This window comes from Zootoca vivipara, chromosome 6 (genome assembly GCF_963506605.1).
Source record: "Zootoca vivipara chromosome 6, rZooViv1.1, whole genome shotgun sequence".
NCBI classification, from domain to species: domain Eukaryota; kingdom Metazoa; phylum Chordata; class Lepidosauria; order Squamata; family Lacertidae; genus Zootoca; species Zootoca vivipara.
The window spans coordinates 27,850,789-27,911,241 of NC_083281.1; the positions used below are offsets into that span (position 1 = coordinate 27,850,789).

The 60,453-nt window shown below is 45.4% G+C and overlaps 1 protein-coding gene across 1 annotated transcript; it reads left to right on the top strand.

The window, feature by feature from the left end:
* The first annotated feature begins 6,410 nt into the window (after nucleotides 1-6,410).
* On the top strand, nucleotides 6,411-58,726 carry LOC118086741 (IgGFc-binding protein-like). The gene is made up of 25 exons (XM_060276444.1): nucleotides 6,411-6,701; nucleotides 8,651-8,748; nucleotides 10,410-10,900; nucleotides 13,772-13,825; nucleotides 15,699-16,937; nucleotides 19,117-19,730; nucleotides 20,426-20,987; nucleotides 22,193-22,788; nucleotides 23,479-24,049; nucleotides 24,830-25,029; nucleotides 25,275-25,655; nucleotides 26,627-26,905; nucleotides 35,429-35,513; nucleotides 37,813-37,863; nucleotides 38,409-39,635; nucleotides 40,547-40,712; nucleotides 41,103-41,149; nucleotides 42,459-42,659; nucleotides 44,788-45,401; nucleotides 48,151-48,712; nucleotides 49,995-50,602; nucleotides 51,299-51,869; nucleotides 52,477-52,679; nucleotides 54,444-54,830; nucleotides 56,758-58,726. Exons 4-25 carry the CDS (start codon nucleotides 13,774-13,776, stop codon nucleotides 57,037-57,039), a joined length of 9,498 nt encoding a protein of 3,165 aa, XP_060132427.1. The 5' UTR covers nucleotides 6,411-6,701; nucleotides 8,651-8,748; nucleotides 10,410-10,900; nucleotides 13,772-13,773; the 3' UTR covers nucleotides 57,040-58,726.
* The last annotated feature ends 1,727 nt before the right edge of the window (nucleotides 58,727-60,453 follow it).

Consider the following 60,453-nt stretch of genomic DNA (forward strand, 5'->3'; position numbering starts at 1 on the left):
AACCAGTGAAGGGGAAGGAATTTGTTTCAGTTTGCATTCAAAGGTGCATCTACCAAATTTGCATTTTCCATAAGAGTTTGTGAACCAAAACACAGATACCTTTTAAAAAAATCACACTTCTCTGAATTTTATGATGCAGTTCTTCAGCCAAGTATTGTGCACAAACATGCACAGAGCAAAGTATCCATTAAAATGCATATAACAGTGAATATAACATTAAAAATCACATTAAGGGAAATTGCTGTAAAATGTGTATAATAAGCTAAGTTGCACACCATAAATAATAATAATAATATTTTATTTCTTATACCCTGCCCATCCGGCTGGGTTTCCCCAGCCACTGTGGGCGGCTTCCAACCGAATATTAAAAACCGAATATTTCCTGATTTTTCGGACTCGCTGATCTAGACAGATTAGTTCTGTTTTTGCCTGCTAGCATCAGGGAAGTAAGTGTTGAATGGGAAGATTAGAAGACTGAATAAACAGAATGATGGAAGGAGGAAATTCAGGTCAGATGACTTGAGCACGTTGATGCTTTTTATATACCTGTGGCACTATTCCAGCAAGTCTATCCTCTCTCCTGGCTGCTCCAAGTTCATTTCCCCCCCATGTACTGAGGGACTTCGGGCCTACAGGATCGTCACCTGCAAACAACAAGCTTTCGCAGGCACTCTGTTCTGAAACAGACAAAATAAAAGGGAAAGTAACATAAACCAAAGGGAGGCACACTCTGCCCTCTGCAAGTGACCAGAGCAGCAGGGGCCACTTGAGACTCAGCAATACAGCTGCAAATAAAACGTCTTAAATGTGTTTGTAAAGTGCATTACACAAATGTGACACTAGATGGCGATGGTGAGCTATTCCAAATTCAATATATTTCTCAAAACTTTTTTTTATAAAAAAATCACAACTTTTTTATATGTGACTAGATTCCACCTGGGAGTCAGTCATAGGAGTCAACTCCAAGGGGCCCAGTCCTCTTTGCCCCAAATTGACCGTGCCAAACCTCCCCAGCCTCTTTCTCTGCCGTTGCTGCATGGGAGCGCAGGTTAGACTCCCGATCACCCGCCTGCCTCCCTCTCTCTTGGGGCGCCCTCCCTCCTCTCCTCTCCTCTCCTCCCCCTAAGTGGCCTTGGCCTGGATCTGAAACCCTGCAAGCCCCCCAAGGAGGGAACTTGGCTGCCGCCACCTGCTGGCATCTGGGCAGGAAGAGGAGGGGCGGTGTGTGGGCTGGGCCCGCCATCATCTGAGCCCCCTGGATCAGCCCCTCAGTGCTGAACCCAGCCCAGGAAGCAGCACTTCCTGTGCGCAGACCCCAACTGCTTGTGCCTCAGAAGCACCAGACGAGGGAGGAAAGTGATGCAGCCAGACGAGGGAGGAAAGTGATGCAGCTGTGCTCACTTGCTCTAGCCTCGCTCTCTCCATCTGTACTTCCAGTGACCTTCTGGCTGGGTTGGCGGGAGGGCAGCCCCCCCTCCCAATATCTTATTCAAGTTGATGCTACTGGAGTCAATATACCTTGGCTCCCAGGGAGAACATGCCAAAGAAGAGACTGACCTGTCCCGATCCACAGTTGTCTGGGAGTCATGAGAAACCACCTGGAGATCATATGGAAGAAAGGTGGGATATAAATTTAAGATGTCTTTATCTCATCATTTTGGATTCTGTCAAGACTTCTCCCTTCCCCAGACATGCTCTGTCCATCCTTGAGTTCTTTGGCCTTCCTGGAATGCTTGCCCTGGCAGAGGATGGCGAGAAGTTAAGTGTGTGAAAGGGGAGAGAAAGCTCTGGCTTGTTCCTGGCTGGAAGGTAGCCCACTCTTCGAAGGGGAAAAGTCCCATTCATTGCTTCACCCACTTTGTCTCTAGCCACACCCTGGGGACCACTGGCAAGTGTCCCCCCCCTCAGATTTTCATGTGGATCTTGGGATGAAAAAGTGCACCCCACCCACTCAATGCTCTAGTCTCTGCCCACAGCCAGAAGGCAAGCAAGACCTCCAGTATCAGAAGATGTGACTAGTGGCCATAAGGGGATATAAACGACTCCTTATAACCTCACCATAGCTTTAATGGTTTTCCCATGTACGGAAGTGAGAACTGGACCATAAAGAAGGCTGATCGCCGAAGAATTGATGCTTTTGAATTATGGTGCTGGAGGAGACTCTTGAGAGTCCCATGGACTGCAAGAAGATCAAACCTATCCATTCTGAAGGAAATCAGCCCTGAGTGCTCACTGGAAGGACAGATCCTGAAGCTGAGGCTCCAATACTTTGGCCACCTCATGAGAAGAGACCCTGATGTTGGGAAAGATGGAGGGCACTAGGGGAAGAGGATGACAGAGGATGAGATGGTTGAACAGTGTTCTCGAAGCTACAAACATGAGTTTGACCAAACTGCGGGAGGCAGTGGAAGACAGGAGTGCCTGGTGTGCTCTGGTCCATGGGGTCACAAAGAGTCGGGCACGACTAAATGACTAAACAACAACAACATAACCTCACCACTTTGTCAACATAGCTGCCAAGTTTTCCCTTTTCTCACGAGTAAGCCTATTCAGCATAAGGAAATTTCCCTTAAAAAAAGGGATAACTTGGCAGCTATGTTTGTCAAGCTTATCTTTCCGTCTTTCCCACCTGCTTCCTTTTCCTCCTGTGACTTCTGTGTTAATTTGCAAGCCTTTGTTCAATAGAGTTGCCATGCTTGCCTCTTGCAGCAAAACCAACAGGGAGTCCTACAGCATTTGTGGGATGTGGGGCAGGGGAAAGAGAGTTGGTTTGGTTCACATTTTTATGCAAACCTACCTAATCTGCCCGCCTGGAAACAATACGTGAACTTAAACACAGCTATCTTTCGAGATATGAACAGGGAAACTTTTTAATTTTATTTTTCGGATGCAGTTCTCCAAACAAAGAAAGCATATGCAAATGAGTATTTTGACGGGTGACCCCTATCCCTACCAAGCCGTGCATGGGATTCCAGGGGTCTTGTCCCTCAACCAGGGTCTGTTGTGGTGGAGGCTGTCGTACCTTTAAGAAATAGGATTTATTCACATAGTTACACCTGAGTTTAGATGGAGGGAGTCCAGATCTTACAGCATGGTTGTCTCAAGAGGGGTTTCTTCCCCACAGCAGTGCAGCACTGGAGTCCAAGGCATCTCGACCAGACAGTCTTCAGCCAGCCTGCCCAAAATGGATCTCAGTCCTTGCTCTCAACTCTTTTTCTTCCCAGCACACCTTCCGAATGACCTTCTTTTCCCTAACAAAATAAAAAAAATTCCTTCCAGCAGCACCTTAAAGACCAACTAAGTTTTTTATTTTGGTATGAGCTTTCGTGTGCACTGCCACCTCACACTCAGTTACCCTGACAACCTTCTAAATCCACAATCTCTGTTCACACCTCAGGGAAGGGGGGCGGATGAGGACAGTTCTTTTGTATTGCCAATGGCCCTCAATGGCCCTATATTGTTTCTTAATGGGTCTTGCTTGGCCAGGTCTTTTTTTTTTTGCATAGGCTAGCCCAGGAATTCCTGCTTTCATTTCTCCCTTCACATCCCAAATAATCAAAATCCTACCATTTATTAATTTCTAGGGTTTAGGGCACCCCTGCAAATTTATAACAGTATATTAGGGGAAAGTGCACATAAAAATGCCTATATCCCTATTATATTAGGGAAACTTGGGCCAGATTGCAAAAGAAAAAAAGGGGGGAAATGGATTTCCCCCCAAAAAACTAATTTGCCAACAAATACTGACAAATTTCAGTGAGGACTTAGACTGAGAAATAAGAAAAGCAAAAACCGACTGATTCCTCTATCCCTAGAGGCACCTTAAAGACTGACAAAGTTATCATGGTGTAAGCTTTCAATGACTGCAGCACATTTAATCAGATGCATAAAGCATGACCGAGTTGCAAAACAAGCACACATATACAGAGTGTGCATGGGGTGGTCAGAAGGACTGCTGAAAAGCATAGCTGCCAAGTTCCGGATTGAAAAATCCGGGACCAGCAGTTGTGCGGCACCGGAATTCACTTCTACGTGACTTCCAGACATGCATAGAAGCAAAAGGTGTATTTGACTTGACTCAGGGACCAGGGAACTGTAAATGATTTCCTTTGTACAGTGGTACCTTGGAAGTTGAACGGAATCCGTTCCGGAAGTCCGTTCGACTTCCAAAACGTTTGGAAAGCAAGGCGCGGCTTCTGATTAGCTGCAGGAAGCTCCCGCAGCCAATTGGAATCCGCGGAAGCTGTGTTGGACGTTTGGGTTCCAAATAACATCCGCAAACCAGAACAGTTCAGGAGCCAAAACATTTGACTCACAAGGCGTTCGAGATCCAAGGTACGACTGTACTGCGATGGAGTACGTGTGAAAGACTACAGTATATTTGAGTGACAGGGGCATGCCTGGATCTCAGGTTCTACCTGAGACCACAGCTGTTCTGTAACATATCTATGATGTCCTGATGATGCTTTGGGAATGTATTATGGAACTCCTTCCCAGGGGAAACCTGGCACTCCTCCTCTTTAACTGCACTCAGGAGAACTGCCAAGACATTTTTTAATTTGCCCAGGCTTCTGGAAGATACTTTAATGAAGGTTTTGCACTATGAACTGCTCTTTGCAGTACGGCACAGCAAGGACGGGGGAACAGGGCAGTGTTTTCTCATGGGCAACCGTCTGGGTGTGTGTGGGCAATGGATGCAACTTTTAATGCAAAAGACCAGCCACACAAGAGTTGGAGGCGTCAATATGCACAGCCATCCATGTAGATAAGAGGCACTTTTACAACGGACACGTTCCAGCCAAGCAAAAGAAATGGAGGCAGATAAAGCACAATCAGTGAGGGAAGTGACCTGGGGAGAGAGTCCAGAGAGCCAGATCGAGAGGCCCAGAAGGCTGCATAGGTACCCAAAGCCTGAGGTTTCTCACCCTTGCATTGGCCAGTGTGGTGTAGTGGTTAGAGTGCTGGGTTAGAACCTGGGAGACCAGGGTTCAAATTCCCACTCAGCCATGAAGCTCCCTGGGTGAACCTGGGTCAGTCGCTGCCTCTCAGCCTAACCTACCTCACAGGGGGGCTGTGGGGATTAAATGAAGAGGAAGAGAACTATGTACATGTTGAGCTCCTTGGAGAAAAAGTTGAGATGGAAATGCAAGAAATAAACTGGAATGTGCTGCCTAGGATGCAAGTTTAACACATACTTGCTTTTATGTAGTTTGATTATTGTTATGTGCCTGGGGGAGAGTCAGGCTGGGATACAAATTTAAATAACCATGCAAGAGTTAATCTTGATTTGAACTAACCATCCAAATCTTTGGCTTCAGGTTCCTGGTCTCTTCCTAAGAAATAGCAGTGTTTCCCGATAATGCAGTAGTCCTCTGAACTGGATATAGCACGTGCCCCAAACCGCACCACACTTCTGAAAGTGTTGCACAATGCCAAAAACTGAATCAGCCCTTTTGTATGAGAGACATGGTCCCCTAAGACTGACCCAGCCCCTTTACAGGGACTTGCACAAACTCTGATGTTGCAATAGGCCAACGGAATCTGAAACATTTACTTGAACACAATGCCCTACGGTTCACCATGCTGTTAAGTACCATATGAAAATGCACAAATTCAGCATTCTGTTTTGCTTTTGTCTGCAATCTCCGGTCCTGCACTGTCTTGCACTGCAGATGCTAATGAGAAGGTCAGCCTCCAATTTTCAAAAATTAAGGATGATTAATAGAAAATTTAGTTGCACAGCAGAGCTCTGAAGCAACAGTGGAAGAGGATTGATGGACATCTCAGTCTTTCAGTCTGTTTCCCTCCTCCTCACATCTCCAGCATATGAAACATTGCTAGGTCCATATGCACAGGCAAAGACAAAGTAGGGACCACAATCAAAGCAGGTACCAGTAAATAGTCTAGTAGCATAGGAAGCTGCCTTATACCTGGCTCAGTATTCCTCACACTGACAGGAAGCAGCTCGTGTCAGGCGGGGTGTCTCTTCTACCCTACGTGGTGATAACATGAATGGAACCTGGGACTTTCTGCATGCTAAGCAAGTGCTGTGCCATGGAGAAGCACAACCGCAATCCATTGCAACACACTCCTGAAATGGACACCACAGTTCCCCAAAATTGAACCACAGGTCGAAATGAACCACAACTGCCTAAAGTTGCATCATCTCCATAAAGTGCGGTTCCCTAAAACCATGCCAGGCCTTTTCAAGCAATGGATTGAGCAACCCCCGATGTTGCAAAGAACTGAAATCAGAGGTGTTTTCCAATGCACACTGTGTCCTAGAGACATGTGTCTATGCAAATCCTACCTCGCAATCTGCAGTAAAATGTCACAACTCTTTTTATTGACATGTGCACAAATCTGGGGGGTGGGGCATGAATTTATTGTCCTCCAGATCTTGTGCATGACAAGACCTGTTGGCCATACAATTGGCCATGCTGGCTGGGGCCAGGGAGTGTTGTAGTTCAACAGATACCAAGGGGATCTAGAAATTCCCCATTGGAGCTTCCAAGTGGAGCCCATTGCTGCACAGTGCAGCTGATGCCCTGCTTTCAGCAGGAATCTATGCTACCACAGCTTGACTTCAAGCCAGGACTGCAAAGGCAGAATTTGGAGTGCGGCTGGAGTCTGCATCTGATGCTTTCTTTGAAGTTGACTCACCTGATGTCAAGGCTTCAGGGGACCCTATCCCTCTCACGGTGGGATGCCAAGAAGCAGAAAAACAAGAAGAGTTCTTACCATGTTGTTTATTCAATATTCACACAGAAAGAGATGAAGGAATGCTGTCTCTCTTAGATAATGGCGTTGCTCCAAGTAAAGTCCTACCCCCTCCGTCCCTCCTATTCTACGTCACCCCTGCGCTGGCTGATCTGTGCTTTCTGCCTCTGAATTTTCTGTTTTTTTACTCTCAAGGCATGCCTTGTTCTGGGAGGGGGGCGTGTCAGGAATGCTTTCAAGAGACACTGAGCTTGTTAGCTGTCTTTCCCCTGGTGCTTCTTTTTCCTGCTGCTCTCCCAATATTTCCCAGCTCCTCCCCTCTGCAGCCTCTGAACTATGACCTTCTGCAAACCACTGTTCTAAATTTATACTGTCCTCCTCTTCTCGGGAAGGAAGGTGCAGGAAGGGGGGGGGCGGTTCCCAACATTCCTCCTCAGTCCAACCCTTGACACCTGACACTATATGTATGGCATTGACAACTGGGAGACCCCATGCGTAGCTAACAGAGGGTGGGCAGAAGCAGAGCTAGCTGCTCCGGCACCTGGAGCGGCACACATGCTGTGCACCCAGGGGTGGGGCTAGCCACCCTGGGGGCAGGGCTAGCATCCCAGGAACTAGCCACCCAGGGGAGCAGGGCTAGCGTCCCAGGGGGGCGCCACCCATGGCGGCCGTCCCGGGGGTGCGGCCATGTCGCTCCCCCTCAGGGATGACACCTGGGGTGGGCCACACCCACTGCACCCCCTTCCTCTGCCAGTGAGGTTGGGCCAGTCTCCCATCAACTTGAGAGCAGGGTGGGAGAGTTCATTCCTGCAGTGTTGAATACCCTGCCTAGCAGCTGTTCTGCAGAGGCATCAAGGCCGATAGGTGCTGCTTCAGGGGTGGGGCACTGTGGAGAAAGGAGTCTCATGTGGCATCAGGCAGGAAAAAGGAGAGGTCAGGCGGATGAGAGCACCCTGCATTCCATATCTAAAGCATCCACCGCCACGCACCTCAACCCACCTCCAGGGAAGACACATCTGACCTTCTTGTGGTTTCTCCTTTCTTCCTAACTTCTCCTTCCTGCCTTATGAGAGTCCCAGATCACTCTGGGTACCCAAACTGATCTACAGTGCTCCAGGGTTGTCTCGGTCTGAGTTGGCTAACACCCAGATCACCCAAAACCTTCCTGATTTGGTCCTTGGGCAATTCCGGCGCACAGCTCTAACGGTTTGTCAACCATATGGTCCCCCAACCCATCAAATGTACTGTGGAAAGCAGGAGGTTCAGTCCTGCTGGGTGCTGCTTTGCCACTGCATTCCCATCTGCCCATGATGGAAGTTGGCCCTCAGGATGAAAAAGAGTTCTGCATCCCCATATTCAGGTCATGCCCCCCCCCCAAAGGATGCACCACAACCCCCCATTTTTTCTGCACCTGACCCCACACACATTTGTACTCAACACCCGTGATGGGGAAAGGGAAACCCAGTAACACTGCAGATACATTTCCCGAGAAACTCCTGCTCCTTTTAAAATAAAAAAATTCCTTCAGTAGCACCTTAAAGACCAACTAAGTTTTTATTTTGGTATGAGCTTTCGTGTGCATTCTTCAGGTATCTGAAGAAGTGTGCATGCACACGAAAGCTCATACCAAAATAAAAACTTAGTTGGTCTTTAAGGTGCTACTGAAGGAATTTTTTTATTTTTTTATTTTGCTTCGACTCAGACCAACACAGCTACCTACCTGTAATCCTGCTCCTTTTGTTTGTCAAGGGGAAAACAAAAGGTTTCCTATGAAGCAGCTGGGGAAATCCCCCACCAAGGACCACTTAAACATTTGTACTCTAAACTCAACAACTGCTTTGTTGCATAAGAATCCCCCTTTGCTATTTTTCACCTCCAAGTTCCTGCTTGCCCTTCATAAGATCCCCTCTTCCATTTCCCACCCTCCCAGTCCAATCCCCACATTCCTATGTTCGAGAGATGTCCACTTCACACCTCTTGAGCAATAGTTCTTTTCTACGGACTCTGGATCAAACCTGAAGGAGGCTGGTAAGAAATCTTTTTTCTTGGTTTCCATTAAGCTCCTCTCCCTCTCCCTCTTCTATATTTATTATTTCCCCACTGTTCCCCCCCACACCATCTGCATGATCCATTTATAGTGCACCCAGTGCATTTTTAAAGCACTTATTTCCCCCAGAGAATCTTGGGAATTGTAATTTGCCAAGTGTGCTGGATATTGTAGCTTTGTGTTGCTTCTGAATGCTCAACATGTCTTTTATTGCCTATCTTGGCAATAAGACATGCATTCAGGTACTTCAAATTCTTACTTGGTGCCTTGTTGCTCATTTGCTGTCCAGGAAATCTGAATTTTGCCCCGAAATTTTGCATAGATGAGATCACGTGTTAAGTGTACAATATAGGGACAGGGCACGGCCCATGGTCAGAGTTATAGTCGCAAACATCTGGAGTTGGGGAAAGCCAGTGAAAGGTGACATCAGGATTGTTTAGCCACCAGTGGGCACTTCAATGACTCCCATGCATGCATAGTGTGAGGATACAAAACAATAGCTAGCACATTATGGCAGACTTGCTATGGATGCTGTAGGAGGGTTGGATACAGATTAAGAGGAAGGATAATCATTTGATAGAACAGCTATTTTCCATGACAAAGGACCCAGGTTCAGTTTCCAGCATTTTCAGGTAGGCCTGTATTGGTGTAAGGCAGCTTCCTGGTTCACCAAGAGTTGAACTCAGTTCCCACTGTAATTGATAGGGTAAGTGAGTCGTGACATAAGCCCCATATGTTGCAATGGGAACTAAGCTCAACGAACTTAGTGTGGATCCAGCCTGGAGCATTTGCCAGTGTTGCTATGATCTCTCTTCTTTCAGGTGACATTGTTTAGTTTCCTGTTTTGCAGATGGAAGTGTGCAGGTTGACCACACACACACAGGGTTGGCCCTTACAAGAGGGTGGTGCTGTGGTCTAAACCACTGAGCCTCTTGGTCTTGCCGATCAAAAGGTTGGCTGTTTGAATCCCCACGATGGGGTGAGCTCCCGTTGCTCTGTCCCAGCTCCTGCCAACCTAGCAGTTCAAAAGTACACAAGTGCAAATAGATAAATAGGTACCCCTGCGGCAGGAAGGTAAACGGTGTTTCCGTGCACTCTGGTTTCCGTCATGGTATTCCACTGCGCCAGAAGCGGCTTAATCATGCTGGCCACATGACGCAGAAAGCGCCACAACCCCATAGTTGCCTTTGACTGGACTTAACCGTCCAGTGGTCTTTTATCTTTTATCTTTTTCTTTTTACCTTACAAGAGAGTGACTCTGTTTTTATAAATGCATAAATTAGATTGCTAAGATGTATAACAGCCTGCAAATCAGCAGGCTTCTGATAACTTCTGAATAGTGATCTGCAGGTTTTTACCTTGGGCTAAACATACACAAGATCAGTTTTGGCCCCTGAAGATGTGTTTTGTGAGAGGTTGGCCGCCATAGTCAATGGTTTAGAATCTGCAACTACAGAAGACCTTGCTGTTGTTGTCGTCAAATATATGCACTATGCATAGCTGCCAAGTTATCCCTTTTTTAAAGGGATTTCCCCTTATGCTGAATAGGCTTCCTCGCGAGAAAAAGGAAAACTTGGCAGCTATGGCACTATGATATATTAGGATAAGCTTTCCAAGAGGTTGGCTGTTTAAAACTGAGCAGCTTATCTCTCAACAGGCTGCTGGGTCCTGGTACCCTTCTTCTGGAGCAGAAGTGACTTGTTGAAGCTGGAATCACGCAGAGCCTGCATGTGTTTAGGTCAGACGGATAAGGTGGATGGAGGAGCAGGGAGGCGGTTCTCCAAGAACTTACAGTCAGGTGGAATCTGGAGGACTTCAGTCTTTCAAAACTCTCAAGCTGTTCTTGACAATTGCATAAATCAATCAGAGGAGCCAGAAATACAGATTTAGGTAGTTGTAGCTTGCCGCCTCTCCCTTGGCTCCTTTGGGAGGGAGAGTGGGTGAGAAAACCAAACAAAACAAGCAGATAAAATAACTGCAGCTGCCTTCCTGGCACGGATAGAGCTTTCAGACCAGTTCTGTGGAATTTCACTTTTTGAGCCCTTCTCTCTATATAAAGGGGAACAGCGGCAGAGAAACAGTTTTCCTCTCTCCTACACCTCAAGCCAAGTTAGAATTGGTGAAAAGTGGAAGGTAAGAGGCTGCTTTGGACTCTGAGCATTTTTATTGTGACCGTTTTCTTCCATTTCTCCCCTATTATTCCTCTAAAGAGCTCAGGTAGCTTATTCTTCTCCACCACCCCATTTTATCCTCACAACATTCCTGTGAGGTTGGTTTGGCAGAGTGAGTCTATGTAGGGGTGGATGAATCTGTCAATTTTGGTTTCTCTCAGTTTTCTGAACTTCAGTTCTCCACATTTCTGCATCAGTGTGCAATGTTAGTTTCTTTTTTTAAAGTTCCCATGAAAATTTGGAAGCATATCAGTGCAATTTTTTATATGCCGTTTTGCCCAATGTACATGTTTTTGCATGCAGTTTCCCCATATATAATGGATTTTTGCATGATATTTTCACTAATGTATGCACGATTTCCCCTAACATATACATTTTTTATTACACTTTGGTTGGAGAACTTCGCTGCAAAATTCAGAGGTACGAATTTCAACAGAGAGCTGTGATTTGATTGTTTAGGGGAAGTGCAAATTAGGCAGGTTCACATAAAAAATAAGGCTGTACTCTGGATTTGGCTGAGGTCTGAAGTTTGAACTGAGTCAGGCCAATTTGGTGAGAGCTGTACTTTGGTCACATCAAACAGCCCCCTTGGCTGAGCCTCCTGGAGTGATTTGAAGCTGTCAGGGATCAAGGCATTGGGCAGGAAGAAGGAAGTTTGGCTGTGCATGCCTGTTCAGTCAAAGTAAGCAGTCTTGCCCTGGTGAGCAACTTCACCACTGAATTCTGCACCAACTGTTTTGACTAATAGCTTTGCATCTGCCTTTAGTGTGTCAACATAATAGAGCATCTGCATGTTGTAAGGGGTCACTATGTACATAGAATTCCTCATTTGTTTAGTTTGATTCTGTCAGTATCTCTCTCTTTTGGAGTAGGAGTAGGTTAAGTCTCCAAGTACGTCTCTGTTTTGTTTCTAGTTGGTAGTGCAGGGTAGCATCTAGCATACTGGGACCAGAGATTACTATTGGTTCCATTGAAACCTGCTTAATATTTGCAATAAGATCTAATGAACTTATTAAATAACCAGTTCTATTATATGTGCTATTGGGGTTTGAAAAGAAAGGAAAACAATCCTCTAGTGGATTTGTTGTTGTTGTTTAGTCGTTTAGTCGTGTCCGACTCTTCGTGACCCCATGGACCATAGCACGCCAGGCACTCCTGTCTTGCACTGCCTCCCGCAGTTTGGTCAAACTCATGTTCGTAGCTTCGAGAACACTGTCCAACCATCTCGTCCTCTGTCGTCCCCTAGTGGATTTAGCAAGGTTCAAAAGACATTCTAAATTACCTGGATTGTATACAGAAGAGCGCCTTAATTTCCCTCTCCAATCTAGTTTCCAATCTAGTGGCCAGTTCAGGTCTCCATCTGATAACAATTTGCCTTCCTAAAAGTCTTTTAAGGTATTTAACTGTCCTGAGCACACCCAGCTCCAGGAGGACAAATGGCTGGTAGTTTAATTCTTTATCAACAAAGCATGAACTTGCAGTAGCTCCTGAGGTCCACTAAGCGCATGCACGCGTGCACACACGCACACAAACACACACACACACACACACACACACACAATGAAACACAAACATTTCTGGTACCTTCTGAAGAAGTGTGCATGCACACAAAAGCTCATTCCAATGACAAACTTAGTTGGTCTCTAAGGTGCTACTGGAAGGATTTTTTTTTTTTTGTTTCAACTACAGCAGACCAACACGGCTACCTACCTGCAACTAGAATTCTGGTACCTAAGTAGGTGTCGCCCCTCCCTGGGCTTATGCTCCGAGCTGGAGTGTTGTAGCAACAATTGGCCACTCCGACACTTAGACTTCTTTCTTCTTCTTTGGCGATCACTCGTAGCCGAGTAACATTGTCTTCCATAAACACGATTTTAACAATGGGTCCGTAAGTGACTGTGGAGGCCAATTCTGGATCCACATGTCCTTCCACAGTGGGGACATTGGTTTCCAGGCGGGAGTTGATCACGGTGTGGTTTTGCCAAGCGTGCCTTCCTCTTAGCACGTTTCTCCCTTGTGTCATGAGATCGAGTGTCTTCAAAGCCCATGACACTTTTGGTAAAGGCTGTTCTCCAACTGGAGCGCTCGCAGGCCAGTGTTTCCCAGTTGTCAGTATTTATACTACATTTTTAAAGATTTGCCTTGAGACAGTCTTTAAACCTCTTTTGTTGACCACCAGCATTATGCTTTCCACTTTTAAGTTCGGAATAGAGTAGTAGTTGCTTTGGAAGATGATCATCAGGCATCCGCACAACATGACTAGTCCAACGAAGTTGATGTTGAAGAATCATTGCTTCAACACTGGTGATCTTTGCTTCTTCCAGTACACTGATATTAGTTTGACTGTCTTTAAGTACCCTTGCCTGACCACTACCCAATTTTTAATAGAACCTCAAGCTACACCAACCACAGCCAGCTGCAAAAGACATCCAAAAGACATAGAATTAAAAGAACAGGGTGCTTCTAAGCACATTTCAGCAGCCCAATTTAGGGATGGGTGGGAAATCATTTTGTTGTTGCTGTTAAACAACCAGAAGACAGGAGCCCCTTGCCCTTCCACTGCAAATCAGGCAGAGATCTACCTTTTTCGGTCCACTGCTGCTATATGGGCCTTTGGAGTTCTTGCAAGAAACAAAGTCCTTTTCCACCACTGCACCTCCATGCTGGAAAAAGCTGCTCCTGTTGATTTTTGTTATAGGTGCAGTGTCTACTTCAGCTCAAAGGTTATGTTTCTTTGAAAATCTTCATCATTACTACCATAGCTTTCTGAATCGAGAAGACCCCAGTCCTGAAATCATGTTTAATATTTATTCAAAAATTCCTTGTTTTGCAGCTATGGCGATGCTGAGGATCCTCACCCTTCTGGCTGGTTTGATGCTCCTGAGCAGTGAGTAACCTGGGATCAGACCCCTTTTCCTTTTCAGGTTACACATGCAATTATCAGTATGCATCGTTAGGCAGCACTACGATGAGGAACCTGATCATGCTCCACATATTTACTAGACTACAACTCCCATCATCTCTCACCATTCGCCATGCTGGCTGAGGCTGATGGGAATAGGAGTCCAGTAACATCTAGAGGGGGCCACAGGTTGCCTAGACCTGATGGCCAAATTACATCCCACATTAAATACTGTATTACACATTAACTCGGGAAAAAACAAACTATGACCTTCACTGCAATTAGTAAAAACAGATGCACCATAATGAGAATCAAAATATTTTGTAGAAAGCAGTTTTATCGAGATGCCTCCCTCCCTACATCACCCTTATCTCTGCTGAACAGAATGCATTTGTTTAATCACTACCAGAAATCCACAAATATTGTGAAATCTATTCTTCCACTGAAAACCTTTGAACAGTTTCCCAGCACTGAGGAATCCGCTGCAGCCACTGGATGTACCTGAATCTGGCCACAACTTAAGCACAAATAGCAGTGGCTTGTTTTATTTATTTCACTTCCCATAAACACTCCTCAGTGATTTAACAATAATAAGCAGCAACAATTTCAAGTCCAGTACAGAGACTGACTGCAATGGGGTGGAGAGAGAGACGGCACTGGAAAAACTTGCTGGAACAAGGAGCTCTTCAATAGGCCCCAAAGAGATAATAGAGATGATGTCTGTCTGATATGTAACAGGAGTGAGTTCAAGAGGGATGGTGCCAACACGGCAAATGCGCACTTCCTATATTATGTGGAGCAGAGCTTCTGGTCAGATCTTCTCTGCAGGAGGCCCCCTCTCACAGACCACAATGGTGGGCTGGGTATATAAGTGTGAGAGGGGGAGACAATACATCAAGCTACACTGGTTTAGCCCACTAACAGCCCCTGGGTGGCATCCAATTCACTTGCTCCGTTAGCTCAAGGATTTACCCTTGTGCAATGGAACATCCCCTCTCTCCTTGCTCCAAACCTGTGCCTTCCCCAAATCTGCTCAGGAGGGTTCAGAGAGCCCCTTACAAATTTAGGTGAGGGGGGGGGGAGGAGGAGGAAAGAGGGATAACCTTCCATTGTACTCAACAACAGTGCATGCACAATTGTGCACTTTTTTAAGAGGAATAAATCACGAGGACAGAATCTAGTCAGTCAATTCCAGGTTGCAAGAATCTAAAATTCAAAATTCAAATACTTAAAACAAACCAGGAACAGGTGAGTGCAACCAAAGGAAGCAGCAATGTTTTCCCACATGCATTGGCTGAGAGAATGATTTCTCACAAATAGCAGATTTCTTTTTCTCCCCCCGCCCACCCTCTGCCCACATCAATTGATGGGGAGGTGAGAAAGAATCACTTTTCCAGTCCCAATACCGGGCACTTTCCAAAGCACTGAGCATAGGGTTGGCACACTGTTGGGCGCTTCAGAACCCTGCACAAGGGATGTTGACAGATGGGCAGGACAACTCGCCTGCCAATGGTGATGTCATAATGATGTCATATGATTGGCATGTGGGTTCTCTCCTAATCCAAAGAATAGACTGAAAGAAAACCAAGCAGAATGTGGTGCCGTAGAACAGATAGTAGGCCAAATGTTTTGTGCTTAAACCAAAGGTGGGGTGCCTGTGTCTTTTCAAATGCTGTTGGGCTCAAATTCCCATCCAAACCCAGCCAGTATGTCTAATGGTCAGGGTTGATGGGAACTGCAGTCCAACCCCTGATATATGATACCTTCTCTTTTCATCTGATTTCCTTTTTGCTTTGGTATTTCATTGCTATCATTTGCCAAAAATCGTTTTGTGTACTTTATGTCCTAACCTCTTCAGGTCACGCCAGCGCAAGGTACTATGGGAAACAATTCGTCACGGCCTTCATGGAAAATTTTGAGACGAGTCGAGCCTCCGAAACAAACTTTCAGCTGCTCCTGACTGGCCATCACAACCTGACTGAAGTAACTGTGTCAGTGAGTCGATCGGCCTTCCGGAAAAGTTATTCAGTTGGGGAAGGTGAAATGGTGCCTGTTCAGATCCCAGAGACTGCAGAGATGAAAGGCAGCACCAGATTCGACCAGTCTGTTCAGATTCAGGCCGACAAGGACATTTCTGCTGTTTTACTGTACCGGAAGTTGTATTCCGTGGCAACCACAGCTCTGTATCCATCCCATGAACTTGGCACAACCTATTACATTGTAACACCATCAAGTACCAAACCACCCATCTACTTAAAAGAATTCGCAGTCATAGCATCGCAGTATCCTGCCACAGTTCAGATTCTCCTAAAAGGGAATGTGTTCTTCGGTGGGACATCGTACGACGCAGGGACAAGAATCACAGTTCATCTCCGGGCATTCCAGGTTGCCCAGCTGCAAAGCTCTGATGATTTGTCGGGCACCAGGATCGAGTCATCGGTACCCGTGGCTGTCTTGAGTGGGCATGTCTGTGTGGTGCAAAATTCTCAGTGTGACCACGTTGTCGAGCAGCTGCTGCCGGTCTCCAGCTGGGGCAGCACCTTTGTCGTCCCTCCGGTGTTTTTCCAGACCAATCCTGACATTGCGTATGTGGTGGCTTCCCAGGACACTCGTGTTGATTATCAACTGGGAGCACAGAAAGGCTTTCAAGACATGGTGGCTGGAGAAGTTAGGCAGTTTGAGATCCAGTTCCCTAATGCCTTTTACATCTCTGCTAATGCTGGGATCCAGGTCCTCTTCTTCTTCACTGGCCTCAAGTCGGGAAACACAGGCTACGACCCGTTCCTCATCAACATCCCAGCCGTAACATCTTATGGCCTATCCTACCACGTTGACGGGATAAAGAATTTTGAGAACTATGTCGTTATCATAGCAAAAAGCTCTGAAACCCAGAGGATTACCCGAGATGAGACCGCTATCACAGGCGTTCAATGGAGAATGATTCCCGGATCACCTTATTCATGGGCTGTATACAACTTGGGGCCCAGGCATCAGTCCATCTCTTTAGCACATCCTGAAACTCCTTTTGGCGTCTTGGTCTTTGGTAGCCGAAACTATGAAGGCTATGGCTTTGCTCCACCACCTTTTGTCTTATCAGGTAATTTAAGTTTCATGTTGGGTTTACATCCTAAGCAGATGTATTGGGGTTGGTGGGGAACCAGCTTGCAAGGATAATATCTCCAGGAGATCCTAAAGCTGCATCTGCCACCTATCCAGTATAAGTTCCTTTTATAGAGATCTCCTGTGCTATGGCCAATCAGCTCTTTGCACAACATAGGTAAAGGTAAAGGGACCCCTGACCATTAGGTCCAGTCGTGACCGACTCTGGGGTTGGTGCTCATCTCGCCTTATTGGCCGAGGGAGCCAGCATATAGCTTCCAGGTCATGTGGCCAGCATGACAAAGCCGCTTCTGGCAAACCAGATCAGCACATAGAAACGCCGTTTACCTTCCCGCTGTAGCGGTTCCTATTTATCTACTTGCATTTTGACATGCTTTCGAACTGCTAGGTTGGCAGGAGCTGGGACCAAGCAACGGGAACTCACCCCATCACAGGGATTCGAACCGCTGACCTTCTGATCAGCAAGCCCTAGGTTCAGTGGTTTAACCCACAGCGCCACCATAGCCAATCACAAAGCATAACTATAGACAGGTCCCTCCCACATCTATCACCATGCAGGGGTGAATGTGTATATTTGCATAGCTTCCTCCAGAAAACCTCATCATGATCTAGCAGTTTTGCTATTTCCCCCCACTTTTTTCTTCTTGATTGGCTAACCGTGACATTGCAAATTTGTTTGTGTATTTAGAATAGTTTTTCTAAAATTTTACTTTTTAGGAAAAACATGTCACATAGCAAATGTAAAGGTAAAGGTAAAGGTAAAGGGAACCCTGACCATTAGGCCCAGTCGCGGACGACTCTGGGGTTGCGGTGCTCATCTCGCTTTACTGGCCGAGAGAGCCGGCGTACAGCTTCCGGGTCATGTGGCCAGCATGACTAAGCTGCTTCTGGCGAACCAGAGCAGCGCACGGAAATGCCGTTTACCTTCCCGCCAGAGTGGTACCTATTTATCTACTTGCATGTTCATGCTTTCGAACTGCTAGGTTGGCAGGAGCAGGGACCGAACAATGGGAGCTCACCCCATCACGGGGATTCAAACTGCCAACCTTCTGATTGGCAAACCCTAGGCTCTGTGGTTTAACCCACAGCACCACCTGTGTCCCATAGCAAATGTAGCATAAGGTAATTTAAAACATCACACTTAAAAACACCCCCCCCCAAATACTAGAATTAGAAACAACAATTTGTCATAAAACCACAATTATCAACAGAATAAAAGCAGTAGCAGCTGCAAGCCAACAAACTGCTTAAAATCACTCCATAAAAGTGATAGAGAACAAATGTACCTCTAGGGCCCACTGAAAAATTTGCAGAGATCTCACTTGGAAGCAAATTGCACATGTGTGGCCACCACCAAAAAGGCCCTGCCCCATATGCCCCAGCAATTTTATTTCTATCACAGGTGGGCACACAAATGAGTCCTCTGATACAGATGTATCAAAGCATACATGCCTCTCCGAAGTTCTTGGGATGGGAGAGTTTACAATAAGATTGCTTTTCAGTGACTTTATTTATTTGATGTATTTATATTCTGCTTAATTCTTGGTATTTTGAAGCAGTATACATAATGGCAACCATACATAAAATGACGCCATAAAAGAATAGCAAATTATCAGAAGGACCCGGGGGAAGCCATGTTGGCCTGACGTCCCATTTGGTGGTCCTATTACTTATTTCCAGTTGACAATAAAACAACTCATTCCCTCTTTGAGCGCATTTATATCAGGATACGGGTAGAGCTATGGTCTAAAACACTGAGCCTCTTGGGCTTGCTGATTAGAAGTCAGTGGTTCAAATCCCTGCGATGGGGTGAGCTCCTGCCAACCTAGTAGTTTGAAAGCACGGCAGTACAAGTTGATAAATAGGTAAATGTGGCGGGAAGGTAAATGGCGTTTCCGTGCCCTCTGGTTTCCGTCACGGTGTCCTGTTGCGCCAGATGTGGTTTAGTCATGCTGGCCACATGACCTGGACAAATGCCGGCTACCTTGGCCTGCAAGCGAGATGAGCGCCAGAACTCCATAGTCACCTTTGACTGGACTTAACCATCTAGGGGTCACTTCCTTTTCCCTTTACTTATCTCAGTTAGCAAAGACATCTTGATAGACCTACAGGCCCAAGAAATGACTTGCATGGGTTTTAATCCTTGTTTCATTCAGATTCTGAACTGGCCTCAATATCCTGCCCTGAGAACAGCCACTACGAGTCCTGCGGAAATGCCTGCCCAGCCACCTGTTCTGACCGAACTGCTCCTGAAACGTGTGATGATACCTGTGTGCCGATCTGTCAGTGTGACGAGGGCTACATCCTCAGTGATGAAACATGCATCCCAGTGGAGAATTGCAACTGTACCTATAACGGCAGGATCTATGGTCCGGGGGAAGAGTTCTGGGCTGATGAAAGCTGCCGTAGTCGCTGCAAATGTGACCCCAGATTAGGGAGGGCCGTGTGCCTGCAGGATTCCTGTAAGGCCAGAGAGAAATGTGCCCTAGTTAATGGGAACTGGGGCTGTCATCCCATCAGATATTCCACCTGCATAGGAACTGGAGACCCTCACTACACCACCTTTGATGGAAAGAGATTTGACTTCATGGGAACCTGCATTTATCAAATGGCTGGAGTCTGCTCCAAGGATCCCACTCTCACCCCATTTTTGGTCACGGTGGAGAACAACAACCGAGGCAGCAAGGCGGTGTCCTTCACCAAAGTGGTGACACTAGAGGTCTACAACATGACCATCAGCCTGAGTCAAGAGCATCCACACAAGATTAAGGTATATATGCTAGACGACAAGAGAAGATTGGGGGAACTGTTGATTACATACTTTGCTGTGAGAGGACCAGCTGGTACAAGGGTAGGGAGACATTCATTCATCACCAATCAGTCTCCTCCCTCCACCCTTGCAGACTCGTTTCCCTGGCAACACTTTGGGGATGGGAGCTGAAGAATTACTCTGTGCTGAGTGGCTGCTATGTTATATCTCCTACACATGCAATGCTGGATGCCACTCAGCTCCTATCTAAAAGTTTCTCTTCAGCCAGCTACACTGGGCCAAGAGGGGAAGAGGATGAGTGAGCAGGACGTTGCAGCTGCAATGCAGCTGAGTAGCTGAAATAGCAATGCTGTCTAGGCTGTAGGCAGGATAGCTATCATCCCTGGCATCTGGTGCTGAACCTGACCCGGGGAGAGCAAAGTAGAGGATTTAGAAAGAGATGGCCAAGTTTGCCTAAAAGCCAGTGAAACATAGGAGGCTCTGCCTTCATAGCATAGATTTCTGTTTTAACTGTCCATGGAAGAAATGTGTTTTTCCTCGTCCCCAGAATTTTAGCCCTCTCATCTGGCAGCTAACTTCTTTCACCAGCTTCAAAACCCTGTACAGAACATAATTCTACATTTGTTCATCAGTTAATCACCATCCTTTTCTGATTTAACTGAAAATCCCTGGATGGTCACTTCCATGTTTTCCAGGTGAATGGAGTCTTTGTGGACCTGCCCTTCTCCTATGAAAATAAACTGAAGGTCTACATCAGCGGAGTCCATGGCTTCATCAAAACAGACTTTGATCTGAGAGTCAGCTTTGACTGGTACAGTTATGCCAGGGTCATTATTCCCGGCACTTATGCCAATGCTGTGTGTGGTCTGTGTGGCAATGCCAATCAGGACCCCAGCGATGATTTTGCTATGAAGGATGGAGCTCAGACGACAGATGAAATCCAATTTGCAGACAGCTGGAAGTTGAAGGAGGTCCCAGGATGCTCTGCAGGATGCAGTGACTGCCCAGCATGCAGTGAGGCAGAGAAACAGACCTACAAGGGGGACCAGTTCTGTGGGATCCTCAAGAGAAGGGACGGGCCGTTCAGGCAGTGCCATGAGACCATTGACCCCACACCCTATTTTGATGATTGTGTATTTGACACCTGTAAATACAAGGGTCTTCATGACACTCTCTGCAGTGCCATCAGTGCCTACGTGACAGCCTGCCAAGCTCTGGGCATCGAGGTTGGGAAATGGAGATCAGCCTCTTTCTGCAGTAAGTATTACTTCCTGAATCTCAGTTTCGATTTTGCTCCAGAAATGAGTGTGGACACCCTCTGGGCAGATATTCTGCACAGACATAATGCATGAATTTCAGGGCATTTCAAGGGACCAGAAATTGGGCAAGCAGAATCATCCTGTTGCTCCTTCTATGTGGGAAGCTTTCTTTAAGTAGATACTGTGAGAGAGGGGCTAATATTAATGGCTTGTCTAGCTCCCTAAGCTCTTGGAGAAAGACCGTAGCTTCACAGTAGAGCTTGGCCTTTGTATAGAGAAGATCCCAGGTTCAATTCCCAGCATCTCCAGGTACCACTGGGAGAGAAACGTGCTTGAAATCCTAGAGTATTTTTGCCAGTAGGGTAGACACTGCAGAGCTAGATGGATCAGTGGACTGACTCATAGGAATGTAAGAAGAGCCTGATGGATCCGGCCAATGGCCCATCCAGTCCAGCTCCCTGTTTTTGCAGTCATCAGCCACACACCTATGGGACACTCAAAAGTAGGACTTGAATGCAATAGCATCTTCCCCACTTGTGATTCCCAGCAATGTACACTTGTCTCTGTGTCAGAGACTGGGCAGAAGAGAAATGGTGGAGACTGCCTCCCCATCCTGACCCCTCCAGGGAGGAGGAAGAGGAAGCCAGTATAGATTTACAACAGGGGTTTGAGGGAAGTCACAGGTCAGAGGCAGATGAGGGGAAAAGCTGAGAAATAATGGGAGAGGAGGAGGCAGGACCCGGAATGGCAGCTGACTGACACGGTGTCTTTAGCAAGCATTCCACACACACACCCATCTCCCAGAACCAGGCAAGCCTTAAAAGTAGGAGATCAAAGAGCTCAAAGACAGAGGCCATGTAGCAGCACCCATAGAAGTGATGAATGAGGAAGTGGGAGAGATTGGGGGTGTGGTGTGGAGATTCACTTGGGACAACACCATTATCCAAGCGGCTGGGTTCTATAGCAGCTCTCTGTAATAGTGACATTAAAAAGGATGGTAAGAAACTTTTCCTTTTCTTTATACCTTCCTGGGCAGCCAGCCGGGAGTGCTGACAGCACTCCCACACTCTGACAGTAGAGGTACAATAGAGCCACAGTGCTTACCGGTAGTAGACATGGCTTAGCAGATACAAGGTGGTTTGTGTTACATTACAATGGTCAGGGGGAAAGAAAATAACACACCTCTCTACTCATTCTCTCCAGGCTTTTCCTGTCCACACAATTCCCACTATGAACTCTGTGGAAATGCCTGCCCTGCTACATGTGGGAGCGCCTCCTCCCCAATAATGTGTGATGCTGCATGTACCGAAGGGTGTGCCTGTGATCCTGGATTCGTGCTCAGTGGGGATCAGTGTGTCCGTCTTACAGAGTGTGGCTGTGTGCACCAGGGCAGATACTACAAAAAGGGAGAGGAGTTTTATCCCAGTAGCTCCTGCCAGGAGAAGTGCCGCTGCCTGGACAACGGAGTCACCAAGTGCCGGCAGTTCTCCTGTGGAGCAAAGGAGGAGTGCAAGGTGGAGAACGGCATACAAGGCTGTCACCCTGCAGGATATGGTACAGCTATAGCACTTGGTGACCTTCTTTATATTTCCTTTGATGGACAAAGCTTTCGCTTCCATGGCTCCTGCACTTACACTTTAGTCAAAGTCTGCAGCACAGACCCTCGTCTGCAGAATTTCTCCATTTTGGTGGAGAATGAGAAGCATGGAAATGGACACCTTGCTCAGATCAGGAAGGTTGTGGTCTCTGTTCAACAGCACACTATCGTCCTTGAAAGGGGAAGGAAATGGATAGCTATGGTATGTATGGGCCATTCATATCAGATTATTAATGCTATTTGAAATAAAAGGGACACGGGTGGCGCTGAGGTCTAAACCACTGAGCCTCTTGGGCTTGCCGATCAGAAGGTTGGCGGTTCAAATCCATTCGATGGGATGAGCTCCCATTGCTCTGTCCCAGCTCCTGCCAACCTAGCAGTTCGAAAGCACACCAGTGCAAGTAGATAAATAGGCACCGCTGTGGCGGAAATGTAAACAGCATTTCCGTGCACTCTGGTTTCCATCACGGTGTCCCGTTGCACCAGCAGTGGTTTAGTCATGCTGGCCACATGACCCGGAAAGCTTTCTGTGGACAAAAGCCGGCTTCCTCAGCCTGCAAGCAAGATGAGCGTCACACCCCATAGTCACCTTTGACTGGACTTCACCATCCAGGGGTCCTTTACCTTCACCTATTATTTCTAATGAATAACGTGCCCTTCTTATGCAAAGGGAGTCCAATGTGGCTTGCAGTCATAAAATTACAGGAAAACCATTTGGTATAATAATTAAATTGCTTTTAAATAATGATGACATTGCTTTATATCACTGGTATGAAAAAGAGCATGTGCAAAAGGAGATGTGTATGTCTTTTGTATTTGTGTGTGCTTGAGAATTCACGTGTGCTCAGAGATAACCCCCATGAATGTGCTTCTTTCTTCTTTGCTGATGCAGGTGGATGAAGAATTCTGCACTTTGCCAGTGAATAGAGACAAGGGGAAACTCTGGATCACTCAGGAGGGGATCAATATAATTGTCCAGGCGTCCCTTGGCCTCACAGTCCTTTATGATACCTCTTCCTATGTCCGTGTGTCTGTCCCCAGCACCTATCAGGGACACATGTGTGGTCTGGGTGGCAATTTCAATGGCGACGAGAGGGACGATTTCATGCTGCCTAGTAGGGAATCCGCACAAACGGTGGATGAGTTTGGGGCCTCCTGGCAGGTCCCTCTGGATGGTGCCATCTGCTCCAATGGCTGTGGTGAGGAATGCCCCACTTTTGATACAGTTCAGACAGCACCCTATGAGAATGACGACTCCTGTGGAATGATCACGTCCGAGACAGGACCATTCAAAGACTGCTCCTCATTAGTTAGCCCCTCGGATTACCTTGAGCAATGCCTGTATGACTTGACTGCGGCCGAAGGGGAGCAGGAATATCTCTGCCGAAGCCTTCAAGCCTATGCAGCTGCGTGCCAGTCTGCTGGAGTTAAGATTGGAGCCTGGAGAACAAAGTCCTTCTGTCGTAAGTTGGATGAAAAAGTTTCTTCATCTCTGCCTTTTTGGTAGTGAGTCTCTCCAATACCCAAAGGAGTATGAGCCTTTGGTTGAGCTATGTTGGTTGCAGTGCTATGAGTTTACTTGTCTTCTGCCTTGTTTCCTCAAGCCTTTCTCTCCCACTTATCTTTCTACCCATGGAGAAGACACAAAATAGATGAGCATATTAAAACCCGATGTGAGGAATGTTCAGTTCTTAAGATGTTGCTGGACTACACCTCCCACCATCCCCATGCCTTGGCCATGCTTTCTGTGTCTGATGGGCATTGTAGTGGAGCAACATCTAGAGAGCAGAAGGTTCCCCATTCCTGATAAGAAGCAGCAAAGGAGAAAGGAAAAGTGAGAGACAGAGCTTTGAGGTTTGGAAGGCTGGAGACATCTTGCAGGGATCACGTACCTCAGTGGGTATCTGTTGAGGACAGTGGATTCCCAACTTTTTACAAAGACTTTGCTGTCTCTGACTTCACCTATGCTTGACATGCATATTTGTAAAGAAACCCAACTATTATTTAAAAGCCATAAGTCTTTGGTGACCTCTCCTCCAAAGAAAACCAAACCCAGGTCAGTTCTGTTCCTGGAACTTCTCATAACTTGGGAAAGTGGTGTGTGTGTGTGTGTGTGTGTGTGTGTGTATAACAACACAATATACACAATATAGAGAAAAGAAAAATAGCTGAAAAGAAAACCTGCTTCCTATTTTATGTAATGAAGAATGTCTGGTAAACATGGCTTTGATTTGTCTCCTCAGCCCTCACCTGCCCAGCCAACAGCCACTATGAGACTTGCATTGGATCTTGCGATTTCACCTGTGCCAGTTTATCCACTGTTGTGCAATGCTCAAAGAACTGCTTTGAAGGCTGCCAGTGCAATGACGGCTACGTGTCTGATGGGGATGCATGTGTGCCTATAAACAAATGCGGCTGTGTGCATAATGGTCTGTACATTAAGGTAAGGCCAGCTTTGCTGGTGGAGCATCATGAACGTTGCATGAAAACTGGTGTGCCTGTGGTACTGTACAAGCATTTGCTGGAATTAGATCACTGTCTCTTTCTAGTCCTACATGTAGATCTTGGAATGACAGCAGGCCAATTTTTCAAATGAATAAAATAAACAACAAAAAAGCAGTGTATTTGAACATTCGGACTCTTTTCCAGATCTCACAGCTATGTCCCTTGTCTGGGATTTCCTTACAGGTTGGAGAGAATATCTTCTCAAGGAACTGCACAGAAAAAATAACTTGCAATACCACAGGTCAACTTGTTTATGAGAAAACCAGATGCCAGGCTGAAGAGATATGCATGCTTAGAAATGGCGTGCGCAGCTGTGAAAGCAAGGAATACCAGTGCAAACTCACTCCAGGAGCCCAACTCTCTACCTTTGATGGTGCTTCGCGCAAGTACCTCTGCAGTGGGGTTTATGACATTGCCACCGTTTGTGATGAAAGTGTCCCCTACTGGTTCAGGGTGTCAGTGAGCATCGGAAAGGACAGTAACGATGTCTTGGTAGTTGGGAGAGCGGTCCATGTTTTCTTCCAGAATGCATCCATCACTCTTAAAAGGAACCACAGGACATGGGTAAGAGAGAGTCAGGAGGAACAGTGTGTTAAGATCTGAGAGCCATTAGTAAAGTACTGGGCTCGATTGCTGTCCCTTCCTGTTCCTGCACAGCCAGGAAGAGGAATAAACCTTGATTCAGTTGTATGTCCTGATGTGCCTGGCTTCTCATTATGTACTAATTGGGGATCAATATATTTTTGTTTAAGAAAAAGATTCTTGGCAATTCCAAAACATGCCAATTTCAAACGATGGATGATAAAGCTGGCTTGTTTAATGAATCTCAATTCCTGGTAGTGAAAAATTGCAGGTGAATTTATTCCTACTCCTGAATGAATGAGGGGAGAAGAGGCTTAAAAGATCTGAGCACAGTTTAGCATTACATGGGAACTGGTCCAGTGTGGGAGGGATCTCCTGATTGTTTATGCCAGGGGTGTAGATCCAGAACCGCTGAGAAACCCTCGTTTTTTTAAAGAAGCATTTCGTCTTTACTGTAACCAAGTGTTGTGCTTGCTTCCTAGTCCAATGCATGGACTGATGGGGGCACAAGCAGATTCTGTGCCTCATAGTTGCCCTACCCTATGATTCTGTGGAAGGATCTCATCATCGTTCACATTTGCACTTTTGCTCTGCAGCAGTGTTAAAGTGAATCAATGGGGAGAATTCATAATCAAATAAGACTTTTGTTCTCAGAACTTTTCATCTCATCTCTCAAAGACTAACCTCTGTGGGAATTCAAAGGCAGCATCCATTGGCAGTTTCTCTTCATTGTATTCATTTGATATTACCTGAACTAGAGCATGCAACTTCCGTTTATTCATAATAGGCTCCAGTGTTTTCTTGACTTCCAGTTGCAAAGTTGAAGAACAGCTTCTGGGGTGTTCCATCTGATAGCATGCGGGGCTGGAGCGGATTTTGGTTCTCAGGCTGCTGCTGGCTTCTTGGCCTTCACTCAGTGCCAGATCTCATGTCCCATTCTTTATGTGTTCCAGGTAAATGGACGCCTGGTAAGGCTGCCCTACAGGATTTCCCCAGCCATATCTGTGAGCGAAATTCAGGACGGAATCCTGATTAACCAGGCCTCTCAGGTGCAGGTTCACCTTCGCTCTGATGGGGAGGTGACAGTGGGAGTCAAGAAGACCCTCGCAGGAAAGCTGTGTGCCCCATGTGGAAACTTCAATGGGAACAGCTCTGATGACTTGAAGCTGCCCAATGGGATGGTCGAGACAAACATTGCTGAGCTCCTACATGCTTGGGAGGCAAAAGACTTCTAATATTAGTAAGATTGCTGTAACTGGTTTATTATTATTATTATTATTATTATTATTATTATTATTATTATAATATTTTAATTGGCATGCCACTTAATGCTAAGATGACTTCAAAGAGATTTGCAAAACTTAGGCTGGATCTACACTGACCTGTTTAATGTTATTAGAACAATTTTAGATATGTCATTCTAAAACATCACAGGCATACTTGTAAACTAAAGCATTTTTAAACCAATAGTTTAAAATAGTCAAAACACCGTTTCCCTACTGCTGGTTGCTGTTGTTCTTCAGTCCCTTCTGGTGTCGTATTTTAATAGCACATTATGAACATTAAAAGTAGGACATCATGGGTCCATATACATCATCAAACCCTTCCTTAATGTTAAAAACCATGAGTGTAGATCTGCCCATAGGAACCCACATTGTACTGCATCATTAAAATAAAAAATAATCAAAAACACACTGTAATTAAAACGAAAAAGAAAAAAAATCCCATTAAATATAAATGCCCATGATTAGCACATCTACAATCTTTAGATAGATGTGCTAATCATGGACATTTATAATTAAAGGGATAGTTTCTTTCTTTTTGGTTTTAATTACGGTGTATTTTTAATTATTCTTTATTTTAATGATGCATGATTAGCATATGGATACCCGCCAAGTGTCCAGGAAAAAAGAGGACATCCCATTTTTTTGTGGGAGATCGCAAAAGCCATTTTGGGTGCTGTGATCTCCCACGCTTTCATGTCGCACTCTCACGCAGCATTCCAAAATGCACTCTGAGATAGCGCTTTTTCCAGGGTGAGGTTGCGGCAAGGGTCAAGTGACTCACCTGGGAGTGTGTCCCGGAAGATGTGTGTCCCGGTTTTTGAAATGAAAAAATTGAACAGTATGCATACACAGTGAGGCAAACACGTTAAAACAGCAGAGCAATTAACGCAGGAGGCCCAGGTGAAGAGATCAAGGTAATGCCTGTTGTGTTTTGAAAAACTGGCAGAGTGCCAGTACAATTGGGTCTGTCATATTTAAGCAGGGAGTTCATTCCACAATGCCAATGCAGCCAGTGAAGCCCACGTCCTAGTCACCACAAGCTGATAATTATTGGGCTAGACAAGTTCCTTTGGTGATCTTAATTCCCTTAATGGGCAACAGAGGGGAAGGACTGAGCCACCTTTTGCCCTGTGCTTTCCAGGTACAGCTCTGTGCTTTAAAGCTCCAAGTCTGATCTCTCTCTCTCTCTCTCTCCCTCCCTCCCTCCCTCCCTCTCCCCAGAGCCTTTCCTGCTATCACCAATCCATCATCTACTGGAGTAGGCTGTTTCATAGCCCAAGCTTGGTCAGGTTTATTCAGAATGATTTCAGCTGGAGTTGCTTTCACATGGCAGAGCTTGCACATCACAATACGCCTGAATTTCGGGCTTGTTGTGGTTTATATCAAAAGAGGATGTGGGTGCCCATGGCCCAGTCACTCCTGCTTTGCTTTTCCACTGGTGAGAATGGGGAAAACCAGCCAGAAAGTCTGGGCTTCCTATTAATGTTCAAATCAGGGGTTGTGGCTTGTTGCTCCCACACTTAGTAAAAGAACACCAACGCATGGTTTGTGGTTGGCTAGTGGTTGTGGCTTACTGGAGAACAACAAATGGTGATAGCTGAATGGGATGTTATAGGAAGCCAAAGTTTCCTGGTTTATTTATCCTGCTCAAGACAGCAGAGAGTAAAGTTGGAGCTATTGGGCAGAAGAACACCACTTGCTCACAATATACTAGGATGTGAACATGTCTCTCCTGCATTGGTCTCTACAGCCACAATGTATTCCTCCAGGAGTGGGCCCAGCCAGTGCTCATTGGCCAGCTGCGCCTGACCCCCAGCAAATGTCCACAGGTTATTGGTTGGCAGCCCCATTGTCGCCCACCAAGCTGCTAGATCACTCGCATGGCCTATGGTCTGGTACCAACGCTGCCCACCTTCAAAGGTGTGCAGACATGTCAGCATGAAGACCTCTGCTTTTCGGCAGTATAAGCCAAAACAGTACAGACAGTGTAAGCCAGCATATAGGATCAAGCTGTAAGCCTTTTAGAATCTCCTTTCTTTGTGAACTCCAGAACCGCTGCATCCTGGAATGATTCCATGCTCATTTCCCACCCTCTTCTCTGACCTGGACCTGTCTCCTGAGTCCAACACACAGAGTGAAGGAATGCCATTTTTGTTCAGCATAATCACAGGAGCAGTGAAATTATTCTAAACCAATAACCATCACATTCTTGTTTGCCTCAGCCCCCTGGATGCTGCTGTATGGAAAAGAAGATTATTAATGCTCCTGCAAACCGAAGAGGAAAATATCAGAAGCCATAAAGTTGCCAAACTGTGAACTTACCAGCCATCCACTGGAATGGATAATTTTGTCCCAAGAGGATCATTTCTGGAACATTACGGCATTTCAAGGGCAATAGCAAATATCTGAATGCAATAAAGGAGAAAAGTTAGCCTCTAAACAACAGAAGTAAAATAGTCTGGAGCTATTAGTAGCAGTGTAGAAAACTGCAAAGACTTTTAATGTTTTGTGTTTTTTTAAAAAAATAATAATTGTTATTTGATTTTACAAATTCATTCACATCCAAAATCAAAAATAATGAAAATTACACAAGATTCTTTCAAATCTTGGGACTTCCCCCCTCCCCTCTTTGGTTAACTTTTTCAACTGCATACCATAAATCCTCCTAATTTTCAGGCCTCCATTGTATCCAAAGTCTATGTAACATTACAAGAGTTATTTAAGACCTGTCAAAGAGTTCAAATGTTTACAGTAGTCTGTCAAATATCATGTAAATTTCTCCCATTAATTTTTCAAGTTTTGATCCTCCTGGTTTCTGATTTTCCCAGTCATTCTCGCCATCTCTGCATAGTCCAGTGGTTTAGTCTGCCAATCAACTCTTTAGGCACCTTGTCGTCCTTCCAACTTTTAATGTTTTGGACCATCTTGGGGCCCCAAGGCCTTCAGCTGCTTTGTTCTGATTTTTAACAAAAATAACCCATCACACCAAATTGCCCGCTAAATAATTACCACTGTTTGTAAACAGGCTGTAATTCCATTTTTTAAAAAAATATTGCCAAAAACTTAACAGTTTACTTGATATATATTAATCACTTTTATTAACTGTATTTGCATACAAGAAACAACAGATAATTTTAAAAGGTGTTTTAGTTTAGAAGATGCATGGACCTCAAAAGAGGTATTCCCTTCCATTTGGGAGAAGCAGGCAGACCTCTATTGAGGTGATGCCTGCCACCCATAGATTTATTTGAACTTTGAATAAAAATAATTAACATTTTAAACTCTTTTTTTTTAATGGCATGATTAATTGGAGGCACCTTCTTAATTCAACAAATGTGTTGTGAATACCTCCACATGTGGTGGGAATGTCCTAAAATCCAACTCTTCCGGCCATCAATCATACAAGAAATATGCAAAATAACTAAGCAAGTATTAGAAGACACCCCAGAACTGGCCCTACTAAACAACTTCCAAGACAATAATGCCAACTCACATCACAAAGAGCTCATAACCCACCTACTCTCAGAAGCATCATAGCCAGACACTGGAGAGACCTTTCAGGAGTAAGCATAGACCAATGGTATCACATAGTATGGGAAACAACCTTATTAGAAAAATTAACCAACACACTGAAACTGACACGGGGACAAATAGACAACAAGACAACAACAAGAAGCCACCAACAGCATACAAATCAATCTGGCTAAACTGATCCAAACACACACACGCACACCACTCACACACGAAAACAAATTTCACTAAAGCCAAGCAAAGACAACCAACCACACCCTAGGCCCTAGGCCACCCCCAACCTCTCTCATCACCAAAGAAATACAAGCGAATAGTAAAGAGAACCCACACAAGTGACGCTGTCACAAAACCCCACACATACACTAAGAATAGAAGCATTGACCCCACCCAACTCTCATTCCCCCCACCTCTTTCCCCCTTTTCTTCCTAATGTAACACTAATGTCTCACAGCAACTGAAATTGATCTGTAGAAAATGCAACTTGAAAAAGAGACAAATACACGTACTTTTGTAAACTAAGAAATCTTTAATAAAAATATATTAAAAGCAAACAAACAAATATGTTGTGAAGTGTTGTGTAGATCCCAAATGGTTGTTTCGAATGCCAGTCCTACTCAGTACATGCCCATTGAAGTTAATGGACATGACTAACTTAGATCCTTTAATTCCAGTGGGTTTACCCCAATTTCTAATAGCAAAACCAGACACCTTCATCTGTCCCAGCTGTAATAAAGAATATATCCCCTGTATTGGTCCAGTGTTTTGTCCAACTATGGTTTCCTTGTCTGTTGTGATCCTACTTAGGGTGACTCAACTCAGCCCTACTGAATGTGACTCTGCTTTTCTGGATGAGACCCCCGTCCTTCTAGCAAGTAAGGATGCTGATAGACATAATTTCCTTTCCACTCTGTAGTCATCACTTGCAGCACTGCTACTGTGCATCTTCCACAAAAGCAGTGCTATTTTTCTAGAAAAAGGGATGCTGGAACTCACTAAAAACACCTCCCTTGTTCTCTTTTTTTAAATTAATTTTTTATTAATAACAATCCAATGTAGGCCACATGAATACAATACCAAATCATGCCACATCACAATACAATCAAAAGTGCAAATTAAACAGTTCCGAATTAAAGATTTTTGGATGACTTCCCGTGTTCTGGCTTTCAGGAGTTGATCCTTGATCCTGTGCCAATTCTCTTAATTAGTCTAAGTTCCACAATTCCGATCTTACTCCTTTGTTCTAGCAGCCACTGATGTAATGACTATTGACCGTATTTTTATAAATCCATATCCGTTAACTTGCAGAGGAAATTTATATCCTGTAGCTGTGTGAAATATTTGTTTATCTTCTTCTTTTCTTCATGTTACAATCAGTCAACTTTCTTCAACATTGCCCCTCCTTCGAAAACTCATAAGTACGCCACAACGCCTCCATTTTGCTTTGAAGCCGAAAGCAATTCAGCGTCCAGCCGAGACTTCTGGACCACTTCCAGTGTTTATCTCCTTGTTTCTTTTAACAAGCTGACGTCTCACCAAAACCATAATAAATCAGAACTAGAGCTCTCTTTGGGTGGCGCTGTGGTCTAAACCACAGACCCTAGGGCTTGCCGATCAGAAGGTCGGCGGCTCGAATCCCCATGATGGGGTGAGCTCCCGTTGCTCGGTCCCTGCTCCTGCCAACCTAGCAGTTTGAAAGAATGTCAAAGTGCAAGTAGATAAATAGGTACCGCTCCGGCGGGAAAGTAAATGGCATTTTAGTCATGCTGGCCACATGACCCAGAAGCTGTACGCCGGCTTGCTCGGCCAGTAAAGTGAGATGAGCACTGCAACCCCAGAGTCATCTGTAACTGGACCTAACGGCCAGAGGTCCCTTTACCTTTTAGAGATCTCTTTAGTTGGCAATGTTACAAGTCATCACAGAATTTCACACAGTCTGTTCTTTCAAGCATTCCGTAAAGAAAACCATAAGTGCTTGTTAAATCCCTCTGCATTCCATACACAGCTGTAATCCATTAGTAATTTCACTCCATTAATAATTGATTCTTTTTTTAATGAAGGCTTACTGAGTCATAGCACAGCAAAAAATAATGTAAAGAAAGAACAAAGGCTCCGCTTCACTTACATAGCATTTCAGTTACGATGACGAGAGTGCTCTGCAAAACCTTGGCACTCAGTGGCTGATTCATTTCGCAGGTTATGTTTCTCTTTCTTCCAAAACACGTCTGTTTCTTAAGTCCAAATTCAGATATATCTTAGAAGAAACAGAGATACCTCCGCCCATGGTGACCGCATTGGGAAGTTTCCAATATGTGCAGTGCTCTTCACTCTGCATCCCTGCCCCCACATCCCATCAGAGCAAAATGCAGTTATCAGACAATCTGCAAGAGAAAGCTCCCCCCCAGAACCGGGGGGGGGGGGCTTTCAAGGATAATTACTCCCAAATTATCCTTAATTAACTGCACGGCTGGCATCCGCTACCATGGGATTGGCAGTTTGCCATGGCGGCTGTGCCAGAAGTCCTCCCTTGTTCTCTTATAATGGCAACGGCGCCCACCTGAGAGGTGCCGGAACTGAGTTCAGGCTGAAAAAAAGCCCTGCACAAAAGCCCTGTTATTTGTCTTACATAATTATGGAAGTTACTTTGCAATTACCTTATCAAAGTCCATTCAATGAAAAGGAAAGGCGATGTAAATGGGGGAAAATACAGAATCAATTACAGTCATACCTCGACATCCGAACGCTTCGACTTCCGAAGTCGATAACCTCCATAAGTCCTTTTGCCACGCCCGCTGCGCACATTTTGCACATGTGCAGAAGCGCGCTTCACGCATGCGCCGTACCAGCGCTTCGAGAAACGAAAACCTCGACTTATGATGACGGCTGCAGAATGGATCGTCTTCGTAAGTCGAGGTACCACTGTATATATCACTTTCAGACTCAAAGCAACAGCAGCAGCAAACACCAGTCATGTCTGCTGGATTGATTTCTCTTCTAGCTATCACCATCGTTTTATTTATAAGCTGCTATTCCATCGCTAAAGCTATGTTGAAGGCAGCTTACAACAGAAAAAGATTTACATAATTACAAAAGTAGCCATAAAATAAATAAGACAAATCAAAAAGTACACAGCAAAACTGAACCATTTCCATATAAATCACAACAACACCTAACAATAAAAGAATATATATGAATAACAACAATATATCAATAACTCCCTCAATAATACTCCAGCCCAAGAGTCTGTTGAGCAACCTCAGGTTTTGTAGCTGGAGTCAGTCAATGCCCTGCCCTCCCTGACCAGGTGGGAAAAGGCTAGCAAGGCAGGGAACAGATCTTCCAGGACTCGCAGCTAGTATGGTTGATGGATATAGGCTGGGGGAAAGCGAACATTAGCAATTTCAACTGCCATTTCAATTTTTGTCAGATTTCTCCAACATGCAGGGCTGGCCCAATACATTTTGGCACCTGAGGCGAACTACAGAATCACGCCTCCCCCACCCCCACCCCCAGTTTAGGGTGAGATGCAGGTGATGGCGTGGAAGAAATTTGATTTATCTGAAAAAAAGTACAAAGCCAGACTTCTGAGCACAACTCCACTGCACACCACTCCGTAACCAGCATGTAATGAAGCACACAAAAGTCGAGCTGTAGTGTTTTGCGCCCTCAGGAACTTTCAAGAGGTCACCTGCTTTTAGCATTCCAATTTTGACACCCACCCACCTACCCAATGCACCCAATATAACACGCTCAGATATCAGGTTCAAATCCCAGCTTGTAAAGCTCACATGGTCACCTTGAGCCAATTGCAGCCTCTGCCTAACCTAGGCCACAGGATTATTGCAAGGGGAAAAAATGTGCGAGGGAAGGCACTCTCTCCACGAGCTGCTTCTCTCTCCTGAGCAACAAGAGAGGCAGCTGACAGGCAGGGAGTAGGCAAGCAGCAAAGGGTGTGCACAGGAGAGCTCATAGATAGAGGCAGAGGCAGCTATGGCCGAGGCAGCAATGGGTGGATCCGCCACCACTCGGAGGGGGTCTAGATCTGCCACTGAAGCAACGTGCTTCATTCTGTGTCATGCAAAACATCCCTGCTAGTAAATAGCACTGATTTTAACCCAGGCTTCCCGGACAGCCTTAAGCTGAACTGGGCACGGCCCAGAGAACACGCAGTTAGCTCCACATGCCCAGTGGTGCATTGGCCTTCCTCTTTTGCAAACAGCAGTCTTCAGTTCCCAACTCAGGGAAGTTTCGAAAGCAGTCTTGGATATGGAGATAAGCTGTTGAAAGCGGGAAACTAAAACGTCCCATTGAACTGTTCCCTGAACTAGCTCCCTGGATTTTGGCCAAGGAGAAGAGCAATCCAAGGTCAGTTTCACTTTCTTTTTTTCTGATTACAAAGAAAATGCCCAGAGGTCCAACTCTACTTCTCTGGAACTTGCTAGTACATCTGCCGGGCAGTAAGATCCACAACATGTTAGTTTCCTATCCAGACAACAAGTCAGGTCAATGACACTTCGGTCTTCTACCCCTGAGCAGCAGAACTCCACAAACAGAAAAAAGCTTGCTGTCTAGCTTGCCAGGTTTTGTTGATAGCAAGTACAATAATTTTTACAGAATAATGTCTAGGTAAAGGTGCCTCTTTCATTGATGTCATGCTAATTATGAAGAACTACAACAGCAAACAGGAAAAAAAGTTTGGCTTCAACTATTTCAGTATTCAAATACATTTTAGAAACATTTGTTAAATGCTACCCTATAAGGCACATTGCCCAATCCAGGCAGTTGCATTTTTTCTGGGGCTGAGAGGATAGGCAAAGGTTCTCTGTTTTTTTTTATCTGACTCTTGCATTTCCCCAAAGCCCCAAAGCCAAGCCCTTATGGACGGTTGCTGCTTTCCTAATACTTAATCGGGAGATGGGCTTTGACTCCTTCAGCCTATAAAAAGGGAAAGAGCAGCTGAGAGAAAAGGAGAGAGGACCAAGTTCTTCTTCATCCAGCCAAGACAAGCTTACTTTAGGGGCACAAGGTAAGATATTGTTTTGAACAGTGCATTGTGATTCTAATCAGCTGCTGATCTGTCTGAGATAAACAGATCCTTCTTGCCTTTTCTGCTTTTGGTGCCGCTAGTATGGTGTTGGATGAATTTCTCAATTTTTGTTTCTCTTTCCTTTCTTTTAAAAAAATCTTCATGAAAGGTTTTATTTTAATGCAATTTCCCAATATACATATACATATGCTTGAATGCAGTTCTGCCTAATATACATGTCCCTTAATGCAGTGCACTTTTGTAACTTATTTTCACTAATATATGCTATTCTTATGCACACTTTATCCAAGTATATGCATTTTTGTATATGCCCCTTAGCTAGAGAACTGCAAAATTCAAAGAATGGTTGTGCTTTGGTTCATGTATTTGTTTTGGAGAGTGACAATTTAGTCACCCATAAATGTGAACTGAATGGAATTTCTCCCCCATCCCTGCACTGGTACTAGTTAGTCTAGAAGATATTTAACTGAAGAGGGGCTGCAGTGGGTGGGTAGGCCTGCAAAGAGCTGCTTTAGGGGAAATAAGATCCACCAGCTCTGATTGCTGTATCTTCTGCTTTGCTATTAATGTGATTTTGTCCCTTTGATTTTCTCCTGATTGGTTACTCTCTTAAAGCAAGCTTTCCATTTCTTATTTTATTTTAAACTAGCTGGCCCTGCCACGCGTTGCCATGGCTAATCCCTGTGAATTCCCCCAACCTGTGATTTCCCTGTGATTCCCCCCAACCTGTGTCGATCCATGACGTATCAGGCCCCCTCTTCCCCCCACCCCTGGCTCATCCCTGTGACTGGCCCCACCGTGTCCTGACCTATCCCGTCCCCTCCTCCCCCCATTTGGCCTAGTCCAGGCATCCCCAAACTGCGGCCCTCCAGGTGTTTTGGCCTACAGCTCCCATGATCCCTAGCTAACAGGACCAGTGGTCAGGGATGATGGGAATTGCAGTCCAAAACATCTGGAGGGCCGAAGTTTGGGGATGCCTGGCCTAGTCTATAAAGGCTTCGGCCTAGTATGTAAACAGAAAAGGTTTTATAGGTGTAGTACCAGTGTAGCCACCGCTAGAGGGCGTTGGTTTGCAACCTGGTTCTTTTCCCAGCATGCATTTTCGTCTGAGTAGTGTGTTTTGAAACACGGTTTTTTTTTTGGGGGGGGGTTTACCTCTCACAGGTTTGACATCTGTCGTAGCAAACTTTCCTATAGCCTTCGAACATTTGCATGTGATGTTGTGTCAAAATTTCACATTGATCAGGCAAGTGGTTTTGTTGAACATTGGGGAGGAAGGAATACCCAGTTCACATTTTTATATATATAGATGACATCTGGGTACAAACCTCTCTGGGGTGAGCCACCAGGAAAACTTTCCTCTAGTCACCATTTGCTTTAGCACAGATAGTGAGGGCACCCTGGGGAGGATCTTAGAAGACTTTTTCTGTGAAGAGGCAGAACAAAGTTGGGCAAAGTAGTCCTTCAGGAAGGCCTCTAGGTTCCAAACTGTTTGGTGCTTTAAAGGCAAGCTGCACTACTGGAATTGTGCCACAAACCAGACTGGGAGCCACTGTGATTTTTACACACAGCCACAATACATTGCCATCTGCTGAGCATGGTGGCTTAATTTTGAACCAACTCCAGTTCCCAACCAGTGTCTGAAGGCAATCCTTCATGCAACGCATTGCAGTAGGTTAATGAACCAGAAGCGGTTTTAGGGCAGCACAATTGGTTTGGCCGCACTGGGTTGCAGGTGCCACATGGGGGATCTGCAACAATGGTGTCAAGTTGAGCATGAGAGGTGGGGGGCACCGAATCTTAGCGCCACAAAGGGCGCCGCTGAAATTTGAGAGCCCAAAGTTTGCCACTGAATGAACGCCTGACAGATAGTGTTCTGAAAAAGGACTGTTACAGGACAGTTCACACCCTTGTCAAGTTTCTGAAAAGTTATTGTTGTGACTGCATCGTTGGAAGTTCCCAGTAGAATTCAAAGCAGTGCTATGTGAATATCCTATCAGTGCAAGGATTTCTGCTTGTGCAATGGAACATTCTCCCTCTCTCCTGCCCCTGCCCCATCCCTCACAAATCTGTTCTAGGCATTCATCCAAACCTCTAGGGCAGATTTGTGGGGAGGAGGGGAGAGTTTGGTTGCACAAGCATAAATCCTTGTGGTGACGGAGCAAGTGCTTTGGAAACTGCCCTGCGTTTCATGTTGTAGAAAAGTCAACGTGGTCGGATTTGTATTTAGAGTTACATAAAACAATCTGTCTTACTTCTTTCCTATATTCTTTTGCAGCTATGGCAATGAGGTTATTGTTCCTCTTGACTGGTCTGGCACTATTGAGTGGTAAGTAAACTGGACCAAAGGAAACCTCCTCATTTTGGGGATGGCAAGTAAGGGAGCATGTGCTTTCATATGGCCTGGCATGGTGAACATTTACTACACAAATGGATGTGAAAAGGGGATGCTGGTATACATTCAGTATGAGCCGCTTCCTTAAAAGTTATATAATTAAGCCCCCCCCCCTTATATACAGTCATCATTGAAAGACATTTGCATGAACCGTCCCCTCTTATTGTTCATACTAATTTGTTGCACTGTGAGGGGAGTACTGGCTGCCAACATGGGGCTCAAACCCATGGCCCTGAGATTAAGAGTCTCGCACTCTACCAACTGAGCTATCTCTCAGGGCAAGCCTGTGTCCTAGTCTCATGAGAAGGGGAAGCAAATTTCACTATCCACTTCCTCCATGCGATTATTCAGATGCTCATAGCTGTATGAGGTTCTTCCCCAGTACATATTATTCCAAATGTGGCCACACCATTCCATATATATTTGTGAACGATACTTGCCATACTATTTTCAATCCGTTGCTATTTTCCTCCTCTCAGGGCTATGTACAGCAAGTTCCCAAGGAAAGGAATTTGTCACAGCCTTCATGCTCAATATCAAACAGAATCGACGCAATACTAAGCTTGAGTTGCTCATCACTGGGTACCATCCTGCAACCACTGTCATGGTCACAGCAAACAAAGCTACATTCCATAACACCATTTCTGTCAATGAAGGGGAAACTGTGTCCATTGAGCTTCCAGCTTCCGCAGAGATGGTGGGGACGGACACCTTTGACAGGGCTGTGGCAATCCGAGCAAACCATGACATTTCTGTCTTTTCCCGCAGCCACAAGGACTATTCAACTGGTGCCACGGTAGTGTACCCAATCGAGCAGCTGGGCACGCTGTATTATGTGGTAACCCCAGTGGGTGAAATGGCAGACACTTTCAAGGAGTTTGCAGTTGTGGCCTATCAAGCAGCCACTAGGGTCGACATCCGTTTGACGGGGTCTGTGACATTCAAAGGACGTGTTTATCCCGCCGGGAGTATTCTGGTTGCTAACCTCAAGGCCTTCCAAGCAATCCAGCTGCAAAGCTTGCAGGATCTATCTGGCACCAAGGTTGAATCAAGTGGACCTGTGGCTGTCTTGAGTGGGCACAGCTGTGCCAAGAACCACACACACTGTGACCATGTTGTCGAGCAGCTCCTGCCCGTTTCACGCTGGGGCGCCACCTTCCTTGTGCCCCCAGTGTCCTTTCAGAGCAGATACGACATGGCGTATATTGTTGCATCCCAAAACACTTCAGTCACGTATCAATCCGGGCCCACAGCAGGAAACTATAATATGAGAGCCGGAGAAGCTACTCAGTTGAGCATCCAGCCCCCGCGGGCACTTTACATCTCAGCCGACAGAGGAATCCAAGTCCTTTTCTTCTTTGCTGGTGCATCAAGAGGAAGCACGATCTATGACCCATTCCTCATCAATATTCCTCCACTGGCAAGCTACTGTAGGTCATACCACATTCAGGGAATGGTCGGGTTTGATAATTATGCAGTTATTATAGCCAAAACCTCAGAAACCGGCGAGATCACATTAGAGAAGAGGGCCGTTGAAAACATCCAGTGGAGACCAATCCCAGCCACAGAATACTCCTCTACTCAGCTTAGCTTGGGCAGAAAAGCTAGTTCCCTCTCCCTGGAGCATCCCAGCACTCCTTTTGGACTCTTCGTTTTTGGAGGCTCATTCCGCGATGGCTATGGCTCCATAGCTCTTTGCTCATCTGGTAAGTATTTAATAGGCTGCTAGGGAATGAACAAATAGTTGACAATAGTCTTGACCAGGCTTCTTCAACCTCAGCCCTCCAGATGTCTTTGGTCTACAACTCCCAAGATCCCTAGCTAGCAGGACCAGTGGTCAGGGATGATGGGAACTGTAGTCTCAAAACATCTGGAGGGCTGAGGTTGAGGAAGCCTGGTCTTGACTCTTGGATAGGCATACTTGCACAGCCGCTGCTTCTCCCTTTTACTGCAACTCTTTTCTTTTCCTGCCTCAGGCTTGACTGTAATCTGTATGTGGCTCCTTCACTTTGGACTCCCACAGACGAAATTATTGCCACATTTGAACTGGGGGGGGGGATTCAATTTGATCACATTCAAAGATGAACCCACATAATCTACACTTTCCGGAACAATACATGAACCGAAACACAACCACTCGTTGAAATTCACACATCTTCAGATTTTGCATTGCAGTCCCCCAACCAACACACGTTTACAAAAAAGGCATAGGGTAAAGTGTGCACAGAAGCGTACATATGCTTTTGGTGACACAATATCATTCCCGAAACCTTCATTTGTAGATCTGTGGAAAATGTGACCAAATTTACATAATAATACTAAGGGTGAAAAAATGCAGTGAGCTGTCCAAACAGTTGCCACAAATATCCCCATGCCACAAAAGCACAAATTACATAAAAATAAGGCTAATGTCACATTTGAAGACTGCTAATTGGAGCCCATCTGGCAGTTCCTGTTTATACCCAGTTTATTTCCTGTGCCACTGGGCTACAATGAATTAAAGTGCTGGGGCACAAAACTACAAGCCAATATGTCAATAGAAAAATGTTCCTCACAAGTGAAGGAATTTTGAATGATTAATTGACCTGAGAACTCACCTGACTATTTTTTTTATCAGTGTTTGATCCAGACACAACTGTGGCTCCATTATCCTGCCCTGAGAACAGCCACTTTGAGGCCTGTGGAAGTGCCTGCCCAGCCACCTGCTCTCACAGAACTGCTCCCTCTGAGTGCACAGAGACCTGTGTGGAAATCTGCCAGTGCAATAGAGGCTACATCCTCAGTGCTGAGAAGCAAGGGCGTACCCACCACGGGGCAAGTTAGGGCAGCTGCCCTACTCTAGAAGCAGGGCTGGTGGGCAGAGGCGGAGCACAGCCCGGCGGAGCGCGAGTTCGCCATTCCCGCCGCGCCGCGCCCTCCCTCCAGCTCCCCGTCGCGCCCTCTGGCAAGGCCAAGTGCGGCGGGGAACCAGAGAGCGCGGCGCGGCGGGCGGGAACGCTGAACTCGCGCTCCGCTGGGCTGGGCTCCGCCTCCGCCCACCAGCCCTGCTTCTAGGGAGGGGCACAGCCCGGCGGAGCGCGAGTTCGCCGTTCCCGCCCACTTAGTGGCCCCTCCCCTTCCGTGCCTTGGCCCCTCCCCTTGCCCCCCCCTAGTTTTGATCCTGGGTACGCCCATGCTGAGAAGTGCATCCCAGTGGAGAGCTGCGCCAACACTTCTATGGGTATGAACTGCAGTGCAGGGCGGGAGTCCTGGGCTCATGAAGACGGCCAGACTCTCTGCAAGCGTTACGCCCAATTACATAGGGAGTATAACATTTGACTGCTGAGACCATATAACACCAGTCTTGAAAGACCTACATTGGCTCCCAGTACATTTCCTAGCACAATTCAAAGTGTTGGTGCTGCCCTAAACAGCCTCAGCCCTTTATACCTGAAGGAGCGTCTCCACCCCCATAGTTCAGCCTAGACACTGAGGTCCAGCTCCGAGGGCCTTCTAGCAGTTCCCTCCCTGCGAGAAGTGAAGCTTATAGGGAACCAGGTAGAGGGCTTTCTCGGTGGTGGTGCCCACCCTGTGGAATGCCCTTCCATCTGATGTTGAGTAATTACATAACATTCAGGAAACATCTGAAGGCAGCCCTGTATAGGGAAGCTTTTTAAGGTTAAATGTTTAACTATGTTTTATATATGCTGGAAGCTGCCCACAGTGCCTGGGACAACCCAGTCAGATGGGTGGGGTGTATAAACAACAACAACAACAACAACAACAACAACAACAACAACAACAAAACAACAACAATTATTGACTGGAAGGAAATAGGGACATAATTAGGAATGTTCCCAAACAAAAATGTACAAATGAGTGGAAACAGGTAGAGGAATACTTAATAAAAGAAAATTTTAATATCAACTTGGTGATATGCTTACATTGAAAGATAAACAGGGAAGATTAATAGTTACGAAGAACTGAAATCAAAGCTAAGATTGAGAATTGGATCGAAGCAAGAATGACTGAGTTTAAATAAAAGGGAAGCGATGTATGGACAGTGAGGAGTCAATTTTAACTTGTATTCTCTCTTCTTTATCTTCTCTTTTCAATTTTCAATTTTTTGATTTATAAGTTGAGTTTAAATATGTACGAACTTATATGATGTTTCATCTTTTATATTATTATTAATAATATTGCTTATTATTTGTTATGATACAGATCCGAATGTGCAGGATATATGATCTGTTTTTGTTTGATTATTTGTTTCTTGTTTTTCCCCTTTGTTATCTGTTTTTCTTCTTTTGTATTTGTATTCCTTTTGTATTTCTTTTGTATTTTGCATTTCTCTGTATTTGTTTGTGAAACTGAAATAAAGTTGTGTGTGTGTGTGTGTGTGTGTGTGTGTGTGTGTGTATGTATACTCCCTCAATCTTTTACTCCCTCAATCTTTTCTGTCCTTACTGGAGCCTTGAATTACTTTGCTTTTCTTGATTTTTAAAATATGTAATCACACCTGCCTACTTTTGAACATTGCTTTCCTTCAGGTCCCACTGACCCCCCAATAGACTGTCCTGAGAACAGCCACTTTGAGACCTGTGGGAATCCCTGCCCAGCCACCTGTTCAGACAGAACTGCTCCCGATGAATGCACAGATGCCTGTGTGGAAATCTGCCAGTGCGATGAGGGATACATCCTTAATGATGAGAAATGCATCCCAGTCGAGCGCTGCCCCAGCACTTCGACAGGTATGGACTGCAGCACAGGGCAAGAGTTCTGGGCTGATGAAGCTGTCAGATTATTTGCAATTGCTACCCCAAATTCGGGACGGTTGTGTACAGAAAGACTTTTTGTGAGGCCAACAAGAAAAGCCTCAGGCACTGTAGGGGATGGAGGCTGTGAGCATTCAGAAGTAGCTCTGCTGCCAGAGCTGTGTTGGGAGAGGTGTGGATTGAGGTGTTCAGAGAATCAAGTGAGGCCAATTTGAGCCCTTGCGGGTGTCAAGCCTAGCCTGCAATTAGCTGGATACCAGTGGCTCTCATGTTTTCAACTCAGTTGCTGCCTCGCAAACCAAGACACAAAGGACTTTTTTACCCTGCCACCCTTAATTAAAACAGCAACTGCATGCAAGGGTTTTGCAGATGGCAAAAGGAATCAACTTGAGGTCATTCTATGGGTGAAGATGCAACCTTTTCTTGCAAATCCCATCTCCTTCCAAGGTCAACAGGCTTCATTTTGGGAAGATGTCAACTCATTCCCGCATGTGTTAGTTTCATGGTCCATGGGCCTCTGTCCCTGAGTTCACATGGCTTCCTCTGTCCCCAACCTCCATGAGTAAGGTATGAACTGTTAGGATCATCCTACTCTCATGTAGGACCCTGGTAGAGACACATGCCCGACTGGCATGTTCTCTCCCTCCTGGTCGTTCGTTCGGGAGCTTCAAAAGCTTTCTCCAACCCGAACATTACAGTGTCTGATGCCATGAGGCATTAGCACGCTTTAGGATCCTGCAGAGTATTGGCGGTTTGTGTAACAGACCCCAGTAGCACAGCATTTTGGCTAATCTACTTTATTTACATATAATACACTCGGAGCATTCTGCTTTAGCTCCTTCCTCTTTTTCATCAGACAGCAAAGAGAGAAAGAACAGAGGACAATAGTCCCACTCCACGGAACGCAGTAATACCAAAACATCCTGTCTCCATCATTTCCCACACTGTGGAATGAAAACATACACCACCATGTGATAAACAACAATCCCATGACTGCAAACACGGAGCAAGAATCTGTCTGATGCATGGAGATTGTGGTGTTCTGTGACCGCAGGGGAATAAAGCAATAGGCATTCCACTATCCCTGCCTAAATCTAAATTTTTTTTTTACAGTCTTGAGCCACATGCAAATCAATTTCATTGAGAAGGCCTAGTTCTACTAACATGGGAGATATTTTTTTTCTCCCCACTTTCCCTGCATTTTAAAAATACCAAATATATCATGTCCTCATAGGCAAGGTGCTTCTGACACTTCAACCATTTCAGCTGCCGCTTTTTGTCCTTTTCCTTGCTCCAGGATGGCCCTTTTGTGACACGGCAACCAGAACACTATTATGCATTAAAAATCTATCCCACCTTTTTCTCCAGAGAGACCCAAGAAGCCTAAGAAACAATACAAGAAACAGAGCAGAACAAAGTCCCGAATATTCATTCCAGTTAATAAATTAGCAACCTATTTAACAAATCTCAATAACCCCAAAACAACGTAGAATGGATCTAGGAAATTTTACGTAATTTTTTCAATGGCCTGTTTAAAAAGCCAGGTTCTTACCTCTTACCTGACACAGTAGAGAGAAGGGACCTAATGGAGCTTCCTTAACAAGCCTTTTAATAAGGTAGGTGCCACAACAAAGAAGACCCTACTAATAGAGCTTTAAGGATCTTGGAAGAAGGCCCTAGCCTAGATGATTCCAGTACAGTTGTACCTTGGTTGTGGAACAGAATCCATTCCAGAAGTCTGTTCGACTTCTGAAATGTTCGACAACCGAGGCGCAGCTTCCAATTGGCTTCAGGAGCTTTCTGCACACAATCTAAGCTGTGGAAGCTGCGGAAGCCGCGTCAGACATTCGGGTTCCAAATAACATTCGCAAACCGGAACACTCACTTCTGGGTTTTCAGCATTCAGGAGCCAAAACGTTCAACTCGCAAGGCGTTCGGGATCCAAGGTACGACTGTATAGTAAAACATTTGACTTGGAAATTTGCTGCAGAGAGTGTGTGCCCCAGAACTGTTTCATTCCTGACTGCAGCCTTGAATGGCTTTGTTTTTCCTTAACTTTTTTTTAATCACACCTGACCAGCTTTGATCGTTCTTATTCCTCCAGTTCCCACCTTGGCCCCAGTACCCTGCCCTGAAAACAGCCACTTTGTGTCCTGTGGAAGTCCATGCCCAGCTACCTGTTCCGACAAAACTGCTCCCAAAACGTGCAATGATACCTGTGTGGAGGCTTGTCAGTGTGACGAGGGCTACATCCTCAATGCTGAAGCATGCATCCCAGTGGAGAAGTGCCCTTGCGTTTACAAAGGCGTGAGCTACAGCGCAGGAGAGGAGTTCTGGGCTGATGAAGGCTGTCGTAATCGCTGCAAGTGCGACCCCAAATTAGGAAGGGATATGTGCACCGAGTCCTCCTGTAAGGCAAACGAGAAATGTGCTCTGGTGAATGGCACTTGGGGCTGTCATCCCATCAGATATTCCACCTGCATAGGAACTGGAGACCCTCACTACACCACCTTTGATGGAAAGAGATTTGACTTCATGGGAACCTGCATTTATCAAATGGCCGGAGTCTGCTCCAAGGATCCCACTCTCACCCCGTTTTTGGTCACGGTGGAGAACAACAACCGAGGCAGCAAGGCGGTGTCCTTCACCAAAGTGGTGACACTAGAGGTCTACAACATGACCATCAGTCTGAGCCAAGAACATCCACAGAAGATTAAGGTATATATGCTGGGGGATAAGGAAAATTGGGGCAGCTTTAAATCGAGCACTTGATCTATGGTTCAACCGGCACCTCAATGTGCAATGAGGTCCTCAGGCAGAGCCATTGCATCTGATTCTTAATGTTAGAATGTCGACACTCTTTCTGTTGTGGTTTACAAGGCTAAAGGATGTGAGGCCAGGACAGGAAAATGTGCTGAATGAGGAAATTGTGTTCTGTATTGTGTTATACTGGTTACCAGCAACAAAGAAGAAAGATTCAAGGCAGTAGCACCTAGGGATGCAGAAATGGTTTGTATTAGTTCACATTTAAAGGTGAATATCAAATTAGCAGTTTCCAAAACAATATGCAAACTGAAGCACAGCCATCCTTCAGAATTCACACTTCTCCAACCATATAATGTCTTTAAAAATGCATTTACTAGGGGAATGTAAATGCAGATAGTATTGAAAATAACATATGGAAACACATTATATTAGGGGAAATTGCTTGAAACTCTGTACATTATTCAAAACTGCAAACAAAAATGTGTTTATTGGGAGAAGTTGGCACTAAAATTAGTTTTTTTTAAAAAAAGATCGCAAATTGTTGCCGAACTTGGCATGCCAACCCTGCAGATGCAATGAGGGCCAAAAAGTTGTGTGAGGAGGGAACTATGATTAATATCATTTCTCTGATGTGATCCATAGCATCATAGAATGATATAGTTGGAAGGAACTACCAAGGTCACCTGGCCTAACCCCTGTGCAATGCTGGAATCTTTTGCCAAATGTGAGGCTTGAACTGACTGAACTACCTCAGATCTAACAAAGCAATTTATAAGCTGCTGGTCTCAAGTTCAGCTCAGACATGCAAATCAGCACCTCTGGTTGCTGTTCCACCTCTTGTAGAAATTGCTGATTTTAAATGACTCCTTCGTATGGTTATTATAATGTGAGAGACATATCAGCTTTCTGCTTCAAGCATGCATGCTTCTTTCACAAGCTGAAAAGGCATTATTATCTGTTTTCTGGTGCATGTTCTTAATAATTAGGCCATTCCATGGCTTCTTGAGGGACGTGAGTGGCGCTGTGGGCTAAACCACAGAGCCTAGGGCTTGCTGATCAGAAGGTCGGCGGTTCGAATCCCTGCAACGGGGTGAGCTCCCGTTGCTCAGTCCCAGCTCCTGTCAACCTAGCAGTTCGAAAGCACATCAAAGTGCAAGTAGATACAGGCCCGTCCTAGCCATAGAGGCTAGTGGCGCGGAGAACCACGGCGTCGGGCACTGGAGGGCGCTGGAAGGGCACCAAGTGAGCACAGGGTTCCGGCAATCTGGCCAGGACTGCGCTCCACGAGATGAGAGGCTGCGCCACGTCTCTCTCCTTCTCCGAGGACTCCGCGCTGCACCTCCTTCTCATTTCCCCAGCGCTGGGGTCCGCTCAGTCGCGCTTCGCCACCAGCGCGCACACAGCGCCCAAGCAGCTCTTGCTGGTCCCACGGTGCGCGCGCGGATGGCGAAGCTTGACTGAGCGGAACCCAGTGCTGGGGAAACGAGAAGGAGGCGCAGCGCGGAGTCTTCGGAGGTGGCCTCCCGTTGCTGCTGCGGTCCGCTTGGCACTCCCGGGTCCTTGGAGGGGCTCTGGAGGGGGGCGCTGGAGAGACCTTAGCACCAGGGCGCTGGATGGGCTTAAGATGGCCCTGAGTAGATAAATAGGTACCGCTACAGCGGGAAGGTAAACGACATTTCCGTGTGCTGCTCTGGTTCGCCAGAAGTGGCTTTGTCATGCTGGCCACATAACCTGGAAGCTGTACGCCGGCTCCCTCGGCCAATAACGCTAGATGAGTGTCGCAACGCCAGAGTCGGTCACGACTGGACCTAATGATCAGGGGTCCAGTTACCTTTAACCTATGGCTTCTTGAAATGGTCATATGGCAAATTTTGCCCTCTAAATCTGTCTTAAGTGGGATGGTTTTTCCAAGAGCCCAGAGGTACTGGAGAAGAGCAGTAGATAATCTTGGGTTGGGGCAGTTCAAGCTTTCTAAAAGTCAGTGGGAAAGTGATACCAGCAACAAGGGCCTGGCATCTGCTGATAAACCACAACCCAGCCTGGGTCCACTGACAGCAGCCTCCTGGACTTGCTCCACCTCCTCACCACAGCTACCTGCTTGTACACCCACCTCACTGTGTATCTGGCCGAGACAATAGTGGTGATGTTTGAGCGGAGCAGTAGACACCACTGCCTGCTTGCTCACTGGCTCTCTGTCAGACAAGCAAGCGAGAGGAGCAGCGGTTGGCAACAACGGAGGTCAGGGAGAAGCTCACTGAAGGAGGACACACTGAGGGAGAGGGGTCTGAGGAGGTCATTTTGCCTTTAGAGCCTGGAACCAGCACAGTGCAATAAACACAGAGGGTTTATCTCTAAAGGACAAATTCCTGTTTGAACACTCAATAGTAGAAGCAGTTTTCTTTCTTAGCCTCAGGGGTCTGGTGATGTCATGTGGGGGCAAGTCATTTCCTTCTCATTCTAGGGCCAGCAAAAGTGAATTAACCCCATGGATTATACAACATATAGCAAGGTTGGAAAATATGTGGCCTGTCAAGTGTTGCTGAACTACACCCCCCATCATTCCTAACCACTGGCAATGCTGGCTGAGGCCACAAGCTCCTCACCCCTGGCATATAGCACAGATTGTGCCTCTCACTAGTGAAAACGTGTCCAGGTTTTTGCTGAACTCTCTGTGTGACGGTCAATTCCATATATTTTCCAGGTGAATGGAGTCTTTGTGGACCTGCCCTTCTCCTATGAAAATAAACTGAAGGTCTACATCAGCGGAGTCCATGACTTCATCAAAACAGACTTTGATCTGAGAGTCAGCTTTGACTGGTACAGTTATGCCAGGGTTATTATTCCCAACACTTATGCCAATGCTGTGTGTGGTCTGTGTGGCAATGCCAATCAGGACCCCAGCGATGATTTTGTCATGAAGGATGGAACTCAGACAACAGATGAAATCCAGTTTGCAGACAGCTGGAAGTTGAAGGAGGTCCCAGGATGCTCTGCAGGATGCAGTGACTGCCCAGTATGCAGTGAGGCAGAGAAACAGACCTACAAGGGGGACCAGTTCTGTGGGATCCTCAAGAGAAGGGATGGGCCATTCAGGCAGTGCCATGAGACCATTGACCCCACCCCCTATTTTGATGATTGTGTATTTGACACCTGTAAATACAAGGGTCTTCATGACACTCTCTGCAGTGCCATCAGTGCCTACGTGACAGCCTGCCAATCTCTGGGCATCGAGGTTGGGAAATGGAGATCAGCCTCTTTCTGCAGTAAGTGTTACTTCCTGAATCTGAATCTGAGTTCAGTTAAATATTGGATGTTGATGGCTGCAATGCAGTCTTAGCATTTGAAAAAACAACAACAACCAAGAATCATTTGAAAAGGATTCTAGTGTACGATGTTGTATCAAGGATTGCTTAGAGAGTTGCAACTCTGCAGGAATACTAGGTGGAATGACTCCCTGTGTTTTGGTTCTTTCCTGTAGTGCCTCACAGACCTGGGGCCGTATTCCACATAGCATTAAGGAGACCGTTCCATCAGCCTGATGGAATGATCTCCCTTCTTTGCCCTAGGGCATAGCTGCCAAGTTTTCCCTTTTCTCACGAGGAAGCCTATTCAGCATAAGGAGAAATCCCTTAAAAAAAGGGATAACTTGGCAGCTATGCCCTAGGGGTCTCCCAACTCTCTAGAAAAGATATGGGGAGAGAGTGGTAGCATGCAGGGGGAGGAGAATGGAGAAAAATCCCATTGTCCTAGCAGGCATTGCACTAGCACAATTATTCAGTTCTGCACATCCCAAGATGCCCAATTTGTGCACATTATTTTCCAACCCCAAATAGAATGGGAGTATGTCCTTTTTTTAAAAAAAGAACGATCTCTTGAACTGCTGCATGAGCACAAAGAAGGCATTGCATTGTTAAATTAGCAGTTACCATTCCCCCAAATACCTAGGGGAGCTTCATTTTCACTCATCTCCAGAAATGAGTGTCACTTTCTCAAGTCCTCCCTCCAAGCTACTAATCAATCACACACAGGCAACCTGAACAGGTTGCCAAGCTTTATTGGCTTCTTCTCTGGCACCAGCCACAGAACATCAAACAGCAAGTTGAAAACATGGCATGTTCTCTCCCTTCCCAGAAAGGTTAGCTCAAAGATTTATAGGGGTTGGGGAATGCTGGCAAGAAGCCAGCACCTTCAAATGCTCCCACTATGGGAAATAATTGTTACCACCTGCCTGAGGGGTTCCATCCAGCGATACTTGCTCACAGGACCACTACTTCATGACAAACCTAAGTTTTTTTGTCCTTCATCCAGCCCACCACTGAATCTAGGCACCAGTTCATAACAGTCACAGCCACCCCCAACTCAGATGCAACAGAATAAGCACTAGAATAAGCAAACCATAGGTATTTTTTTGTGGTGTGTGTGTTAAGAGGACATTTTGAACCATATGGGTGCCCACAATTTTAACATAACACTTTGGTAGCGCTTTTGCTGAGCTTTAGTTGTGTTCCAAAGGCTAGTATAATTGCCTTTATTTTTTACTTCCAGGACTTCCCTGTCAACCCAATTCCCACTACGAGCTCTGTGGAAGCAGCTGTCCCAGCACATGCCAGAACTGTTCCTCCATCATAAAGTGTGGCGCACCATGCGATGCACCATGTACTGAAGGATGCTTTTGTGATCCTGGATTCGTGCTCAGTGGGGATCAGTGTGTCCGTCTTACAGAGTGTGGCTGTGTGCACCAGGGCAGATACTACAAAAAGGGAGAGGAGTTTTATCCCAGTAGCTCCTGCCAGGAGAAGTGCCGCTGCCTGGACAACGGAGCCACCAAGTGCCGGCAGTTCTCCTGTGGAGCAAATGAGGAGTGCAGGGTGGAGAATGGCATACAAGGCTGTCACCCTGCAGGATATGGTACAGCTATAGCACTTGGTGACCCTCTTTATATTTCCTTTGATGGACAAAGCTTTCGCTTCCATGGCTCCTGCACTTACACTTTAGTCAAAGTCTGCAGCACAGACCCTCGACTGCAGAATTTCTCCATTTTGGTGGAGAATGAGAAGCTTGGAAATGGACACCTTGCTCAGATCAGGAAGGTTGTGGTCTCTGTTCATCAGCACACTATTGTCCTTGAAAGGGGAAGGAAATGGATAGCTATGGTATGTATGGGCCATTCATATCAGATTATTATTGCTATTTGAAATAAAAGGGACACGGGTGGCGCTGAGGTCTAAACCACTGAGCCTCTTGGGCTTGCCAATCAGAAGGTTGGTGGTTCGAATCCACTCGATGGGGTGAGCTCCCATTGCTCCGTCCCAGCTCCTGCCAACCTAGCACTTCGAAAGCACACCAGTGCAAGTAGATAAATAGGCACCGCTGTGGCGGAAATGTAAACAGCATTTCCATGTGCTCTGGTTTCTGTCACGGTGTCCCATTGCACCAGCAGTGGTTTAGTCATGCTGGCCACATGACCCGGAAAGCTTTCTGTGGACAAACGCCGGCTCCCTCAGCCTGCAAGCGAGATGAGCGCCACACCCCATAGTCGCCTTTGACTGGACTTCACCATCCAGGGGTCCTTTATCTTTACCTTTTACCGGTATTTCAAATGAATAACATGCCCTTCTTATGCAAAGGGAGTCCAAAGTGGCTTGCAGTCATAAAATTACAGGAAAACCATTTGGTATAATAATTAAATTGCTTTTAAATAATGATGACATTTCTTTATATCACTGGTATGAAAAACAGCATGTGCAAAAGGAGATGTGTATGTCTTTTGTATTTGTGTGTGCTTGAGAATTCACGTGTGCTCAGAGACAACCCCCATGAATGTGCTTCTTTCTTCTTTGCTGATGCAGGTGGATGAAGAATTCTGCACTTTGCCAGTGAATAGAGACGAGGGGAAACTCTGGATCACTCAGGAGGGGATCAATATAATTGTCCAGGCGTCCCTTGGCCTCACAGTCCTTTATGATACCTCTTCCTATGTCCGTGTGTCTGTCCCCAGCACCTACCAGGGACACATGTGTGGTCTGGGTGGCAATTTCAATGGCGACGAGAGGGACGATTTCATGCTGCCTAGTGGGGAGTCCGCACAAACGGTGGATGAGTTTGGGGCCTCCTGGCAGGTCCCTCTGGATAGTGTCATGTGCTCCAATGGCTGTGGTGAGGAATGCCCCACTTTTGATACAGTCCAGACAGCACCGTATGAGAATGACGACTCCTGTGGAATGATCACGTCCGAGACAGGACCATTCAAAGACTGCTCCTCATTAGTAAGCCCCTCGGATTACCTTGAGCAATGCCTGTATGACTTGACTGCGGCCAAAGGGGAGCAGGAATATCTCTGCCAAAGCCTTCAAGCCTATGCAGCTGCGTGCCAGTCTGCTGGAGTTAAGATTGGAGCCTGGAGAACAAAGTCCTTCTGTCGTAAGTTGGATGAAAAAGTTTCTTCATCTCTGCCTTTTCGGTAGTGACTCTCCCCCAAACCCAAAGTAATATAAGCTATTGGTTGAGTTACGTACATTTCAGTGCTATGCAATCACTTGTTTTATCACCTTTTTCCTCATCCTTTTTCTCCCTCTTATCTTTCTACGGGGTTCCTGTTTTTCAACCCACTGCCCTATTTTGCTATCTTCCTTGACTCTGAGTTCCTTGTAAGAGGGCCTATAAATCCAGTAGGTCTGGTTTACATTGTTAAGTAATGCAGATTTCCACTCTGCCTAGCATGGGATATCTCAATCCAACATAGGATATATCAAAAGAACAATTACCTAATATTACCAATATTTATGATTTACATATTTATTCCCTGAGAGGTTGGAATGTTCCAAGCCAGCTATAGCGTCAGAATCTTCTGTGCCATAATACAGATGAAGCAAAATGGTTGAAAATAATTGTTTGCATTTTGGAAAGCCTCCCTATTCTATGTTTGTCAAACATTACTTTTTCGTCTCTCTCTCTCTCTCTCTCTCTCTCTCTCTCTCTCTCTCTCTCTCTCTCTCTCTCTCTCTCTCTCCCCCCCCTCTCTCTGTAGCCCTCACCTGCCCAGCCAATAGTCACTATGAGACATGCACAAAACCAGTTTGCGATTTCAGCTGTGCCAGTTTGTCCACTCCCCTCCAGTGCACCAGAAAATGCTTTGAAGGCTGCCAATGTGATGATGGCTACTTGTTTGATGGGGATGCATGTGTGCCTACAGACAAATGTGGCTGCGTGCATAAGGGACTCTACCTCAAAGTAAGTCTTTGTATCCCAGTTATCAGGGTTCCAATATAGAGGGGCCAGTTATAAGGATGGGAGAGAAATTTGATCCAGCTTGCATATAAAGGTGAACCTACTTTCCAAGACAATACGAGATCTGAAACATTGCCATCTTTTGAAATTTGCACTTCGCTGAATTTTGCAATGTAGTTCTCCAGCCAAGTAACGTGTGTATAGAAATGCACATATTTGTGAAAACAACATGCACGATGCATTCTTTGCAAAGTTGTCTATATTAGGCAAAACTGTGTTAAAAATGTATAAGGAGAAATTTTCACTAAAACGCTGGTGAATTTTCACAAGGCCTTTTATAATAAACATTCACAAAGTGATGTGGAAATGTGGAGAACTGATTGGGAAACAGAGAGAAACCGAAACAGATTGATCAATAATGAAGGATATGACTTTACAAATAACACACATACAGGTGAAACTCAGAAAATTAGAATATTGTCGAAAAGTGCATTTATTTCAGTAATGCAACTTATTATTTTATATTTTTCTTTTGATTTTTACAAATGCTTTCTTTTGGAAATTCCACAGTAATAAAACAAATAGTTACAAAAATACAAAAATAAACAACCATAAACATCGCTATTACATTTCATTAATTACATTCCATTTATAATTTAACTCGCCTAACGACAAATAATTACAATTACAACAAGTAAAGGCTTGACATATCTTGCTTTGCATGTCATGCATCTATCTCATATATTGGTTTTACCTTTTAAGTTGCATTACTGAAATAAGTGCACTTTTCGACAATATTCAAATTTTCTGAGTTTCACCTGTAGATCTAATGGAAGGGATAATGCGAGTGTGCTCATGTCATGCTTATGGCCTTCCTGTGGGCATTTGGTTGGCCACTGTGAGAACAGAATGCTGGACTAGATACTCCTTTAATCTAGTAGTGATCTTACATTCTTAAATAAATAAAACACATTTTAATAAGATGAAATACAGTGGTACCTTGGGTTACAGACGCTTCAGGTTACAGATGCTTCAGATTACAGACTCCGCCAACCCAGAAATAATACCTCGGGTTAAGAACTTTGCTTCAGGATGAGAACACAAATCGTGCTCCAGTGGCGCGGTGGCAGCGGGAGGCCCCCATTAGCTAAAGTGGTACTTCAGGTTAAGAACAGTTTCAGGTTAAGAACGGTTTCAGGTTAAGAACGGACCTCCAGAACAAATTAAGTTCATAACCAGGGGTACCACTGTATTTGTTACTGCTCTGAAGGAGGTAGCCATGAATCCAATGCTGAAAACCCTCTTCAAGGCACAATGTAAACCCAGGATCCATTTGGAGGAGTGAATTTAGAATAGGCAGATCTCCAGCTCAGGGCTGGCTGGGACATTTTGCTGCTTGACATAAAACTTCCCAGTGCCACCTGGTCAGTCACATGGCTAGTGTAACCCTGTGCAACTTGCATTGACGAAAAGGGTGGTGTAAGTGAAACTCTGCTTCAAAGTCTTGTTTTCTCTCTGCCAGTCTCAGGCCATCTCAGCCTGCAGTAGCCTTGCTACTGAGTGGAGTTTGGAATAGGGGTAACGTACACTGGGTTAGTTTTTCTTAGGTCAGAAATAAACTTGTGCATCTTTTACATGGGAAATCAGCATGTGAACATTCTAAATAAGCTAACATCATTAAATAAAAAAAAGAAATTGCTGTTGGAATGTTTGCATTATTTCCCAACTCCCCTAACTGTATTTCTTTATCCGGGAATTTCCCAACAGGCTGGAGAGAGCATCTTCTCAAGCAACTGCCTGGAGAAATGCACCTGTGGTGACTTAGGCAAACTTACCTGTGTTAACAGCAGCTGCCAAATAGACACCTGCACACTTAAGGATGGTCGTCGTGCCTGTGAGAGCATGGAAAGTCTGGAGGGTGAGTGCAAACTCACCCCTGGAGCCCAGCTTAGTTCATTTGACGGTGCCTCAGGGAAGTACTTCTGCAGTGGAGTTTATGACTTGGCCTCTGTTTGTGATGAAAGTGCCCCCTTCTGGTTCAGAGTGTCTGTGAGCATTGGAAAGGACAAAGAGGATGGCTTGGTAGCTGGGAGAGCAGTCTACATATTCTTCCCTGACACATCCATCACTGTCAAAAAGAACAACAGGACATGGGTAAGTAGAGTTCAGGGGAAAATATATCTAGTTCCTAATAAGAATAGTATGGTTCAATATATATCTTATTATGACTTGTTTATGTGTTTATCACTAGTCACAGCCTGAAACCCTGGAGAGTTTCTGCTAGTCATTGTGGACAATAATGAACTAGATGTACCCAATGGCCTGACTTGGTTTAAGCCACCTTCCTATGTTACCAAGTGGATTAGCTGCTTCCCATGATAAAAGAGATTCTCTGGACTATTACACAACCCCTTTTTTATATACTAATTGGCATTTTCTTGGTTGGGAATGTATACAGTAATTAATCCATGGAAATAATTAAAAGTTTCACAGTCCGACCATCTGAAAGATTAAGGTTGGGTCCTCTTAAATAGTTTGCCTCTCATCTTTCCAAGACTGTTTTTAGAGGCACTCACAAGACAGAGTAACCCTGCCAAAGTGAAAAATGAAATAGCCCAGTGCCTGCTCATTTTTAATAATATGATGCTGAAGAGTAATGGGGGCAATCTCATGGTTTATGACAGGAAACCATCATTTTTGGATGGCCCGAGGTTTTCCATCACTGCGCCTCCTTGATGGAAGATTACATTTTTCATCCATTTTTGCCTGCTTAGCAGCTGTTAAAGGCACAGGGCCTAATTCAACCAAAAGGGCGTATTTCTCAAGAAATCTTCCATCTCGTTCAACAGTGGAAGGCTAAGGCAGAGATAGCTTCCAGATGTTGTTGTACTGCAGCTCTCATGATCCATTGGCCATCTGAAAGGCCATAGGGTTATGATGATTTCTTCGCTGATCCCTTTGCTCTTCAATGGTGGATGAAATTCGGCTTCTCCACATATACCTTTGTGCTCTTTTAATCGAGATTAATGGACGACTGCAAAATAACTCCTTGTCCCCAGTTCTGTGCTCTCATTCACTATAAGAATACTTGCACTCCTGCCAGAACCCAGAGTTGGGGCAACCTATCCTTTCCCATTATTTAACTCTGTTTGTGAATACCTACTTGTCCATGGAGTTTTCTTGGCAGGGATACTGGAGTGGCTTGCCGGTTCCTTCTCCAGGTGGATCACATTTGGTCAAAACATAACTTCTCTAAGTTATTTAAGCCCCTATGCCGCTACAAGGCATAAATCAGCTCCGAGTGCTACAATACCTTGAAGCTGAGGCTACAATACCTTGGCCACCTCATGAGAAGAGAAGACTCCCTGAAAAAGACCCTGATGTTGGGAAAGATGGAGGGCACAAGGAGAAGGGGATGACAGAGGACGAGATGGCTGGACAGTGTTCTTGAAGCTACGAACATGAGTTTGACCAAACTGCGGGAGGCAGTGCAATACAGGAGTGCCTGGCGTGCTCTGGTCCATGGGGTCACGAAGAGTCGGACCACGACTAAATGACTAAACAACAACAAAGGGAGTTACTAATAAGTGAATGGTGAAGTTGACTTAATGTTGTTATTTAGTGGATGTAACTAAAGTTTATTTAGAGCTGGTTCCAATGTTTTCTTGACTTTAGATCAGGGGTCAGCAAACTTTTTCAGCAGGAGGCTAGTCCACTGGTCCTCAGACCTTGGGGGGGGGGCAGACTATATTTTGAAGAAGAAGAAATGAACGAATTCCTATGCCCCACAAATAACCCAGAGATGCATTTTAAATAAAAGGACACATTCTACTCATGTAAAAATATGCTGATTCCCTGACCATCCGTGGGCCGGTTTTAGAAGGCGATTGGGCCGAATCCAGCCTCCGGGCCTTAGGTTGCCTACCCATGCTTTAGATGCTTAATGCAAAGCTAGCCTCTGGTGTAGTCTACATGTTAATTGGCTTTTGCCTGTATTAGTTGGTGTGGATTCTGAGGTTCTTGCTGGCTTCTTGGCTTTCATCAAAACAAGATCTCATGCCCCAATCTTTACGTGTTCCAGGTAAATGGACGTCCGGTAAGCCTGCCATACAAGGTCTCTGAAGAGGTGTCTGTGAGCAAAGTTCACGATGGGATGCAGATTGACCAGGCCTCTCAGGTACAGGTTCACCTTTATCCCAGCGGAGAGGTGAGAGTGAAAGTCAGGAAGGCCCTCGCAGGGAAGCTATGTGCCCCATGTGGAAACTTCAATGACGACAGCTCCGATGATCTGAAGATGCCCAGTGGGAAGGTGGAAACAAATGTTGCTGAGGTCCTACATGCCTGGGAGGCCAGAGACTTCTAAAAGGAACATATTTCTTTGTGGATGGCTGGTTTTTCTTAATACACAAGGACTGCGGATCTGCTTATTTTCAACTTATTTCTGAGCAGAGATGCAATTGCACCACAGTTTTTCCTTTGGGGGGGAAATGGATTTTGTCGAATTATATTGTGCAGAAGCAATCCTGAGCTGACAATAACAAGGCTGACTTTTCAGTGACCCATTAGTTACATTAATACTTAATTGCATTGTTTGTGATGAACACTATAATATGATCAACTGAAAAACAGTGCAGCAATGAACATCAGATATAAAATTGTTATCCATGGCAGTGGGGGTAAACAGTTTTGTGGTACCTTAAAGTCTAAAGCTGCGTATACACAAGTATGTAGTTGCACACATGGGTCACAAAGATCATGTTTTTCTTTGTGGCACTTTTGTCTACAAGGAGCACCTCCATTTTAAACCATTACAATATTCATTTATTTATTTTAGAAACCCTGTATTTAGCTCTATTGAGCTTGCTTCAGCATTTTAGTGTGAATTTCTCCTAAAAACAGATTTTAATATACACTTTTGACTGGTTTGTGCATTTTTGCAAGCATTTCCACCTAATAATATAATGCATTTTGTATGTTATTTTCGCAAATATATTCATTTTTATGCACATTTTGCCCCAATATATGCATTTTTATTAACATTGGTGGGTGGGTGAACTGTGTTGACAAATGTGGAGAAGTGTGAATTTTGAAGGGCGGTTGTTTTTTTGGTTCTCATATTGTTTCAGAAAGTGTGGATTTGATAAATTCAGATTTAATTGTGACTGAATCAAATTTCTGCCTCAGCCTTGGGCGAGTTAGTGTTGATAACAAGAAAGGACCCGAGACAGAACAAATGTAAGAATGATGTATCATAAAAAATTATTTAAATCACTGTGGAAAATAATAAAATCATATCAACTCAGAGGTAACTGAAATGTAAGAATAAAAACAATATATAAATAAAATGAAGGGCAATACAGTGGAACCTCAGTTGTCGAACACTTCGGAAGCCGAATAATTCGGACCCTGAACACCGACAACCCAGAAGTCAATGCTTTCGTTTTTGAACATGCCTCGGAAGTCGAACAGCTTCCGAGGCGTGTTTCTCAATTTCTCCAATGAATTTTGCCGACTAGCCATTGTGCCTCAGTTGTCGAACGTTTCGGAAGTTGAACAGTCTTCCGGAACTGATTACATTCGACAACTGAGGTTCCACTGTAGTATGCGGCAGATGAAGGCGCATTGTACCATTGTACAGAAATGGAAAAGTACAATATGAGATGAGTGCCTTGAGACAGGCAGTTAGATTGTGTATCAATATTAGTGGCCAGAGGAGGCATGTCCGCTGGGAGACGTACAGAGAGAAGACATGCCCCGTAATAAAAAATGTATCCAAAATTGGGAATTTTTTTTGGGAATATCTTAAAAGGCAGTGCCCATGATAAAAACTTGTATTTACTTTTAATATTCCATACAGATTAAAATTTTGGAAATTAAGTGAAGCAGTGTAAAAAGGTATGAGTGTATTAGCCCAGGAGGAAGACAAGTGGAAGTCAGTTTACAGAAGAAGGATGTACATATTGGATTTAATCGATTTATTTGATTTATTTGATATATTCGATGTAGAAGTTTTTGGTTATGTATAATTTGTGTTTTAGGTATGGTTTATTCGTTTATATTATTTGTATTGTTTTTATTGTTATATTTTGTTATATTTTTATTTTAATCTCAATAAAGAATTAATTAAAAAAGAAAAGAAAGAGAAGACATGACCCAGTGCATCCGCATCAGAACAACCGGATGCCTTCATCTGCCCAGAGGCGTCTTTCCCATAGAGGCTAGTGGCTCGTTGCGCCAGGGCGCCAGCCTCTCAGGGGTGCTCCCGGGGCGCAATGAACCACTAAGCCCTCCGCGCACGGTGACAGCTCTAAGAGAGGTGCAGCATGGCGAGGATGCGGAGGAAAAGAAGCAGCCGCTGACTGCGGGAGGCCAACCTCATTGCCTTGGCAACTGGCTGGGCCCGCCCCCTTCACTTTGCGCGGATTGGTGGCTGCTCGATGGAGGGGCGCCCAGGCAGCGAGGGAAACTGGATCTTGTGCTCGCAGCTGAGCCCACACTCTGTCCCTCGCCTCCCTCGATGACTCCAGGCCGAAGGGGCCAGCGCAACTTTGCCCCATTCAGGGACGGGGGCAGATCTGGAGCCGCTCCCACCACTGCTGCTCCTGCATCCCCCCTCAGGCAAGAGATGGCGGCTGCTGGGCCATGTGGCCTCCAGGCCAGGGAGGTAGCAGGAGCCGGGGAGCCACCCACACCCTGGCTGGGGCGGAGAGGGGTCGGTGCTGGAGGGAGGGGGTGCCGGAGAGACCTTTGTGCCACGGCGCTGGATGGGCTTAAGACGGCCCTGAATCTGCCACAGCTTCAACAAAACATCTCTCCTGCATTGGTCTCTACAGTCACAGCAGCTGCTGTGGTGAAAATTAGGTAGCTTCTCATTAAAATGCAAACAAAATCAAATTTTGCCTCCGCCTCCCATACTCAGCAAAGTGTTTGCTGAACCAGCTGCAGCCACACCTGTTCAGTCTTTGGTGAAGCAAAGATGGCAGCAGGTGCACATGGCCAAGGTGCAGCCACAGAACTGACTACAGTGGTACCTCGGGTTATGAACTTAATTCGTTCCGGAGGTCCGTTCTTAACCCGAAACTGTTCTTAACCTGAGGCGCGCTTTCGCTAATGGGGCCTGCCGCTGCTGCCGTGCCACCAGCACATGATTTCTGTTCTCATCCTGGGGCAAAGTTTGTAACCCGAGGTACCACTTCCAGGTGAGTGGAGTTTGTAACCCAAAGCGTTTGTAACCCGAGGTACCACTGCTGGCAAAAAGAGCTCCAGACCTTTCTGATGTCAGCAGGGAGGATAAAAATCAATAGCATTTATTATTTCCTCAGCACCACCACTTAACCAGGCACCAGGGGGTTGGGGGGTGGGATTCACATTGTTTAGAATTAATAGCCATCCAAATCTCAAGCTGCACGCCTCTCATTTCTTCGTGATCAATTGCAGTTTCCTGTTATGACAGCAAATACCTGAAATGATGACCACATCCTAAATGAATTGCACTTAAAGTTGAGTCATCTCCAACCTTAAAAGTGCCGCATCGCCTTTTGAAAGGAAAGAGGAAAAAGTGCAAACTCCAGTGCTGCAACAGAGCCATGGAATTGGGCATGTTACTCTAAACTGCAGAAATCCCTTTTAAATTATGACAATGAATGAAACAAAAATGCAACGACTTTTGACTGCAAACTAAACCACATATTTATGTGTTCATTCATTTGGAATATTAGCGCCTTACCTACTCAACAAAGTTTTTGAGGTGGCTTACAGTATATTTAAAATGCAACAA

Excerpts from the sequence above, each read along its gene's own strand:
- LOC118086741 (XM_060276444.1), top strand. The coding sequence starts at position 13,774 with ATGGCGATGCTGAGGATCCTCACCCTTCTGGCTGGTTTGATGCTCCTG. Across the intron at positions 19,731-20,425 it reads AGCATCCACACAAGATTAAG|GTGAATGGAGTCTTTGTGGA; the intron begins GTATATATGCTA and ends CATGTTTTCCAG. Across the intron at positions 39,636-40,546 it reads CATAGCTCTTTGCTCATCTG|TGTTTGATCCAGACACAACT; the intron begins GTAAGTATTTAA and ends TTTTTTTATCAG.